The following is a 62,805-nucleotide window of genomic DNA, read 5'->3' on the forward strand; positions in this document are numbered from 1 at the left end:
TGGTAACAGGTCAATGCATAGTGTTTCATGTTTACAGAGGATTACAACTACATAAAACATCAGTTATGTGACACAATTCAGTGAAATCTACATAAATTCCATGGAAATCGGATGAATCTACTAAATCCATTAACTTTGCAATGGACACAATTCATATTTCAGTAAATTAACTTGCTTTTGAACTCACAAAATTTTGTCATCCTTGGACAGAGGGTTTGCTTACATCCTGTGCACAACCATAAAACCTCCTTCTGGTGAGGGTGCCTTCGAAAGCTACAATTTTCTTAGCATTTCTCTTGTGGTTGCACTCCAAATCCACATTGCCTTTAAAGTCGGAGTCTTGAATGGTAAGAGGCGCCTGGATTGAGCTCAAATCGGTTAGAGCTGCTCAATTAGACACAATTTTGGTTCAAATCGACTTACAAATCCAGTAAATCCCCAATTCACAAGCAATCATAAGTATTTGTAACCCTAACCCTAACCTAGGAGACAAAGAAGAGAGGAGCTTATGTGAGAGTCGAACGCTGCCAGGGATCCATTGCTGCTCTCATCGTCGTTCCAAGAGACCATTGCGTCCGACAGCTGGGCGGTGATGAGGTCGAGAGATTTTGACGGCAAGCAGTAGAGCAGCGGGAGGGAGTAGCAGAGAAGCACAACGCGAGGGAGCGAGGAGAGGAGCGGGAATGACTGTGGAACGATGAATGGGTTGAACCTAGGCTCCGACCAAGCGTGCCGTCAGCTTTGCCGCCATGTGGACGCTTAGCCACGTAAAAAGAACAACTCAATTTTTCCGTTAGTTTCTTTTGTGCCACTATCAACGATAGTGTTCCATGCATTTTGCCATGATTTGAATTGTGGTGGTCTTTTGCGAGTTGTGACAGGAATGTGGTGGTTTTTATCCATTTCACTCGCAAAATACTGCAGTTGCACGACGCAACATTTAGGATATTATAATGAGTCAAATCATATTAATCATATATTCTAACGTGTAGTGATTAACCAGGACTACCGGCTTACTTTTGTCCTTGTACAGTGCTGTGCGAGCAGCACACCAAAATTGGGTTAAGAGCTTTAGTATATAGTCTTATTGTAATACATTTTGTGAACACGATGTCTGGCTAATTGAAAGCTGTTTACTATTGTCCTTGAACGGTGCTGTTAACATCAAACTAAATGCTCAGCATAATGATCAGTAGGTTTGTGTAAGCAAACTGTGGTCGAACCTCGCGAGTTGTGGTTAACAATCACCTTGTACCGTACCGGCCCTAGACAAACCAAGCCGCGGTGCAAGATCGGGAGCGCAGGCTGCTTGGCGAGTGAAGGTATGCGTGTGTAGTACGTGCACACAGGATATGATTGTGTATGCTCGAAGAAAAAAAGATACGCGTGTGTAGTACGTGCACAAGACGAGTGGAGGAGCGTGGTCGTTTCGTTTGTTCTGTCAAACACGGCAGCAGCAAAGTACAAAAGAGGCGGCAGCGTCAGCCCCTGCGTGGGGGCGAGGCAAGCGCGCACCACCACTCGCCACGGATCAAGACCAGACGCCGGCCGGCCAAGCTTGCTCGGATATAAGCTAGCTAGATTCCGTGAGATATGCGGGGCGCGGCCGGACTGCCGCTGCCGCTGCTGGCAGTGGTGGTGGTGGTGGCGCTTCTGCATGCGGCACGCGGGGCTGGAGCGGCGGTCGGCGGAGGATGCGATCGGAGATGCGGGGGCATGGAGCTGCCGTACCCGTTCGGCTTCTCCAGCGGCTGCACGATACGGCTCGGATGCGACGCCGGCGTCAACGGCGTCGGCGCCGCGTGGCTCGGGCGCGCGTTCGAGCTGGGACTGCTCGTGCGCAACGTCACGAAGCGCTCGATCATCGTCGACCTGCAACCCGACTGCTCCCGCCGTTTCAATACGTCCGTCGCGGCGCTCTTCTCGGACAGCTACGCTCCCTCCTCCGGGAACAGCCTCATCGTTAGCTCGTGCGACGACCGTGCCAATATCAACAACTGCAGCATCACCCCTGTCAGCTTCATGAACAGAACCTCGTCTCACTGCAGCGCCAACGAATCCATCAGATGCATCCAGCCCCCCTTGCGTTCTAACATTACAAGCGGCTACCATTTTCTGAATAGAAGCGAGCTGCTCCGCTCGGACTGCACCGGGCTGGTGTCGTCGATAAGCTACAGCGATGCAATGGGGCCAGCAATGCTGCTGGGCGTGCTGGAGCTCGATTGGTGGGTGCCGGGGCGGTGCCGCTGCTCACCCGGAGCAAATTGCACCCAGTTCACCGCGCCGACCACGGGTCAGGAGGCGTTCCGGTGCGAATGCCAGGATGGGCTCGAGGGCGACGGCTTCATCTACGGCACGGGTTGCCGGTTGACAGGCACAGCGTCCAGCCGCCAACAACGAGTGCCGTTCGGGGTCTTCACCGCGGTTACCGCCATCGCCGTGGTGCTACTTGTTCTCAGCATATCGGCTTGCCTCATCTTCCGCCGCGGCCCAAGGCGAAATACCATGACGAAAACCAAACAACCGCTGAAAGCGGTGGCTGCACTCTTCCGCGGCGAACTCGTGGACGACGAGCTCGACCAAGGAGCTGCCGGACCCCGGCGATTTTCATACGACGACCTCGCTGCTGCAACTGGTAACTTCTCCCGTTCTCCGACGACAGGGCGCTCGGAAGGGGATGCTTTGGGTCAGTTTACCAAGGGTTCCTGAGCGACATGAACCGCGAAGTGGCCATCAAGAGGGTGTCCGAGACCTCTCGACAAGGATGGAAGGAGTTCGTCTCTGAGGTGAGCATCATTAGCCGGCTGAGGCACCGGAACGCGCTCGTCAGCTCCTTGCCCGTCAGCGAGCAGATGTGGGCTGGGGAGTGCCCGTCGACGAACGCGTTCTTCTTGCTAAGCCGACCTCGACGGTTGCCGCTCCACGTTCCCCGCGGCGGCCACGGACGCTGCCGGAGCTGAAAGCGACGGCCGCGAACAACAGCAACTGTATGCGCACGTGGCAATCCAGAACGCCCATCAGCCCATGGGGACGCGACGATCGTAGTCACATGTGTTTTGCACCATCTCCGGCCGCGATCCACCGTGATGACGCACCGGACGCACTCGCACCGCCACAGCAGCCGTTGCCCCATGTGTGCCACGCGCCGATGCGGTTCCCCATCCTTGTGTCCGCCAACACGCACGACCTCACGCTGCACGTACTCCTCCACGCCAAGCACGTTACGTCGGCGAGGTGCTGGTCCCCATGCAGGACCTCTTCGGCGTCGCCTGCGCGCGAGCACCAGCACCGGTCGGAAAGCGCGGGGGTGCTTCACATCTCCTACAGCCTCACCGACGACGCGCCGTTGACGGTGATGGACCACACGCGGTACACGCAGCAGCAGAGCGCAGTGGCTCCGTATGGGTACGGCGCACCGTCCGCGACGCCGGCGAGGCACGACGACAGTGGCGGCGGAGGGATGGGGCTCATGGGCGCGGCAGTCGGCGGGATGATGCTGGGCATCGGCGAGGGCGTCGGAGATATGCATAATCGCCGACTCAGAGATGGGCATGGACGGCTGCTGGCCTGCTGCTAATCCGCATGCATGCATACGCGGCTCGATCGCATGGAAAATGTATGTTGATTTTTTTTCTCCGGAGTGTTTATAAGAATTTAAGGAATGAGATGATCGAAACCTTTGCGCAGCCTGCCGGTCGATCGATTTCATGGTGTCGTTCTAGGGTTTCTCTTCCCTATAACAGCAGGGTGAATTGCATGCAATATATCAAACAAATTTACACACGTGAGCATTTTAATTAGTAGCATGCAGTATAATTTATATTATTGAGAAATTAGTAGCTTGTATTTTTTTAAGAGATGCATTACCATTTGCCAACAAATAAAGTATTAGTTTATTTTGTATTATTGAGGACTAAGCTTTTGTCTTATATAAAATTTTGGTCACATAATGCATCAGGGGTGAGAACGTCTTTTCCTGTCCCCATCTAACACCATTAGTGCTCAAAATGACCTAGAGTGTCACATAAGGCAAGAAAATTTCACGAAGTGTCAAATAGGGAAGAAAAATTTACCAGGGCCAAATAAGGAACCGCATTTTCAAGTAGTGTCAAATAAGAAATTCTCTCTAAATTAACTCGAGAAAAACTAATATACCTTGTACTTCGGAATAGAGAGAGTAGTATTTAGAAGAGTTTTTTCACTAACAAGTCTGTAGATGTTAGTTCCATAAAACTGAGGTTCCTCTGTCAATATTTTCTGCACTTTACTGTAATACTTTTGACAATTGTAGGTACTCCCTCCATTCCATAATGTAGTGCTTCCTCTATCCACGTGTTTCAACTTTGACCGTAAATTTAACTACCAAGACCAATTGTGGCGGGAGCAAAAATTATATCAGTGAATTCGTATTTGAAAGAAGTTTTCAATTATATAAACTTTTCTCCCACCGCAGTTGGTCTCGTTGGTTAAATTTATGGTCAAAGTTGGACCTCGGAAAGCGCGGGCGCACTATATTTTAGAATGGAGGGAGTACAAGATAGTGCTCGGAGTAGGTTCTGCACTTCTGTACTTGCATCAAGACACGGAGCAGAGAGTAGTGCACAGGGACATCAAGCCAAGCAACATCATGCTAGACGCTTGCTTCACCGCCAAGTTCGGCGACTTCGGGCTCGCAAGGCTCATCAACGACGGCCGGAGATCGCACACGACCGGCATAGCCGGCACCATGGGGTGCATGGATCCGGAGTGCGTGCTAGCTGGCAGGGCGAGCGTCGAGTCAGACATGTACAACTTTGGGGTGGTCCTCCTCGAGGTGGCCTGTGGACAACGACCGGCTTTGGTCAGGACGACGGCGACGTCATCCACCTAGTGCAGTGGGTGTGGGACTTGTATGGCAGAGGAAAGGCCCTCTCAGCCGCCGATGCACGACTCAAGGAGGACACTAGTAGAAAAAGGGCCATTTGTCTTGGTTCATAAGGTCCATCTGTCCCGGTTACGAAACCGGGACTAAAGGGTCGTTACTAATGCCCTTGGCCTTTAGTCCCGGTTCTTATACGAACCAGGACAGATGGGCCTCCATGTGGCCGCTGTGGCGAGCCCAGGCAGGAGGGCATTTAGTCCCGGTTGGTGGCATCCACGTGTCAGCTGTTCAGGGGCTAGGATTTTTGTTTTTTTCTGAAAGGGGGGGGGGTGGATTTGGGGTTTTTGTATGGTTAATTAAGGTGTTTCATATATTGTGTTAGGTAGCTAATTAATTAATAAAGAGAAGTGTCCTCTCTTATCTCCATGCTTGGTCGACGCTACGTACTATACGTATAGAGAGGCCCTCGACACGCTAGCTAGTAGGAGTTCATTCCACATCTCCCACGTCTAATTTGAAGAAGGGGGTTAATACATATATATGAATGAAACTCAACAGAAATGATGCTGTAATAAAATGAAATTGTGAATATTATTGCTTACGCACATCAAATTGTCTTTTAGAGTAGCCCCGATTATCTTTACAAGTCGCGTTGTAGATGAACTCGCACACGTAGTATCCACAGAAATCATTCCCTTGTTCCTGCCACAAACACTTTACGAGAAATAGAGGTTAATCAAACTGATAATGAAGCATTATAAATGGCATTGATGAAAGTAGCTAGAATCAACGGGATCGAGATGCGCGGAACTAGCTAGCTAGTACTACTTACTTTCGGGTATGTCCATCGCAGCTCCCCCGACAGTCCCGGAGATTGTGCGGTGAATACTTTCCAAACCCTGCGAGACAAAAAAAACAATTACTTGATATTAGGAAATGAACAAAAAGTTGCCAATATGGTGCGATAATGATTGATTGAACTTACTTCTCGAGCATTTTAGTCATCTCCGCATAGGTCTCGGGAGATTTTCGTCTCGAGTCTAAGACGGTTACTAGTCCCTGCTCAAGCTTAATCTCCATGAGAATATAGTGGAAGTTGCGCATGCATGCATAACTCATCAATTACGTTACTATAACCTCGCTCGAGTAATAAGGGAAACCGAATATGCACAAGACAGTAACACTCACTCGAAGTTGTAAGGAAAGAGTATTTTATCTTTGTTTTGATTTACTATCAATGATTTGAGCAAGTTGGCCTCAACATCATCGGCGTTCTTTTCAACCTCAAATTTATCTATGAGATTTGTGTTAATGAACCCAATATCATACATTTCTGCTTTTCTGCACTCGACAATCTTCAATCTGCATAATATAGTGAGGATAATCATATATACATGCAATGAAAGAGCTGAGTTATATATAGAGACTTAATGACAGAAGTAGTACTTACAAACAGTAGCAAGTGACCGTTAATTTATCGAGGGCCTTTTGATTGAACCACTGGAAGAACTCCTCAAATGGAAGAGTCAACAAATCAATTCCAACGAGGTCGTGCTCCTCTTTAACTCTCAGATACAAAGTATTCGCCCCCCCAGACTCTTTGCAGGTTTCCATGTACCAATCATGGAATCTTCGCATCATCGTTATTAGAGATTTTTCATCTTTGACAAGAGGCTTCCCGTAATGGTATTGGTGTTCTTCCACCTCCAAGAAATCATAATGTACATCGTCGGGCAGGTAATCTTCAAGATTGCTATAACCGGGCACCATCCCCGGATCATTAGCGACGATATCGCTAGACACCTTGAGCGGGGGGCACGATTGGTCCGCTTGTTCGCCGAGCTGGGCAATTTTTTTCCCAACTCGTCGTTCTGCTAACCTTCGATCACTGATAGTATTTCCCGACCGCTCCGCTTCGATATATACCTTTGCAGTAATGCGCTCATAGTTGGTTTTTGGCGGAGACTTCGGTGGTTTCCTCAGGGCATCAAGTGTGCGCTTTGCTTTCACCCGGTCTACCTTCTCCTCCAGAGGTGGATGTCTCTTTGCTTTCACCCCTTCAAATAAGTCATTCACTTATTTTTCCACGATCTTCGCGTTTTCTTCCACGGTCCTCTCATATGGTAACTTCTCTAGAGGCTTGAGAGGTGGACCGAATCTGTATTGCCTGCCTCTGGCTGTACTGCTAGACGTCGGAGCAGACGGAGCGGCTGCGGTTGTCCTCTTTCGTGCTTGCTTACGAGGCGGAGGAGAAGGACTACGACGCGCCAGAGCAGCCGGGGCGGCGGCGGGTCTCTTCCGCCCTTGCTGGCGAGGCGGAGAAGGAGGAGGCGGGTGGCTGCTCGGGCGCGCCGGCGCAGGCGGAGAAGAAGGCGGAGTGCCGCCACGCGCCGGAGAAGGAGGCTGGTGGCTGCTCGGGCGCAGGCGGAGAAGGAGGCGGAGTGCCGCCACACGCAGGAGAAGGAGGCTGAGTGCCCTGATCACTCGCCGGAGGAGGAGGCGGTGGAGGAGGCGGAGTGCCCTGACTCGCTGGAGGAGGAGGAGGAGGAGGAGGAGGCGGAGGCGTCTAGTTTGGAAGGTTGATGAGCTCATTCCGCCATAGGCATGGAGTCTTCAGACAAGAACCCAGCCGAGTCTCCCCGTCACCCGTAGGGTGGTCAAGCTGGAGGTCCTCAAATCCTTCCGTGATTTCATCGACCATCACCCTAGCATATCCTTCTGGAATCGGCCGGCAGTGAAAAGTTGTGCCAGGTTCAGGAGGTGCAATAGAGCCAACGTCCCTTGCTGCGCCTTTTTGATATACTCCTAAAGCTTCACGATGGGTGTGTTCAGCTGCTCGTTGGTCCAAACGCACTTCCCTGTTACAGGGTCCAATTTTCCCCCAACCCCGAAGAACCAAGTCCTGCAACGGTCTGGCCAGCGTCGCGTCTCTGGTTCGATCCCTTTAGCAATGAGGTGATTCTCAGCCTTGTCCCACAACGGCCCGGCTTTCAGGTAGCCACCTGACCGCGTGCGATGGTGATGCTTCTTCTTTGCAGCATTTTTCTTGTTTGTCGCTGATATCTTCGCTGCTCTCTTAGATTTCTTTTTGGTGACAAATGTGGGCCACTGATCTTTGATCTTCTCAAATCGGCCGATGAATTTTGGAGTCTTGTCTTGGTCGACAAACGATGATTTCAGCTCATTCTTCCACCTCCTGAATAGCTCAGCCATCTTCTTAAGAGCATAAGCCTTGATCATTGGCTTTTTAACTGGATTCTCCGGATCCTCCTCTGGCGGGAAGGTGAAATTTTCCTGCAGCGCGGTCCAAAGATCAGCTTTCTTCCTATCGCTGACATAAGACACCTGAGAGTCTTTGTCCTTAGGCTTCAACCATTGCTCGATGCTGATCGGGATCATGTCCCTAACTAGAACCCCGCACTGAGCATTAAATTTTTGCTTGGTCCGGAGGGGTTCAATCGGTTGGCCAACACGATCAATTTCGACGATCGTGTACCTTTCATCCGTGCGCAACTTTCTCTTCGGGCCTCGTCTCGTTACCGAAGTGTTGCTCGATCCGGAGGGCTAGAAAAGAAGAAAAAGAAGAGAGTTAATATGTGTACATACCAAAAACAATTAAAGCATCAATTAGCTATAGTCAACACATGCTTAATTAATAAATATATATATATATACCTGGCCGGACTCCGTTTGGTTACCGGAGCCGTCATCACGGTGTCCTTCCCCCTCCATTCGGTCATCGGAGCCGTCATCACGGTGTCCTTCCCCCTCCATTCGGTCACTGGAGCCGTCATCACGATGTCCTTCCTCCTCCATTGTTTGACCATCGTCATAGCCTGCTTCTTCATCATGTCTTTCCAGACCATCGGTGCATGTGACGTTGAGAAACGACAAGACGGTATTGGGGATCGTAGCAGAAATTTAAAATTTTTTACGCATCACCAAGATCAATCTATGGAGTAATCTAGCAACGAGGGAAGGAGAGTGCATCTACATACCCTTGTAGATCGCTAAGCGGAAGCGTTCAAGTGAACGGGGTTGATGGAGTCGTACTCGTCGTGATCCAAATCACCGATGATCCTAGCGCCGAACGGACGGCACCTCTGCGTTCAACACACATATGGAACGGAGACGTCTCCCACGCCTTGATCCAGCAAGGAGGAAGGAGAGGTTGAGGAAGAGAGTCCACCAGCAGCACGACGGTGTGGTGGTGATGGAGTGGCAGTTCTCCGGCAGGGCTTCACCAAGCTCACGCGGAGGAGGAGAGGTATTGGAGGGGAGGGGCTGCGCCAGGTTCAAGGGTGTGGCCGCCCTCCCACCCCTCCACTATTTATAGGTGGGGAGAGAGGGGGCTGGCCCCCCTAGATCCCATCTAGGGTTGGGGGCGGCGGCCAAGGGGGGGAGGAGTGCCTCCCAAGTCAAGTGGAGGCCCTCCCCCTTAGGGTTTCCCCTCTCCCATGCGCATGGGCCTTGGGGGGGGGCTGGTGCTGTGACACCCCAAAATTTTGACCTTGTTTTACTAATTAAAATTTTGCCAAGGAATTTAAAAAAAATTATTTTCTGGTTTTTCCTTTGATTTCAGAGCCATTCTTTCCTTTGTTATCATGGAGTTTTTACCCCAAGTGAAATCTTTCCAGTTATATTGTTGGACTTGTCTTTCCCCTCAAGAAGAACATTTCTATTAAAAGTGGATTTAATTGCATAATTATTTCTTTTTGAGTTTTATTCCTTAAAGTGAGTTTTCTTTGGTTTTAGGGCCCCATTTGCACTGCAACCCTTTTATAAATTCATCTAAAATTCCAACCAAAATTTGGAGGTGTCATGTGATGTTTCTAAATCACTTTTATGCAAAAATACATTTCATTCATTAAATATATTGAGCTCTACCCCAATTTTTCAAATCTGGTCCAGTGGGCAATTTTGCACTGCAACACATTTAAATATTTCTTTCTATCCTCCACCAAAATTTTGGGATGTTCATAGGAGTATATTATTCAAATTTATGCAAAAACCCATTAATGTTCCTTGAAAAATTTGGGTGAATCAACCTCTTTTTCATTCTGGTCCAGCTTGGTGATTTGTACTGCATCCCTATTAAATTTTGCTCTAGTGGCCATGAGCTTTCTCCTGCTTGTAGTACACCATACCAAACCCTTAAGTCCAGGAGAGTGGACCCATTGGAAGATTTTTGGCTCCTGAAACAATGCCTTTTTCCTTCTGCCCGGAACTGAAGTTTGGCAAAACTTACACTAACAAGTTTGAGCTTTTGGCAAACTAACCTCACCACTCTCTTATTCATCCAAAGAGACTCTGATCTGGAGATTTGGGCCACCCAAGAATTGCCTAGGTGCCATAGGCATTCTGTCAAACACCTGGTGTGCATGTCCAGTTTTGGCATGATTTTTGTTTTGCACTGTGATCTTGCCCCTCTGTACATACTGGCATGTCTGCTAATCTCCTAAGGGACACTAGCCTAGACCTGCTAACCCCCAGCTTCACCCTTGCCGCCTAGCATGCTCTGGCATTTCGCCGAATGCTTGGCGTGCACGCTCTGGGCGCGCCCAGAGCGCGCGTTTTGCACGTGCGTGCACCGAGCCGCCGCGTCCCGCTGCCGATGCCCCGCGCTCGCTCTGGCCCTTCCCCTCTCCCAGTCGACGCCCCGACCCCTCCCCTCGCCGCAGAGCCGCCCCTAGAGCTCCACAGCGCCGCCGTCAGGTCGGCAGCGGCGGCTAGCGGGCGGCCACAGTGCGCCCTGCCATGGACGCCGCCGCCCAAGCCACCCCCGCATGCCAGCTGCCCTCTAGAGCAGCCCGAGCTCATCCACAAGCTTGTCCGAAAGAGCTCGTCGCCGCCACGTCCCCCTGCTGCAACAGAATGACGGTCGCCGGCGTTCTTATCCACGCCATCGTCGGAACTGACCCCGACCGCCTATTTAAGGAGCCCCGAGCCTCTTCGAAACCTCAGGCGACCTCAAGCCACCCCACCTAGCACCCCCGTCTTCTTCCCCATCTCCGGCCAGTACAGCCGCCGCCGCCCTCTGGCCCATTCAGTAGCAACCCGAGCCCCTCCCATCCAACCAGTGCCACCATGCGATTCCCCTCGACCGTGCGGAGATGCCCAACCTCTCAAACGCAACCCAGAGCCACCGTAGCCCAAACCCCCATTGCTCCCGAAGCTTCCTCCGCCGCGGAGCTCGTCGCCGGCGATTCCCTCCACCCCCGCCGACCCAACGACCACCGGGAGGACCGCCCCGGTCTTCCGGATCCATCCCAACCCTCTGGAGCCCGCGGGGAGCCGCCGTTCGCCGGCGTTGATCGCCGGAGCCCTCACCTCTGTTCGGCCAGAGGAGGACAAAGGCGGGGCGACCGGTCAAACCTGACCAGTGGGCCCCCTGGACCCACTGTCAGCGACCCCGATCGAGTCCATGATGGCGTAAGTGGAAGCGCAAACCCCGAGTACGTCTCCTCTGCTTCGAAGACGTATTCTGCCGGAAACGTTTTCCCTTTTTCTGTTTTATTTTAAAAAACAGAATTGACTGAAACTTTGACTGGCTATAACTTTTTAAATATAAGTCCAAATGAATTGATTCTTTTTCCTACCTCTCTCAAATTTCACCTAGTTTATTTTAAGATTTATTTCAAAAATAATTAGGACAACTTTTTGTACTGTTTTTAAAGTATGTGTTATTTGCCTATTTTCGAAATAGGATTTTGGAGAGAGAGAAGAGAGCTTTCAAAAAAATATTGGAGTGCACCTCACCTCTCCACACCTTGAAGGCAAGCATTCTGAACCCTAGCATAATGTTTTGTGGGTTGTTCGATATGGTTATAACACCACCTCGACATGAAGCGTTGGTTATTTTTATATGGCGATATGATCATACACCTTGAGTGCATAAATGAAAATTCTTGCTGTTGGAAATGGGCATACTTGTGATAGCAATCACCCTCATATGCCTCTCATGCCTACCGGGAAGGACCCGGGAAAGTATCTGTCTTGTGTAGACACGAGCTTGTCCCTCGTCGAGACGGTTATGACCGGTAGGGCAGGGGGAGGTATGATAAGTGGTGGTTGTGTCTGATGGCTGTGAAATATAATTCTTGAGCTAACCATGCAGGAAATACTTAAGCCTCCCGAGTCGGCCGTAGATCGAGTCTTGTTCCAGTAACCCCCATACTTGTTTCGTGCTGCCACTTGCCCCTGCCGTAGGTAGGGTACAGTTCAGTAAGTTGTCAACCCCTGTCCTAGCACACACCGTACAGAGAGGCCATGGTGGAAGATACCGGTTGTAGCTGGTAGGCATGCCACCTGGTCCGGGGCATGGGTGTTTCCGGTTGGGACCGAGAGGGGAGGCCACCCCTTAGAGCGCGCGATAAAAATTTGATCCCATGCTACGCGAGGTTGTAGCCTCCCCACTTAGAGTTTTGCTTAACAGGTGTCTGGGTGATTCCAGACACGTGTAAGGTTAAGCTGGTGTGTGCAAGTCAGGCGTGTTTTCGACTAAAAGACTATAGACGGAATTAGTTCCGATGGACTAAAGGAATCCGTTGCTAGTGGGTAAAGAGTACACCCTCTGCAGAGATATTATACCTATTCGAATAGCCGTGTCCATGGTTAAGGACTACATTCTGGGATGGGTCAAGTGTCGGTCTTAGTGTCGGTCTTCGGAGGAAAAACTATTAAACCAGAATATTGATCCTGACTTGTGATGTGTGATGATTATGATTATTATTATTATGGACTAACCATTTATGTTATTTGAATTATTGAGTATCCCTGGGACGGTTCTACCTCTTGGATATTCACCATGATTATTTTTATACATAAGCCCTTTATGTGGTGTCGCTCAGACGCCCGACTGTGGCATGTTTTGTTATTTCATTTACTTATAAGCCCTTTATGTGGTGTCGCACAGATGCCCGACTGTGGCATGCTTGTTATTTTATTTACTTATAAGCCTTTTATGCGGTGTTGCACAGACGCCCGACTGTGGCATGCTTGATATTTTATCTACTTATAAGCCCTTTATGTGGTGTCGCTTAGACGCTCGACTGAGGCATACTTTATATTGTTATCCTTTCGAGGCGTCGCTTCAGACACCCGATCGGTGCATTCTATTTCTACTCGCTGATTGCATATTCATATATGACATGATTAACCTGCTTGCATGCATCATGAGCTTCATTTATGACTGACGAAGTAATCATGGAATATTTCAAAGCATGATTATCAGTGGCTATATTATACCTGTGTTCTTAATGTTTGCGAGTACATTCAAAGTACTCACTGGCTTGTCCCTGGCTATTGTCTTGGCCAGATTTCTTGCGTGGAAAGGAACGTTGCAATGACAGCCCCGGAACCTACGCATTGGAGATAGCAGCCTCGCGAAGATAGGAGTTATCCTGGTCAGCTATTCCTGTGGAAAATGGAGTCCCATAGACGCTGACGATCCACAAACCGCTTCCGCCATCAACCACTAGAAACCAATTGTTGTACCCATAGGCCAGAATGGTCTTGTACTACATATTTTGTAGTTTGCTTGGAGTTTCTGTAACAAGTTGGTGTCTCATCAGCTAACAGTAATCCTGGGGCTGGTGAGCACAAGGGCCGTTTTTGGGAAATTAATATCCCGAAAAACCGGTCCTGACAAACTTGGTATCAGAGCCAGGCTGACCATTGGCTAATCCTATCTTAGCCAGATCGAAAAACCTAGGTAAACCAAGCCACCAGACCTTAACCAAACCCCGACCAAGCTTCTCGTGTAAGATAGCCTCACAGTGACCCGACACCTTTTGGCAGTCGGTGCCCAACCTATCAGCCTAACCTGTCAGTCACACACCAGTGACCGGCCCCTGAATAGTCTTTTTCGCAAGCGTGCGAAGGAAGACTCCGTCCCCTTTTTCTATAAAAGGGCACGCTAACCTCAACCCAGCACAACACAGCCTCTAACCCCAAACCAAGCTAAAATGCCAGGACCCATTGTTCACAATGAGACCACAGCCACCAACCTTGGAGGTTTCGTGACCGTGCTAGCAAACCTCACCCGCCGTGCCTTCGCGTTAGAAGAGCCCCCAGAATATGTTGTGTACCAAGGGTCCATGAGCGGTGAGAGCCGTCAATTTTGGGCCACTGTGCACGTCTATGGTAGGGGACTATCACCAGAACGCCCCTACAGGTTCACCGGAAGGACAACTTCCTTTGAGCCACAAGCCATCCAACTAGCTGCTCGAGAAGCTATAGTTCAACTCCGGCACTTGTCGCCCAAAGTTAACTGTCGCTCCTTCTACTACTACCCCAGCCGTGACGGGTATGGTAGACCACCCCAAGTTGCCAACGGAGACCACGAGACGGATCCTGCATTGTTGCATCTGGTGCGCTATGTAAGTGCACTAGAGGGGCTGTTCGATCAAATCACCCTGGATCTGATCGCAGCTCGTGGAGAACTGATCCACCGAGCCCCAGCAAGAAGAGAAGATGAGCCCGACACCGACAACCCAGTCGTGCTGTTCGGACAACCGATCGAGACCCTGAGGTCAGCCCCAGCCATCAACCAAGGTGCCTTGATGACCCCAGAAGTGCTTCGGCGCCTTTTGGGAACCCACTCCAACGGGATTGTGGCCAACAATCCCCGTGATGGTCACCATCGCTACCCCGACCCTGCAGTTCCTCAACCCCCTCCGGCCAATCCTGACGGTGAGGCCAATGGAGAAGCCTCGACATCCGCAAGGCACGCCCGCTTAGATATAAACAAGGTGGACTAAGCCACTCAAGTAGTACCCAGTCTCGGCTTGTCCACACCCAGTAATTATGTGACCTCGTATTACCACAACGTTGCATGCCTGTGCGCCCCTATTTTTAAAGTAGCTGTGCATAAGTGTGTTGATGTACGGTTGCATTTTTAATTCCGGGCGTAGCAACCAAAACCAACCCTGACGGCACCCACAGTAACACGTCACTTTTGTGAGATGTGTGTATCTGTGGCTTTGACCCCGACCCCCATGAGAGTAGAACCAGCAAACTAGTTGCCCTTCACCACGGTAAATAACCCAGCCCAGTTGCTTTATAAAAGGGACACCTTGTGACCTTGCCGAGTACCCCTCATCTTGTGCGCAACCCTCACAACCATTTCTTGCCATGCCGAGCCCTAGCATTTATCTGAGAACCCCGGATGCAACCCCGGGTAGTTTTGTTAGAATATTGTGGGACTTTACCTGCAGTACCATGGGTTCTACCCAGCCACCCCAGTACGAGCTGCTCAAATCGAGGATCACCTCGTCCGCCTCGAAATATTGGGCAGTAGTGCACATCCCTCCCGTAAACTCAAATCAGGACCCAACGGAAGTCTCCTTCCTAGGGAAATCTATGCCGACTCCGCAGATGGCCATAGAAGCGGCTGCACACGAAGCGATTCTTCGCCTTCGATTCGCGGTACCCTATGCCAGCGAACGAGGGTATTATTACTTTCCGAGCCGCGCAGCACCCGGGGAAGTGACATCTTTTCCTGTGGACGAACTGAGAGAGACCCAGTACTGGCCAACCTTGTCCAGTATGTCATCGCTCAAGAGCGTTTGACCCAGCGAGTAATGGGTTATCTCCAGAGCCTCGCTGATTTAAATCCTCAGATCGCCATCGGCAGACCACTGAGGCCCGACCAGGAGAGACGCGTTCATCGACTGATCAATCCGCTTCCCCCGATAGAAGAAGAGTGCGCCCCAGTACCAGAGACGTTTTCTCGGGACCCCGTCCAGTTGCCGTTTTCATTCTAGACGTCACCGCTATGTTCTTTTATTCGCGCATTTAGCTAAGTGTTGTAACTCATGCGTGTTATTCTAAATCTTGTGCGATGAGATAGATTTTTGGTTTCAATTGTAATGAGTAATTTTGCTGTTGTAAATCTTGATTAACAAAATTTTCCTCTCGCGAAAAATCCTGGAGTGAGATTTCTTTTCCCTGAGTTGCTACAGCATATATCTCCTCACGACATGGATATTTTATTCACGCAGCACCACGCCAGCAGACTCACAACCGCAACCACTCGAACACATACACTACTTGCAACACCACGTAACCGTGTTGCATCTGGCTAATCATCTCCCTAACGCACCACAGTCTCTGAAAGAGAGATTAGTGGATAATCATCCGGATGCGAGTTACCTCCCGCACACCAACAACAATTAGCACCCGAGACCACACCTACTCCTCGTGATCACCGCCACCGCGGAGAGCCAACACTCGAGTGGCAGCATCACGACGATCATCGAGGATCATCGCACACAGGAGCACGGAGAGCCCCAGCAATGCCGCCAGCCCTCCGCACATCAGGATCACGTACCAATCCGGCATCGCCTCCACCATTAAAACCTCGTCTCTAGCTTCTGTAAACGGAAATGGAGGAGGAAGAAGGAGAAGGAGAAGCGAGGCCAGATGTGAGGAAGAAGAGAGAAGCACCTCAGCCGTTTTATAGCTCGAACTCGGTGTACGGTGGGCGAAGTCCACCAGCGCCGCTCGTCACCCGATCGCCGGTGTTCGGAGGCGAATCCGCGAGCAGTGCTGACAGCACGCTGGCCCGCGAGGTGAGTGCACGCTGCACCGGCAGCTAGCACGCCGCGCACTACCGCAGGTACGGCCTAGATGCCCTACGCGCTAGAAGTCGCCGGTGGAGAAAGCATGAGAAAGCGCGCGGGAGAGAGGAAGAAGAGAGAGCCAGAGGAAGAAGAAGAGGCTGACAGTGGCCCCGGGTCCACCTGTCAGCCGAAGAGAGCACTGTGCTCTTGGGTACGACCAGCGTATTTTAAATCTAGAATTTATTCTAAATTTACTATATCCAACGTAGAAATCTCTCGTTTTCCCCCTAACCGTAGATTTTTCCACGCAGCGCCAGTGTTCCACACTGTGGTTTTACACCACTTATTGCCCTCTCACTATAGCCACATTTTATTGCTTATATTTTCTTAAAGCAGCTTTTAGCAAATCTCGAGGACGAGATTTTTCTTAAGGGGGGTAGTGTTGTGACACCCCAAAATTTTGACCTTGTTTTACTAATTAAAATTTTGCCAGGGAATTTAAAAAAATTTATTTTCTGGTTTTTCCTTTGATTTCAGAGCCATTCTTTCCTTTATTATCATGGAGTTTTTACCCCAAGTGAAATCTTTCCCGTTATATTGTTGGACTTGTCTTTCCCCTCAAGAAGAACATTTCTATTAAAAGTGGATTTAATTGCATAATTATTTCTTTCTGAGTTTATTCCTTAAAGTGAGTTTTCTTTGGTTTTAGGGCCCCATTTGCACTGCAACCCTTTTATAAATTCATCTAAAATTCCAACCAAAATTTGGAGGTGTCATGTAATGTTTTTAAATCACTTTTATGCAAAAATATATTTCATTCATTAAATATTTTGAGCTCTACCCCAATTTTTCAAATCTGGTCCAGTGGGCAATTTTGCACTGCAACCCATTTAAATATTTCTTTCTATCCTCGACCAAAATTTTGGGATGTTCATAGGAGTATATTATTCAACTTTATGCAAAAAGCCATTAATGTTCCTTGAAAAATTTGAGTGAATCAACCTCTTTTTCATTCTGGTCCAGCTTGGTGATTTGTACTGCATCCCTATTAAATTTTGCTCTAGTGGCTATGAGCTTTCTCCTGCTTGTAGTACACCATACCAAACCCTTAAGTCCAGGAGAGTGGACCCATTGGAAGATTTTTGGCTCCTGAAACAATGCCTTTTTCCTTCTGCCCGGAACTGAAGTTTGGCAAAACTTACACTAACAAGTTTGAGCTTTTGGCAAACTAACCTCACCACTCTCTTATTCATCCAAAGAGACTCTGATCTGGAGATTTGGGCCACCCCAAGAATTTCCTAGGTGCCATAGGCATTCTGTCAAACACCTGGTGTGCATGTCCAGTTTTGGCATGATTTTTGTTTTGCACTGTGATCTTGCCCCTCTGTACATACTGGCATGTCCGCTAATCTCCTAAGGGACACTAGCCTAGACCTGCTAACCCCCAGCTTCACCCTCGCCGCCTAGCATGCTCTGGCATTTCGCCGAACGCTTGGCGTGCACGCTCTGGGGGCGCCCAGAGCACGCGTTTTGCATGTGCGTGCACCGAGCCGCCGCGTCCCGCTGCCGATGCCCCGCGCTCGCTCTGGCCCTTCCCCTCTCCCAGTCGACGCCCTGACCCCTCCCCTCGCCGCAGAGCCGCCCCTGGAGCTCCATAGCGCCGCCGTCAGGTCGGCAGCGGCCGCTAGCGGGCGGCCACAGTGCGCCCTGCCATGGACGGCGCCGCCCAAGCCACCCTCGCATGCCAGCTGCCCTCTAGAGCAGCCCGAGCTCATCCACAAGTTTGTCCGCAAGCGCTCGTCGCCGCCACGTCCCCCTGCTGCAACAGAATGACGGTCGCCGGCGTTCTTATCCACGGCCATCATCGGAACTGACCCCGACCGCCTATTTAAGGAGCCCCGAGCCTCTTCGAAACCTCAGGCGACCTCAAGCCACCCACCTAGCACCCCCGTAGCAGTCAATCGACCAGGGAAGGTCTTCTTCCCCATCTCCGGCCAGTACAGCCGCCGCCGCCCTCTGGCCCATTCAGTAGCAACCCGAGCCCCTCCCATCCAACCAGTGCCACCATGCGATTCCCCTCGACCGTGCGGAGGTGCCCAACCTCTCAAACGCAACCCAGAGCCACCGTAGTCCAAACCCCCATTGCTCCCGAAGCTTCCTCAGCCGCGGAGCTCGTCGCCGGCGATTCCCTCCACCCCCGCCGACCCAACGACCACCGGAAGGACCGCCCCGGTCTTCCGGATCCATCCCAACCCTCTGGAGCCCGCGGGGAGCCGCCGTTCGCCGGCGTTGATCGCCGGAGCCCTCACCTCTGTTCGGCCAGAGAAGGACGAAGGCGGGGCGACCGGTCAAACCTGACCAGTGGGCCCCCTGGACCCACTGTCAGCGACCCCAATTGAGTCCACGCTGGCATAAGTGGAAGCGCAAACCCCGAGTACGTCTCCTCTGCTTCGAAGACGTATTCTGCCCGAAACGTTTTCCCTTTTTCTGTTTTATTTAAGAAAAACAGAATTGATTGAAACTTTGACTGGCTATAACTTTTTAAATATAAGTCCAAATGAATTGATTCTTTTTCCCACCTCTCTCAAATTTCACCTAGTTTATTTTAAGATTTATTTAAAAAATAATTAGGACAACTTTTTGTACTGTTTTTAAAGTATGTGTTATTTGCCTATTTTCGAAATAGGATTTTGGAGAGAGAGAAGAGAGCTTTCAAAAAAATATTGGAGTGCACCTCACCTCTCCACACCTTGAAGGCAAGCATTCTGAACCCTGGCATAATGTTTTGTGGGTTGTTCTATACGGTTATAACACCACCTCGACATGAAGCGTTGGTTATTTTTATATGGCGATATGATCATACACCTTGAGTGCATAAATGAAAATTCTTGCTGTTGGAAATGGGCATACTTGTGATAGCAATGACCCTCATATGCCTCTCATGCCTACCGGAAGGACCCGGGAAAGTCTCTGTCTTGTGTAGACACGAGCTTGTCCCTCGTCGAGACGGTTATGACCGGTAGGGCAGGGGGAGGTATGATAAGTGGTGGTTGTGTCTGATGGCTGTGAAATATAATTCTTGAGCTAACCATGCAGGAAATACTTAAGCCTCCTGAGTCGGCCGTAGATCGAGTCTTGTTCCAGTAACCCTCATACTTGTTTCGTGCTGCCACTTGCCCCTGCCGTAGGTAGGGTATGGTTCAGTAAGTTGTCAACCCCTGTCCTAGCACACACCGTACAGAGAGGCCATGGTGGAAGATACCGGTTGTAGCTGGTAGGCATGCCACCTGGTCCGGGGCATGGGTGTTTCCGGTTGGGACCGAGAGGGGAGGCCACCCCTTAGAGCGCACGATAAAAATTTGATCCCATGCTACGCGAGGTTGTAGCCTCCCCACTTAGAGTTTTGCTTAACAGGTGTCTGGGTGATTCCAGACACGTGTAAGGTTAAACTGTTGTGTGCAAGTCTGGCGTGTTTTCGACTAAAAGACTGTAGACGGAATTAGTTCCGATGGACTAAAGGAATCCGTTGCTAGTGGGTAAAGAGTACACCCTCTGCAGAGATATTATACCTATTCGAATAGCCGTGTCCATGGTTAAGGACTACAGTCTGGGATGGGTCAAGTGTCGGTCTTAGTGTCGGTCTTCGGAGGAAAAACTATTAAACCAGAATATTGATCCTGACTTGTGATGTGTGATGATTATGATTATTATTATTATGGACTAACCATTTATGTTATTTGAATTATTGAGTATCCCTGGGACGGTTCTACCTCCTGGATATTCACGATGATTATTTTTATACATAAGCCCTTTATGTGGTGTCGCTCAGACGCCCAACTGTGGCATGTTTTGTTATTTCATTTACTTATAAGCCCTTTATGTGGTGTCGCACAGATGCCCGACTGTGGCATGCTTGTTATTTTATTTACTTATAAGCCTTTTATGCGGTGTTGCACAGACGCCCGACTATGGCATGCTTGATATTTTATCTACTTATAAGCCCTTTATGTGGTGTCTCTTAGACGCCCGACTGAGGCATACTTTATATTGTTATCCTTTCGAGGCGTTGCTTCAGACACCCGATCGGTGCATTCTATTTCTACTCGCTGATTGCATATTCATATATGACATGATTAACCTGCTTGCATGCATCATGAGCTTCATTTATGACTGACGAAGTAATCATGGAATATTTCAAAGCATGATTATCAGTGGCTATATTATACCTGTGTTCTTAATGTTTGCGAGTACATTCAAAGTACTCACTGGCTTGTCCCTGGCTATTGTCTTGGCCAGATTTCTTGCGTGGAATGGAACGTTGCGATGACAGCCCGGAACCTACGCATTGGAGATAGCAACCTCGCGAATATAGGAGTTATCCTGGTCAGCTGTTCCTGTGGAAAATGGAGTCCCATAGACGCTGATGATCCACAAACCGCTTCCGCCATCAACCACTAGAAACCAATTGTTGTACCCATAGGCCAGAATGGTCTTGTACTACATATTTTGTAGTTTGCTTGGAGTTTCTGTAACAAGTTGGTGTCTCATCAGCTAACAGTAATCCTGGGGCTGGTGAGCACAAGGGCCGTTTTTGGGAAATTAATATCCCGAAAAACCGGTCCTGACAGGTGCCCTTGGCTCATTAAGGTTAGGGCGCCCCCTTACAGCCCATGCTGCTGTAGTGGACGTGGTGGAACATTTTCTGGACCTCCGGACCCCTCCGGAATCCTCCGGAACCTTCCGGAAGCTTCCCGGTACAATACCGGAAAAAACCGAACTTTTCCCGGAACCCGAACAACAACTTTCCATATATAAATCTTTACCTCTGGACCATTCTGGAACTCCTCGTGACGTCCGGGATCTCATCCGGGACTCCGAACAACATTCGGTAATCACATACAAGTCTTCCTAATAACCCTAGCGTCATCGAACCTTAAGTGTGTAGACCCTACGGGTTCGGGAACCATGCAGACATGACCGAGACAACTCTCCGGCCAATAACCAACAGCGGGATCTGGATACCCATGTTGGCTCCCACATGTTCCATGATGATCTCATCGGATGAACCACGATGTCGAGGATTCAATCAATCCCATATTCAATTCCCTTTGTCCAGCGGTATTGTACTTGCCCGAGATTCGATCGTCGGTATCCCGATACCTTGTTCAATCTCGTTACCGGCAAGTCTCTTTACTCGTTCCGTAACACATCATCCCGTGATCAACTCCTTGGTCACATTGTGCACATTATGATGATGTCCTACCGAGTGGGCCCAGAGATACCTCTCCGTTACACGGAGTGACAAATCCCAGTCTCGATTCGTGCCAACCCAACAGACACTTTCGGAGATACCTGTAGTGAACCTTTATAGCCACCCAGTTACGTTGTGACGTTTGGCACACCCAAAGCACTCCTACGGTATCCGGGAGTTGCACAATCTCATGGTCTAGGAAATGATACTTGACATTAGAAAAGCTTTAGCATATGAACTACACAATCTTTGTGCTAGGCTTAGGATTGGGTATTGTCCATCACTTCATTCTCCTAATGATGTGATCCCGTTATCAATGACATCTAATGTCCATGGTCAGGAAACCGTAACCATCTATTGATCAACGAGCTAGTCAACTAGAGGCTTACTAGGGACATGGTGTTGTCTATGTATCCACACATGTATCTGAGTTTCCTATCAATACAATTCTAGCATGGATAATAAACGATTATCATGAACAAGGAAATATAATAATAATAACTAATTTATTATTGCCTCTAGGGCATATTTCCAACAGGGCATCACTTCCCTGTGCGATTATCTCCCCCAACACCGCTTCTGTTGCTTCGTCTCGGGGGTGCGGATCCATAGTTTCTGCAAATATTTACAACATGGCAATTATTATTCAAATATGATAGATGGATATATTAGTGGCAAACATAGAACTAGCTAGCTAAGCACAATAAGGAATCATATTAGTGGCCTGGCCTCGACGCTTCTTTAGGGTTTGGGGTGGCCTCGACAACGCTTCAAGGGTTTGGGGTGGCCTCAACAACGCTTCAAGGGTTCGGGGTGGCCTCGACGACAACACTCTTTTAACTTGGTAAATTTGGGTGGCCTCAAGAGAGTTTGTCGATTGGGTAGGGGCGCGGCGGGAGGGGGTAGGAGACCGACATTGTTTTTTTCTAGGGTTTGGGTGTCCTCGAGAGTTTTGGTCGAGCGAGAGGGCCGGGGGGTGCTCCCGTGGTATAAGTTATCACGGTCGAGAGGGGGTATATATATCGACCGCCCCTCATGTTGAAGTTATCTGGGAGGGAGTTATATATATCGACAACGACGACATACATACATGGGAAAATAATGTTATCGGGGAGGGGGTATATCGACAACGACATACCCGATAAAAAAAATAAGAAGACGAAGAAGAAATAAAAAGAGGATAAAAAGAAAGGAATAGAGGAGAAGATAGAAGAAAAAAAGAAGAAGAAAAAAGAGGAGAAGAAGAAAGGAATAGAGGAGAAGAAGAAAAAATAGAATTTCTATTTTTTCTTCTTCTCCTCTATTCCTTTCTTCTTCTCCTCTTCTTTTTCTTCTTTTTTCCTCTTCTTATTTATTTCTCCTCTTCTTCCTCTCCTCTTCTTCTCCTTTCTTCCTCTTCTTATTTTCGTTTTTCCTCTCCTTCTTTTTCTTCTTCTTCCTTTCCTAGCTAGATATATAAAACTTTTCTTCCTTTCCTTATTTTACGTTTTCCTCTACACTAACATAAAATGCACTAACCTTCTTTTTCCACTCCTTTTTTTCTTCTAAATATGAACACATACATAAATTGACAAAAAATATGCACACAAACATATACATAAATTTTCCTATACATACACAATTGTTTTACAAATATGCACATATACATAAATTGACAAAAAAATACATTTATGAAAAAAATGCTATGAACATGTACACACATATATACACATACACACACATATACAAAAAAATACATTTATGAAAAAAATGCTATGAAATAAAAATGCAGGGCAGGGACGGTGGCACGGCAGGGCAGGGGCGGCGCGCGGTGGCAGCGAAGGGCACGGGCGGCGCGCGGCGGCCGTGCAGGGCACGGGCGGCGCACGGCGGAAGCGAAGGGCAGGGGTGGCAGTGCGGTGGCAGCGCGCGGCAGCGACGACGGTCAGTATAGGGGGGAGGAGCAGGGGAACGGGGCGGCGCTCGCAGCGAGGTGGCGTCGGCGACGAGGAAGGCTTGGGGACGGCGGACGACGAAGGCGCGCTCGGGGGCGAGGGCAGGGGCGCTCGGGCTCGGGGACGACGTCGGCGACGGCGACGGAGACGGCGACGACGAGGCACGGGCGATGGCGCGGTCGGGGGCGACAGCAGGGGCGGCGGATGGCGTCGGGGCAGCTTGGCGGTGGCGATGAGCTCGGCGTTGTCAGGAGGCAATTGGCGATGAAACTGCCAAATTTTCTAAGTGTGGGCTTATATAGTAGGACCTTTGGTCCCAGTTGGTGGCATCAACCGGGACGAATACCCCCCTTTGGTCCCGGTTCGTGCCACCAACCGGGACCAAAGGTCTCTTTTCAGCAGCCCAAAGGGCGGGAAGCGGTGGCCTTTGGTCCCGGTTGGTGGCACCAACCGGGACTAAAGGGGGGGCATTGGTTTCGGTTGGTGCCACGAACTGGAACCAATGCACCCCTTTAGTCCCGGTTGGTGCCACCAACTGGGACCAAAGGCCTTGCACAGTGGGGTGGTAGTGGGAGTTTAGTCCCACCTCGCTAGTCGAGAGGGGCGCGAGTGGTTTATAAGCCCCACTGCCGCACTCCTCTCGAGCTCCTCTCCATTGCAGGCTTACGGGCCTAATTGTGACTGCTATGCCTGATGGGCCTACTGGGCCTTCTGTGGGCCTGAATCCTGGCCCATGGATGGGTTTCTAGTCGTATTCAGGCCGTGGTGGCCTAGTAGGTGGCAAAAAAAATTCCCGATTTTTTGTTTTCTTTTTTGCTTTATTTTTTTGTTTTGTTTCTACTTACAACAAAATACTTATTTATTTTATTTTGTTTTGTTTCTAATTACTTATTTATTTTATTTTATGATAATTCTTTTTGCTATTAAAGTTTCTAACAAAAAATTTTCTTTATGAACTTTTTGCTTTTAATGATTTTGAACAGAAAATACTTTGATAATTTTAGTTGCATCAATTTTATATAATTTTAGTTTCATAAATTTTAGAGGTTGCTTATAATGTTTTGAACAGAAAATACTTTCATAATTTTAGTTTCATAAATTTTATTTATGTTATTAAATTTTATTTTATTTTGTTTCTACTTATATATTTTTATTAAAGTTTATATTATTTTGTTTCAAATTACTTATTTATTTTATTTTATGATAATTCTTTTTGCTGAAAGACCCTGAAATTCGTAGTATCATCATAATTTTATTTTATGATAATACTTTGATATTTTTCATGCATTTACTGATTTTTTTGAGCTGAATGACCCTGAAATTGAAAAGCACTACAAATGAACTCTGAAAAAGTTGAAAGTTGGCAGGGCATCATCATTTCACCCACATAGCATGTGTAGGAAAGTAGAGAAGGTTACGTCAAAAACTAGATGCACTTTGTGTACAAAACAGACAATCTCTTTCGAAGTATTAGGATTTCATACGGAAACTCGTCTGTTAAGAAGGGATTCCATTTTTTGAACTTATTTCAACTCCAGACTTTTTGTGTGTTCAAAATGCACCATTCAAAGCCACATCATCAATTTTCAACCCTTTCTGACTTCATTTGTTATTTTTCATGCATTTACTAATTTTTTGAGCTATAATACCATGAAATTCAAAAGCATTCCAAATGAACTCTGAAAATGTTGAAAGTTGGCATGGTATCATCATTTCACCCACATAGCATGTGCATAAAAGTTGAGAGGGTTATGGCAAAAACTAGATGCACTTCGTGTACAAAACAGACAATCTCTTTCGAAGTATCAGGGTTTCATACGAAAACTCGTCTGTTACAAAGGAATTTCATTTTTTTGAACTTATTTCAACTCCAGACTTTTTGTGTGTTCAAAATGCACCATTCAAAGCCACATCATCAATTTTCAACCCTTTCTGACTTCATTTGTTATTTTTCATGCCTTTACTGATTTTTTTGAGCTATAAGACCCTGAAATTCAAAAGCATTCCAAATGAACTCTGAAAATGTTGAAAGTTGGCATGGTATCATCATTTCACCCACATAGCATGTGCATAAAAGTTGAGAGGGTTACGGCAAAAACTAGATGCACTTCATGTACAAAACAGACAATCTCTTTCAAAGTACAAGGGTTTCATACGAAAACTCGTATGTTACAAAGGGATTTCATTTTTTTGAACTTATTTGAACTCCATACTTTTTCTGTGTTAAAAATGCACCATTCAAAGCCACATCATCAATTTTCAACCCTTTCTGACTTCATTTGTTATTTTTCATGCATTTATTGATTTTTTAGCTGAATGACCCTGAAATTAAAAAGCACTACAAATGAACTCTAAAAAGGTTGAAAGTTGGCATGGTATCATCATTTTACCCACATAGCATGTACTAAAAAGTTGAGAGGGTTATGACAAAAACTGGATGCACTTCTGATAACCCACAAGTATATAGGGGATCGCAACAGTTTTCGATAAGTAAGAGTGTCGAACCCAACGAGGAGATAAAGGTAGAACAAATATTACCTCAAGTTCTATCGACCACCGATACAACTCTACGCACGCTTGACGTTCTCTTTACCTAGAACAAGTATGAAACTAGAAGTACTTTGTAGGTGTTGTTGGATAGGTTTGCAGATAATAAAGAGTACGTAAATAAAAGGTAGGAGCTGTTTAGATAAAGAAACAATAAAGTAAATATAGCGAGTGTGGAAAAGTGGTGGTAGGAGTTGCGAAATTGCCCCCAAGCAATTGACTACTTTACTAGACCGATAGCAAGTATTATGTGGGAGAGGCCACTGCTAGCATGTCATCGCTGACTTGAAATTCTATGCACTTATGATTGGAACTATTAGCAAGCATCCGCAACTACTAATGTTCATTAAGGTAAAACCCAACCATAGCATTAAGATATATTGGTCCCCCTTCAATCCCGTATGCATCAATTTCTATGCTAGGTTGAAACTTCTGTCGCTCTTGCCCTCCAATACGTAGTACTATCAACATACAACTAACCCTAGGGTGTGATCCACGCGCGCAATCATATGATGGGCACCAAAGGACAGCAACATAACCACAAGAAAATTAAATCAATCATAGCAATTCATCAACCACCGATAGGACAACGAAAATCTACTCAGACATCATAGGATGGCAACACATCATTGGATAATAATATGAAGCATAAAGCACCATGTTCAAGTAGAGGGTACAGTGGGTTGCGGGAGAGTGGACCGCTGGAGATAGAGGGGGGAAGGTGATGGAGATGTTGGTGAAGATGGAGGAGGTGTCGGTGTAGATCACGGTGATGATGATGGCCCCCGGTGGCACTCCGGTGCCACCGGAAGCTAGGGGGGAGAGGGCCCTTCGTCTTCTTCTTCCTTGACCTCCTCCCTAGATGGGAGAAGGGTTTCCCCTCTGGTCCTTGGCCTCCATGGCATGGGAGGGGCGAGAGCCCCTCCGAGATTGGATCTGTCTCTCTGTCTCTCTCTGTTTATGTGTTTTCTGATTCTTCCCTTTCACCGTTTCTTATATTCCCAGAGATCCGTAACTCCGATTGGGCTGAACTTTTAACACGATCTCTATCCGGATATTAGCTTTATTGCGGTGAAAGAAGGGCATCAACCGACTTATGGGTGGCCCACGAGGGTCAGGGACGCACCCAGGGGGCAGGCGCGCCCCCCTGCCTCGTGGCCACCTCGGGCACCGTCTCGCGTGGATTTTTCTTCCCAAAAAATCTCCATCAGTTTTTATCCCGTTTGGACTCCGTTTGATATGGATATTCTGCGAAACAAAAAACATGCAACAAACAGGAACTGACACTGGGCACTGGATCAATATGTTAGTCCAAAAATAGTATAAAAATTTGCCAAAAGTATATGAAAGTTGTAGAATATTGGCATGGAACAATCTAAAATTGTAGATACGACAGAGACGTATCAGCATCCCCAAGGTTAATTCCTGCTCGTCCTTGAGTAGGTAAATGATAAAAAATATAATTTTTGATGTGGAATGCTACCTAGCATTATCTTGATCATGTAATCTAATCATGGCATGAATATTAAGATACGAGTGATTCAAAGCAATAGTCTATCATTTGACAAAAAAAAATAATACTTCAAGCCTACTAATAAAGCAATCATGTCTTTTCAAAATAACATGGCCAAAGAAAGTTATCCCTACAAAATCACATAGTCTGGCTATGCTCCATCTTCACCACACAAAATATTCACATCATGCACAACCCCGATGACAAGCCAAGCAATTGTTTCATACTTTTGACGTTCTCAAACCTTTTCAACTTTCACACAATACATGAGCGTGAGCCATGGACATAGCACTATAGGTGGAATAGAATGGTGGTTGTGGAGAAGACAAAAAAGAGAAGATAGTCTCACATCAACTAGGCGTATCAACGGGCTATGGAGGTGCCCATCAATAGATATCAATGTGAGTGAGTAGGGATTGCCATGCAACGGATGCACTAGAGCTATAAGTATATGAAAGCTCAAATTGAAACTAAGTGGGTGTGCATCCAACTTGCTTGCTCATGAAGACCTAGGGCATTTGAGGAATCCCATCGTTGGAATATACAAGCCAAGTTTTATAATGAAAAATTCCCACTAGTATATGAAAGTGATAACTCATGAGACTCTCTATATGAAGAACATGGTGCTACTTTGAAGCACAAGTGTGGAAAAAGGACAGTAGCACTGCCCCTTCTCTCTTTTTCTCTCATTTTTGTTTTATTTTTTTATTTTTTTATTTTCTCATTTTTTTATTTTTTTGGTGGGCTTCTTTGGCCTCTTTTTTTATTTGGACTTCTTTGGCCTCTTTTATTGTTTTGTAAAGTCCGGAGTCTTATCCCGACTTATGGGGGAACCATAGTCTCCATCATCCTTTTCTCACTTGGGCAATGCTCTAATAATGATGATCATCACACTTTTATTTACTTACAACTCAATGTCTAGACCAAAGTATGACTCTATATGGATGCCTCCGGCGGTGTACCGGGATGTGCAATGATCTAGCGTAGCAAAGATATCAAAGAACGGACAAGCCATAAAAATATCATGCTAGCTATCTTACGATCATGCAAAGCAATATGACAATGAATGCTCAAGTCATGTATATGATGATGATGGAAGTTGCATGGCAATATATCTCGGAATGGCTATGGAAATTCCATTATAGGTAGGTATGGTGGCTGTTTTGAGGAAGGTATATGGTGGGTTTAAGGTACCGGCGAAAGTTGCGCGATACTAGAGAGTCTAGCAATGGTGGAAGGGTGAGAGTGCGTATAATCCATGGACTCAACATTAGTCATAAAGAACTCACATACTTATTGCAAAAATCTATTAGTCATCAAAACAAAGTACTACGCGCATGCTCCTAGGGGGATAGATTGGTAGGAAAATACCATCGCTCGTCCCCGACCGCAACTCATAAGGAAGACAATCAATAAATAAATCATGCTCCGACTTCGTTACATAACGGTTCACCATACGTGCATGCTACGGGAATCACAAACCTCAACACAAGTATTTCTAAAATCCACAACTACCCACTAGCATGACTCTAATATCACCATCTTTATACTGCAAAACTATTGCAAGGAATCAAACATATCATATTCAGTGATCTACAAGTCTTATGTAGGATTTTATGACTAACCATGTGAATGACCAGTTCCTGCCATCTCTCTAAATAGATATAAGTGAAGCAAGAGAGTTTAGTTCTTTCTACAAAAGATATGCCCACACTCTAATAAATATAAGTGAAGCAAAAGAGCATTCTACAAATAGCGGTTTCCTATGTAAAGAGAAACAGGCAATCAAACTTCAAATGATATAAGCGAAGCACATGAAGCATTCTATAAAGTCATACTCAAAAGATATAAGTGAAGTGCAATGAGAATTCTATAAATCAACCAAGGGCTATCTCATACCAGCATGGTGCATAAAAGAAAGATGAAAACTAAATGCAAAAGACGCTCCAAGATTGCACATATCGCATGAACGAAATGAATCCGAAAACATATCGATATTTGTTGAAGAAAGAGGGGATGCCTTCTAGGGCATCCCCAAGCTTAGACGCTTGAGTATCCTTGAATATTTACTTGGGGTGCCTCGGGTATCCCCAAGCTTGAGATCTTGCCTCTCTTCCTTCTTCTCACATCGAGACCTTCTCGATCATCAGACACTTCATCCACACAAAACTTCAACAGAAAACTCGGTAAGGTCTGTTAGTATAATAAAGAAAATCACTACTCTAAGTGCTGTTGCAAACTAATTCATATTTTGTTTTTGCATTGTGTCTACTGTAATATAACTTTTTCATGGCTTAATCCACTGATATGAATCGATAGTTTCATCAAAACAAGCAAACTATGCATCAAAAATAGAATCTATCTACAACAGAACAGTCTGTAATAATCTGAACATTCACCATACTTATGATACTTGAAAAATTCTACCAAAATTAGGAAAAATAAACAATTTGTATAGAAAGACGGTGCAAAAAGAATCAGAACCATTTGAAGTTCCAGCAAAAGAATGTAAAATCGCGCACTACAGCCAAAGTTTCTGTCCTGCACCGTACAAACCATCAAGCAAATGTAAACATCCTAAAGGCAAACCTTGGCACATTATTTCTATAATACAATGGAATTGTACAAGGGGATAATTATTTTTATTGAAAAGTTTCTGTAATCAAGATTCACAAAGTTTCCATGAGCATGAAAAAAGTTCAAGGCTAGCTCCCACTTCAACAATGCTTGTCTTTCTCACTTTCGCTTTCCTTTTTGAAAAAGTTTTGGATTCCCCTCTTTATTTTTGTTGTTTTTAAACTATATAAAAGCACTCAATAGAAATAAATGACTCTCTAAAACTTCCAGGTTGTCTCCCTGGCAGCGCTCTCTTTAAAGCCATTAAGCTAGGCATATAGTGCTCAAGTAATGGATCCACCCGGATCCCAAGGTATATCAAAGTCAATTTTAATTAACAATGATTTGTAATTTAGTGGTGAGCACAAGGTAACATATATCATGTAATGACGAAGTCTAACTCTCTTCCTATGCATCGGCATGTCATAAAAGAACAATTCATGCACACAAAGTAAAGGCCAATGCATAGTATAAACAGTTTCTTGCAATTTTATCATATTGGAAACATAGAGAGGTGGAGATATAGTTCCTCTCTCATAATAATTGCAAGTAGGAGCAGCAAGCACATGCATATTATATTCATCAAAATCATCATGTGCAACGATAAAAGGCAACCCATCAATATATTCCATAATAAGAGCAAACTTCTCCGATATAGTGTAGTTTGGAGAATTCAAAAAGATAATAGAATTATCATGTGTGGGTGCAATAGCAACAATTTCATGTTTAACATAAGGAACTATAGCAAGTTCATCTCCATAAGCATAATTCATATTGGCATCTTGGCCACAAGCATAGCAAGCATCATCAAAAAGGGATATTTCAAAAGAATCAACGGGATCATAACAATCATCCTCCAGTAACACGAAGGGAAATTAAACAATGTATGAGTTGAAGAGTTACTCTCATTAGAAGGTGGGCACGGGTATCTAATCCGCTCTTCCTCCTTTTGTTTTTCGCTCTCCTCCTCATCTTTTTCATCCAATGAGCTCACAGTTTCATCAATTTCTTTTTCCATAGACTCCTGTAAAATATTAGTCTCTTCTTGGACAGCGGAGACTTTCTCAATAAGTGCATTAATATAGGAATTATATTCATAATTATCATAGCAATATTTTAAGATAGCTAAATTTTTAGGCCTATAAACATCATTATCATAAGCTTCATGCTTTTCAAACAAAGATTCAATTTCATAAGCACCCTTAAAAGCAACAAATTATTCTATTTGTGTGACGCCCGGATAATTAGGCTACAGTAATCCCACGTTAACGATACCACGTCACTCCGATTACTGTTGATAATCTCACGTTAGTTCAAAATCATTTCAAATTCAATTTAAAAATCAGGCAAACAACAAAAGTTTTCAAAAATTAAAACTATAATGTTCAGAGTGAGCCAAATAATACATAAGTAATTATGGCATTGGAACTACACTTTTATAAAATGTTCAAATACTCTAAGACGATTTAAACAGTAGCAAAAACAATTATTTAAATGCTTCTAAAATGATAAACTATTACAAACTAATATATTTAGTTGCCAAGTTAATTGTGGCAGTGGTATAATTCCTATTACCAATTTAGGGATCATTTTGTACTTTACAAAACTAAAATACAATGAGGAACGAATTAAAACAGAAAAGGATAATAAATAAAAGAAAAGAAAATACAAAACAGAAAACAAAACTAACAAAAAAAAAGAGGAGAAGCAGACCCCCCCCACTGGGCCGGCCGGCCCAGCTATTAGCCAGGCCAGGCCCAACCGGCCGCCCCCTCACCCCCCTGGCCTATAGGCCACAGCCCCACACCCCAGAAACCCTAACCCCCCCACTCCTCTCTCCCCCTCCCCACGACCCCACGTCCCTCTTCCCTTCCCCGATCCAGATCGGGATCGGGGGAACGAACCTCCCGCCCGACGCCGCCACCCGTCGCCTCCACCTCGCCCTCGTCCGCCGCCACGCCGCCCCACGCCGCCTGGACCGCGCCTCCGCCTCGACCTCCCCATCGCCGGACCCCCCCTCGCCGGCCTGCATCCTCCTCGCCGGAGCCCGTCCCCGGTGCCACCCCGACGCCCCACCTCGCCGCGCGCTGGACTGCCTCGCCCCTCCTTCTTCCTCGCACGTCGCCCGGACCGCCGACGCTGCCCGGTGCCGCCCCCGCCTTGACCCCGTCACCGCTAGCTCGCCTCCGTCGACGATCTGCCTCGCCGGACTTCCTCCCCAACGTCGCCGTCGTCCCCGACCTCCGTCAAGCGCATTGCCCCGACCCCTGCTTCGCACGGTGAGGCCACGGCCTACCTCTCCTCCTCCCCGCGTCACACGCGCCCGCTCGCATCGCCCCTGGCATTGCCTCACCGACGCCACCGCCCCCTGTTCCTCTACTGACCCTGGCCGCCACGGCCACGGCCGTCTCCGGCGCCCGGCGCCCGCGCCGCGCCGGCGCCGGCGCCGCGCCGGCGCCCAGCCATGCCCACGCGGTTCCCGCCCGGGTTGGGCGCTCGTGAACCCCCCTGCGCCCGTTACCACTAGCGTCACCGCCCGCTAAGACCCCCCTTATGACAATGACAGATGGGGCCCCAGCCCCAGAACGTTTTAATAAAAAAAACACAAAAAAAATAAAATATATAATTAATTAATTAATTAATAATTAAAATAGTTAATGAATTAATTAAGTTAAGTAATCATGTTTAATTAAACTAATTAAGTAGATAGTTTAGTTAAACCCTAATTAGACTAATCAGTCAATGACGAATGGGACCCACACGTCAGTTGACCAGTCAACGCCTCTGTTGACTACTGACGTCATGCTGACGTCATGCTGACGTCAGCATGCACTGTTCCGGATAATGTTGAATTTAAATAATTAAATAAATCCTAAAAATGATTTAAATCTTTTAAAATTAATATAAGATAAACCGTAGCTCGGATGGAAAAACTTTGTACATGAAAGTTGCTCAGAACGACGAGACGAATTTGAATACGCAGCCCGTTTATCCGCCACGCATCCCTAGCATAGCGAACACGCAACTTTCCCCCTCTGTTTCATCTGTCCGAAAACGCGAAACACCGGGGATACTTTCCTGGATGTTTCCCCCCTTCACCGGTATCACCTCATACCGCGATAGGGCACCCCTAGCACCGCTACTTGTCATGTCATGCATCGCTATGCATCTGTTTTCTTAAATATTTATTGTTTCTCCCCCCTCTTCTCTCGCTAGACACCGAGACCGACGCCCCTGCTACCCAGTACGACTACAGAGTTGACGATCCCTCTCTCTTGCCAGAGCAACCAGGCAAGCCCCCCTTTGATCACCAGATATCGCCTACTCTTCTCTATACTGCTTGCATTAGAGTAGCGTAGCATGTTACTGCTTCCCGTTAATCCTATACTGATGCATAGCCTGTCCTTGCTACTACTGTTGTTACCTTTACCTGCAATCCTAATGCTTAGTATAGGATGCTAGTTTATCATCAGTGGCCCTACATCCTTGTCCGTCTGCCATGCTATACTATTGGGCCGTGATCACTCGGGAGTTGATCACGGGTATATACTATATACTTTATACATGATACATGTGGTGACTAAAGACGGGTCGGCTCGAGGAGCACCCGCGAGTGGATCTTTGAGGCGGAGCGACAGGGCAGGTTCCGACCACCTAGGAGAGAGGTGGGCCTGGCCTTGGTCGGCGTTCGCGGATACTTAACACGCTTAACGAGATCTGGGTATTTGATCTGAGTCTGGCCATTTGGTCTATACGCACTAACCATCTACGCGGGAGTAGTTATGGGTATCCCGGCATCGTGGTATCAGCCGAAGCCTTCGTGATGTCAGCGACTGAGTGGCGCCCGCCGGATTGGACTGGAAGGCCACTAGGCTAGGTCTGCTTTCGGCCGCGTACGCAACGTGCAGGTGTGCTAAGGGCGATGGGCCCAGACCCCTGTGCGCATAGGTTTAGACCGGCGTGCTGACCTCTCTGTTGTGCCTAGGTGGGGCTGCGACGTGTTGATCTTCCGAGGCCGGGCATGACCCCGAAAAGTGTGTCCGGCCAAATGGGATCGAGCGTGTTGGGGTATGTGGTGCACCCCTGCAGGGAAGTTTATCTATTCGAATAGCCGTGATCTTCGATAACAGGACGATTTGGAGTTGTACCTTGACCTTATGACAACTAGAACCGGATACTTAATAAAACACACCCTTCCAAGTGCCAGATACAACCGGTGGTCGCTCTCTCACAGGGCGACGAGGGGAGGATCATCGGTTAGGATTATGCTATGCGATGCTACTTGGAGGACTTCAGTCTACTCTCTTCTACATGTTGCAAGGCGGAGGCTGCCAGAAGCGTAGTCTTCGAAAGGATTAGTTATCCCCCTCTTATTCCGGCATTCTGCAGTTCAGTCCACATATGATACCCTTACTCCATTTGACACCCATGCATATGTAGTGTAGCTCCTTGATTGCGAGTACTTTGGATGAGTACTCACGGTTGCTTTCTCCCTCCTTTCCCCCTTTCCTTCTTCCTGGTTGTCGCAACCAGATGTTGGAGCCCAGGATCCAGACGCCACCGTCGACGACGACTCCTACTACACCGGAGGTGCCTACTACTACGTGATGCCCGCTGACGACGACCAGGAGTAGTTAGGAGGATCCCAGGCAGGAGGCCTGCGCCTCTTTCGATCTGTATCCCAGTTTGTGCTAGCCTTCTTAAGGCAAACTTGTTTAACTTATGTCTGTACTCAGATATTGTTGCTTCCGCTGACTCGTCTATGATCGAGCTCTTGTATTCGAGCCTTCGAGGCCCCTGGCTTGTAATATGATGCTTGTATGACGTATTTTATTTGTAGAGTTGTGTTGTGATATCTTCCCGTGAGTCCCTGATCTTGATCGTACACGTTTGCGTGTATGATTAGTGTATGATTAAATCGGGGGCATCACAATTTGTTCCACATCATAGTAATCATATATACCATTAGCATAAGAAGCTAATGTTTCATTATCATTAAATTCACATGAAAAGGGAAGGTGTGGAGCCTTCACCTTAGAGCAACAAGTATAATCATATCTCAAGCATAGTTGCCTAGCATACCAATTTAATATATGAATTTGATCCCATAATAGTTTCCCTTTTTGTGTCAAGCGGTAATCCCTAAAGTATTCACGTTGATCCAACGTTACTCCCATTACATAATTGAATGGGGTTTTCTCAGAATTATTAAAGTAGTACATAATATTCTTCACATTACCAGCATCGAGGGTTTTGGGAGGTTCCCCATCTCCATGAGTAGCAAGTACACCTAATTTTTTTTGGTATTTCATGTTCCATATCCATAACTAAAGATAGAGAACAACTAAGAACAACAAATAAAAATTACTTAGTGATAAAGCAAACAAGCACACACGAGAATATTCACCCCACGCTATTGCTCCCTGGCAACGGCGCCACAAAAAGGTCTTGATAACCCACAAGTATAGGGGATCGCAACAGTTTTCGATAAGTAAGAGTGTCGAACCCAACGAGGAGCTAAAGGTAGAACAAATATTACCTCAAGTTCTATCGACCACCGATACAACTCTACGCACGCTTGACGTTCGCTTTACCTAGAACAAGTATGAAACTAGAAGTACTTTGTAGGTGTTGTTGGATAGGTTTGCAGATAATAAAGAGTACGTAAATAAAAGGTAGGGGCTGTTTATATAAAGAAACAATAAAGTAAATATAGCGAGTGTGGAAAAGTGGTGGTAGGAGTTGCGAAATTGCCCCTAAGCAATTGACTACTTTACTAGACCGATAGCAAGTATTATGTGGGAGAGGCCACTGCTAGCATGTCATCCCTGACTTGGAATTCTATGCACTTATGATTGGAACTATTAGCAAGCATCCGCAACTACTAATGTTCATTAAGGTAAAACCCAACCATAGCATTAAGATATATTGGTCCCCCTTCAATCCCGTATGCATCAATTTCTATGCTAGGTTGAAACTTCTGTCACTCTTGCCCTTCAATACGTAGTCCTATCAACATACAACTAACCCTAGGGTGTGATCCACGCGCGCAATCATATGATGGGCACCAAAGAACAGCAACATAACCACAAGCAAATTAAATCAATCAGAGCAATTCATCAACCACCTATAGGACAGCGAAAATCTACTTAGACATCATAGGATGGCAACACATCATTGGATAATAATATGAAGCATAAAGCACCATGTTCAAGTAGAGGGTACAGCGGGTTGCGGGAGAGTGGACCGCTCTAGATAGAGGGGGGAAGGTGATGGAGATGTTGGTGAAGATGGAGGAGGTGTCGGTGTAGATCGCGGTGATGATGATGGCCCCCGGTGGCACTCCGGTGCCACGGAAGCGAGGGGGAGAGAGGGCCCTTCGTCTTCTTCTTCCTTGACCTCCTCCCTAGATGGGAGAAGGGTTTCCCCTCTGGTCCTTGGCCTCCATGGCATGGGAGGGGCGAGAGCCCCTCCGAGATTGGATCTGTCTCTCTGCCTCTCTCTGTTTATGTGTTCTCTGATTCTTCCCTTTCACCGTTTCTTATATTCCCGGAAATCCGTAACTCCGATTGGGCTGAAATTTTAACACGATCTCTATCCGGATATTAGCTTTCTTGCAGCGAAAGAAGGGCATCAACCTCCTTACGGGTGGCCCGCGAGGGTCAGGGGCGCGCCCCCTGCCTCGTGGCCACCTCAGGCACCGTCTCGCGTGGATTATTCTTCCCAAAAATCATATATATTCCAAAAGAAATCTCCGTTAGTTTTTATCCCGTTTGGACTCTGTTTGATATGGATAGTCTGCGAAACAAAAAACATGCAACAAACAGGAACTGGCACTGGGCACTGGATCAATATGTTAGTCCCAAAAATAGTATAAAAAGTTGCCAAAAGTATATAAAAGTTGTAGTATATTGGCATGGAACAATCAAAAATTATAGATACGATGGAGACGTATCAACTTCGTGTACAAAATGGACAATCTCTTTCGAAGTATCAGGGTTTCGGACGAAAACTCATCTGTTACAAAGGGATTTCATTTATTTGAACTTATTTCAACTCTAGACTTTTTGTGTGTTCAAAATGCACCATTCAAAGCCATATCATCAATTTTCAACCCTTTCTGACTTCATTTGTTATTTTTCATGCATTTACTGATTTTTTTGAGCTATAAGACCCTGAAATTCAAAAGCATTCCAAATGAACTCTGAAGATGTTGAAAGTTGGCATGGTATCATCATTTCATCCACATAGCATGTGCATAAAAATTGAGAGAGTTACAACAAAAACTAGATGCACTTCGTGTACAAAACAAACAATCTCTTTTGAAGTATAAGGGTTTCATACGGAAACTCGTCTGTTACAAAGGGATTTCATTTTTTTGAACTTATTTGAACTCCATACTTTTTATGTGTTCAAAATGCATCATTCAAAGCCACATCATCAATTTTCAACCCTTTCTGACTTCATTTGTTATTTTTCATGCATTTACTGATTTTTTTGAGCTGAATGACCCTGAAATTGAAAAGCACTGCAAATGAACTCTAAAAAGGTTGAAAGTTGTCATGGTATCATCATTTCACCCACATATCATGTACTAAAAATTTGAGAGGGTTACGACAAAAACTGGATGCACTTCGTGTACAAAATGGACAATCTGTTTCGAAGTATCAGAGTTTCGGACGAAAACTCATTTGTTACAAAGGCATTTCATTTATTTGAACTTATTTCAAATCCATACTTTTTGTGTGTTCAAAATGCACCATTCAAAGCCACATGGATAGATAAGTGACCAAAGTAATAGAAGTTCATCATCACATTATGTGTGTCGAAAACCATTACAGATTCACATGGATAGATAAGTGACCAAATTAATAGAACTTCATCATCACATTAAAAACAAAGTAGATACATAGTTCTCATTAAACAACATATAGCTCTCCAAGGCATCTAGTTAAACCATACATTGAAACTATGTGAAACCTTTCAATGCAACAATAAATGTGATCATAATCACAACCAAGGTAAAAATTGATCCAACGGCATAATGATACCAAGCCTCGGTATGAATGGCATATTTTCTAATCTTTCTCATCTTCAACCGCATTGCATCCATCTTGATCTTGTGATCATCGACGACATTCGCAACATGCAACTCCAATATCATCTTCTCCTCCTCAATTTTTTTATTATTTTTTCCTTCAAGTAATTGTTTTCTTCTTCAACTAAATTTAACCTCTCAACAATAGGGTCGATTGGAATTTCCGGTTCAACTACCTCCTACATAAGTAAAATCTATGTCAACTTGATGCGCATAATTGTCATAAACAATAAATGAACCAAATAGTTATAAAAGATAATATATACCACATCCTAATCATAGCCAGGACGAGGGCCGACGGGGGCGGATACCAAAACCATCGCACTATATAAGCACAAGCAATAATAAAAGTAAGAAAATTAGACAAGTATCTATCTAAAGTAAGAATTTTTTTCTTTCATAAGAAGATAAGAGGCTCACCACAGTGGTGCAGGCGACGAGATCGGCGCGGGCGATCGACGGCTGTGAAGACGGGGACGGGACGTGACAGACGCTAAATCTAGACAAATCTCGAGGAAAATGGAGTTTGGAGGTCGAGCTTCGAGAGGAGAAAGCTTAACTAGCATGGCTTGGGCATTTCATCGAACACCTCGTGTGCATAGGAGGTGAGCTAGAGCACCCAAATGCCCTCTCCTCGCCGGCCAGAAAAAATAGAGCACTGTGGAGTTCTCTACTGCAGCGACGGGATATATATAGGCAACTCATTTGTCCCAGTTCATGACTGGAACTAGGACTAAAGCCCGGCCTTCTGTCCCGGTTCGAGCCAAGAACCGGGACCAATGTTTGTGGGCCAGGAGCGAGGCCCATTGGTTCCGGTTCGTGCCTGAAACCGGGACAAATGGGTCCATACGAATCGGGACCAATGCCCACAAGGCCCCGGCCGCCCCCCTGGGCTCACGAACCGGGACGAATGCATTCATTGGTCCCGGTTCATGAAAGAACCGGGACTAATGGGCTGGTCAGACCTGAACAAAATCCTCCTTTTTCTACTAGTGGGAGTTCGATGGCGTGAAGATGAAGCGTGTGATGGTTATGGAGTTGTGGTGCGCGCACCCTGACCGTGGCATGCGGCTGTCCATCAGACAAGCCGTGAACGTGCTGCGGTTTGAAGCGTCGTTGCCCTCCCTCCCGGTGAGGATGCCGGTGGTGACCTATGGGCCGCCGACTATTCCTTTAAGCTCTGGAACGTTGGTCCCGAGCAGCGTCAGTGGCCGATGATGTGTCACGACACAACACCTGGATTTACCTCCTTTTCTTGCCGCTTGAAATGCAAATCGAATTTTGATCTCCGCTCGATCTAGAGCTGGCTCGCTACTGTCCAGGCAAGACGCGCGCGTACACACAGTATGCTGCCTTCATTGGTTCTTCGAGTAAATAGTATTTTTTTAGAGGGGGTAAATAGTACTCTCTTCGTCCCAAAGTAAGTATCTAAATTTTACGGAAACACTAACGTCCACACGTATCGGCGTTTGCATCTCGCTCATATGCGTGGATTCATATCCGTTTGTGGTTGCACGAATCTTGGCATGTTTGTGATGCCACGTAGGACTGGGCTGGTGTGTGGCATTCATTCGGTCGCCCACACATCCGTTTTCACAACATGGAGGGACCGGTGTGTGGGCATTTAGCAGTTCGCCCACATGTCAGTTTTCACTCACACACAGGGGCTGGTGTGTGCGCATTTATCAGTTTGCCCACACATCCATCTTCTCTCCCACACCCAAAGCTGTCAGTTGCCATGTGTTTTGCAGGGTATATAGCAACTGCCCTAGTGTGCTTATAAGTAGATGCCAACTCTCTCTTTTACCCGAACATGACAGTTGCCATGTGTTTTGCAGGGTACATAGCAACTGCCCTAGTGTGCTTGTAAGCAGATGACAACTCTCTCTTTATCCGAACATGTTAAATTGCCATGTCTCTTTGTAGCGCTACACGTCAACTGCCTAGTATTAGTAGGTGGCAACCCCTAATGTTTTCAAATCATGGCAACTGTAGTAAACCAGACTATACATGGCAACTGCCTAGTGTTAGTAGGTGGCAATCCCTAAAGTTTTTCAAATCATGGCAACTATAATAAACCAGACCATACATGGCAACAACGGCAGTTGTTCAAAAATGGCATCTGGCATTTGACCTGAGATGGCAACTGCAGTTGAGCAACCATGACAACTGTAGTTGTCCGACATGGCAACTGTAGTTTAGCGACATGACAACTGTAGTTAAACAAACATGGAAGAGGGTCCAGACCATGTCAACTGTGGGGCACGTGGTGACTATCACACGGGGCGTGCGGGACCATGAGATAGAAGGCCTGACGCACGAGCGTGTGGGCGTTATCTATTTTGCCCACACGTAGGCGTGTGAGAAGGACCGGGAGAGAAAAAAACGCGTGGGCATTACTTGTTTTGCCCACAGACGTGTGGGTTGATCTTCTTAGACACCACACAAAATGTGTGGGCAGATCTCTTAACACCCACACGGCGTCCTAATTTTAATATGTTTTTATATATTAAATAATACTGCAAGTTTAAAACATTTATTTTGAGACGGCCATCCGTGAGTGTGTCGAGGTTTCCATGGATTGATCAGAAAGCGCATGTTGCCTTGTGCGGTCATCCGCGAGTGCTGAGTTTGTCCACCGTTCGCAATCAATTTTATATGAGCAACCACAAGAAAAACTATACCTTTCCATCAGTTTTAAGCTTTCAGACTTTGTGTAAGCTTGGGTTATGGCTGTGAGCAATGAAATGAGTGTCATAGGTGTTAGACGATGTAAATGTGTACGTGGTGGTTATGTATAAACCACGTACACGTATAGCTGTGTTGGGTGTGCTGTACTCTAGGTGGTTTAGGTTAGTTGGGATTGATCCCTATCTTGTATAGATCTTAGCTTGAGGATCAATCCACCAACAACCTAAGCTACCGCCCCTTGTACCTACATTCTATAAATAACGCACAACGCGTCCCTGCGAAAGCATACGCTTCAACCACTTTTACATGGTATTCAGAGCCTAACCTCTAGCACATCCCAAAACCCTAGCCATGGCCTCAAGCTCCACCGCCGCCGCCACTGCACCAGCCCTCATCCCCATCGCCGATCGCCTCCATCGCTCAAACTTCCTGGTGTGGCGTGCTCAGGCGATTGCTGCCATCCACGGTGCTCACCTCATCGCCTACATCAACTCCGACAGAGAAGAGCCGGCGCCAAGCTCATGGACAAGGAGGGCAAGCCAACAGATGTGCCCAATCCGGCGTATGAGATCGCCAGGGCGAAGGATTCCCAGGTTCTGAGTCTGTTCAATTCAGTCTCATCTCCTGTGATGATCTAGATCGCCTACTGCACCACGGCCTCGGCAGCATGGACTGCCATCACGGAGATGTTCATCTCCCAAACTCAGGCGCATGTGGTGAACACAAGGATCGCCCTGTCAAACACCAAGAAGGGCACCTCGACTATCGCCGAGTACATCGGCCGCATGAAGGCGCTCGGAGATGAGCTAGCTTCTGTTGGGAAGCCCCTCACCGACGATGACATGGTGTCATACATCCTCGCCGGCCTCGACTTCGATTACATGGGCTTCGTCTCCTCCCTGTGCGCCAGGGCCGAGCCAATCAAGGTGAACGAGCTCTACTCCCTCCTCGTCGGCTTCGAGAACAGGCTCGCCATGTTCGACGGCGGGCACCAATCCTCTCACTCCTCTGCCAACGCCGTCTCCCGTGGCGGCGGTCGTGGTGGACGAGGGGGTGGACGTGGCGGCGGCCGCAGAGGTGGAGGCGGCGACCGTGGGCAAGGCTGTGGAGGTCGCGGCCAAGGAGGAGGCCGCAACAATCTCCCTGAAGTTTTCTGTCAGATCTGCTCCAAGCCCAATCACGTCGCTATGGAGTGCTACCGCCGCTTCGACATCGCGTTCACCAAGGAGAAGAGCGCAACGGCTGTCAACACCAACACCAGCTCCTACGGGGTCGACACCAACTGGTACATCGACACAGGGGCTACAGATCACATCACCAGTGAGCTTGACAAGCTCACCATGAGGGAGAAGTACTCCGGCCAAGATCAAGTGAACATGCCCAACGGCGCAGGTATGAAAATTAGCCATGTTGCTCAAGCCTACATTCATACCCCCACTCGCAATCTTCATCTTAAAGACATATTGCATGTTCCTAAAGTAACCAAGAACTTGATCTCTGCTCATCGTTTATCACATGACAATCATGCCTTTCTTGAAACTCATCCACACTATTTCTTTGTCAAGGACAAGGCAACGAAGAAAACCCTCCTCCAAGGCAGATGTAGGGGTGGCCTCTATCCCCTCTCATCTGCACCTTTGAGCTCGGGCAGGCAGGCGTTTGGTGCCACCAAGGTCTCTCCATCGAGGTGGCACAGCCGATTAGGTCACCCTTCGTCGACAATCGTTTAGCATGTTCTTAGGAAGAATAAAATTTCCTTTTCAAATAGTGAGTTGAATAAAGAGAGTATATGTGATGCTTACCAAAAAGGCAAAAGTCACCAACTCCCCTATCCGAATTCCATTAGTATTTCCAATGCTCCTTTAGAGCTAGTTTTTTCTGATGTATGGGGGCCTGCCCGAGATTCTATTAATAGAAAGAATTATTATGTGAGTTTCATCGACGATTTCAGCAAGTTCACTTGGATTTACATTCTTAAACATGAGTCTGAAGTGTTCAAAATATTTCATGAATTCCAAGCCCTTGTTGAACGACGCTTTAATCCTAAAATCATCACCATGCAAACAGATTGGGGTGGTGAGTACGAGCGTTTAAACTCCTTCTTTCGGCAAATTGGCATCACCCATCACGTCTCTTGCCCCCACGCACACCAGCAAAATGGGTCGGCCGAAAGGAAACATCGGCATCTTGTGGAAGTTGGACTTTCACTATTAGCACATGCCTCCATGCCATTAAAATTTTGGGATGAGGCCATTATAGCTGCCACATACCTTATCAATAGAACTCCCATTAAGGTGATAAATCTTGAAACACCTCTCGAACGATTGTTCCAAGAAAAACCAAACTATCATGCTCTCTGCACCTTTGGGTGCGCTTGTTGGCCTAATCTCCGCCCATTCAACTCTAAGAAGCTTGAATTCCTCTCCAAACGTTGTGTTTTTCTTGGTTATAGCAATCTCCATAAAGGGTTCAAGTGCTTGGATGTAGCCGCCGGACGGGTTTACATATCTCGTGACGTCGTGTTTGACGAAACCGTGTTTCCTTTTGCTTCACTAAACCCCAATGCCGGTGCTCTCCTTAGGTCAGAAGTTCGTCTTCTCCCTGAAAACTCTGTCACCAATGAGCCTCTTGATCATGGGGATGAAATTAGTGCTAATCCATCGGTTAATTTTCATGCAAATCCTGCCATAAATTTTGGAGGAAATCCTGTTGTGCATCATGATTTTATGCAGCAGCCTGATGCGGAACACGAGGAGGATCCAAGTGCTGGCAGTGACAGGTCTGCAGGCGGCGATCCCGAGCAAAATCTCTCGACCGCCGCGCCTACAGGTGGGGACAGCACCTCTTCCACTCGCGACAGCGACCCGCTCACGCGCGCCTGCGACATGTCCACGCCCTTGTCTCCGCCCGCTGACGCTGACTGCGGGCCCTCTGGAAGCAGCCCCACAGCACACTCTGGATCAGGCGGGTCCAGGGGCGATACGGCTGCCCCTCCAAGTCGCCAGGTGGCGGCTTCTACACCGCGCATCGACGCGGGGGAACGGCGGCCCCTCGACAACATCTCTGGGTCCGCCGCCTCTGCCGCTGATTCGGTCGGGATCCGCCTCGGATCAGGCGCGCCTGGCGCGTCTGCCGCTGATCCTGTCGAGATCCGCCTCGGATCGGGCGCGCCTGGCTCTTCTGTGACAGATCCGGTGGGATTTTCTGTGCCAGCTGCGGGATCTACTGCGCCAACGGCTGCTGCACCCGAACAAACTCGACGTACACGATCTCAGCACGGTATTGCAAAACCCAAAGTGTGTACAGATGGTACGGTCAGGTATGGTAAAACTAAGTTTGCTGGTCTTGCTACCACAGAAGAACCAAATAGTCTACATGAAGCCTTTGCAAGTTAAAAATGGAAAAAATGCAATGGATGAGGAATATGGTGCATTAATCAAAAACAAAACTTGGCACTTAGTTCCTCCGGCCAAGGGCAGAAACATTATTGATTGCAAATGGGTTTATAGAGTTAAAAGAAAAGCTACAGGAGAAATAGATAGATACAAAGCCAGGCTAGTTGCAAAAGGCTTTAAACAAAGATATGGCATTTACTACGAGGACACCTTTAGTCCAGTTGTTAAAGCTGCTACTGTCAGACTTGTTCTATCTATTGTAGTATCAAAAGGTTGGAGTCTTCGTCAATTGGATGTGCAGAATGCGTTCCTTCATGGCGTTCTAGAGGAAGAAGTGTATATGAGACAACTGTGATGGCCTGGCTTATTAGGAATGATAGACTACTCATATCAATAAGGAATTCCTTCTTTTCCGGTAGCCCATTCGGACAGAACTCCAAAGTTAAGCGTGTTCAGCTTGGAGTAGTGTCAGGATGGGTGACCGACCGGGAAGTTGCTCCCGGGTGCGCATAAGTGAGGACAAAGTGCGCAGAAAAGACTAGTATTGATCTGTGGGGACAGTCTAGATCCCACCAGGAGTAACGAACACCGGCGGGTGTGTCCGGGGCGTTACAAGTTGGTATCAGAGCCGACCCTCGCGGTTACACGGATGGTTGCGGACAGGTGCGTGGTCATGTTGTTCATGACGTTTGTTACCCGTCGTGGCACCCGGCATGGCACATGTACCAGACTGGAAGCACAGACGTTTGTGCCAAGAGGGAACGTTCCTGTGGCCCGACGAGGACGTCGGTTCCTCTGAGTGGGGGTGTATGTGATGGCCTGGCTTATTAGGAATGATAGACTACTCATATCAATAAGGAATTCCTTCTTTTCCGGTAGCCCATTCGGACAGAACTCCAAAGTTAAGCGTGTTCAGCTTGGAGTAGTGTCAGGATGGGTGACCGACCGGGAAGTTGCTCCCGGGTGCGCATGAGTGAGGACAAAGTGCGCAGAAAAGACTAGTATTGATCTGTGAGGACAGTCTAGATCCCACCAGGAGTAACGACCACCGGCAGGTGTGTCCGAGGCGTTACAACAACCTCCTGGGTATGAGGTGAAAAATGAGCAACACTATGTTTGTAAGCTTGATAAGTCCTTGTATGGGTTGAAGCAAGCACCTAGAGCATGGTATTCTAGGTTAAGTGAAAAACTTCAAAGGCTTGGCTTCAGACCATCAAAGGCTGACACTTCATTATTCTTTTATCACAAAGGCAAGATCACCATCTTTATGCTTGTGTATGTCGATGACATTATTGTGGCTAGCTCTTCACAGGAGAGAACTACAACATTGTTGGAAGATCTCAGAAGGGATTTTGCCTTAAAGGATCTCGGTGATTTGCATTACTTCTTGGGCATAGAGGTGAAGAAAGTCAAGGATGGTATACTTCTAACTCAAGAAAAATATGTATCAAATGTATTAAAATGTGCTGGTATGATGAATTGCAAAGTGTCAAATATGCCTCTGTCCACATCTGAAAAGCTCTCTAAGGAAAACGGTGAAATCTTGGGAGCTCATGATTCTACAAATTATAGAAGTGTGGTAGGTGCATTGCAGTACTTGACTTTAACAAGGCCTGATATATCCTTCTCTGTCAATAAAGTATGTCAATTCTTGCACTCTCCTACACTTGAACATTGGACTGCAGTAAAAAGAATTCTCAGATATCTCAGAGGAACCATGAGCACTGGACTAAAATTTTCCAAGTCAAGTTCTACATAGGTAAGTGCCTTTTCAGATGCAGATTGGGCAGGATGTCCAGATGACAGAAGGTCCACATGTGGCTTTGCTGTTTTCTTTGGACCTAACTTGATATCTTGGAGTGCACGCAAACAAGCAATAGTATCAAGGTCCAGTACTGAAGCGGAATACAAAGCTTTAGCAAATGCCACAGCTGAAATTATATGGGTTCAAACTCTGCAAAAAGAATTAGGTGTGACACATTCACCAGCTGCATGTCTTTGGTGTGATAATATTGGTGCCACTTACCTTTCAGCAAACCCACTATTTCATGCAAGGACAAAACATATCGAAGTTGACTATCACTTCGTGAGAGAAAGAGTAGCCAAGAAGCTGTTGGACGTTCGTTTCATTCCCACCAATGATCAAGTTGCAGATGGCTTTACCAAAGCCTTGTCATGGCGTAAACTGGAAGATTTCAAGAGCAATCTCAACTTGGTAAGTTATGATTGAGGGGGAGTGTTAGATGATGTAAATGTGTACATGGTGGTTATGTATAAACCACGTACACGTATAGCTGTGTTGCGTGTGCTGTACTCTAGGTGGTTTAGGTTAGTTGGGATTGATCCCTATCTTGTATAGATCTTAGCTTGAGGATCAGTCCACCAACAACCTAAGCTACCGCCCCTTGTACCTACATTCTATAAATAATGCGCAACGCGTCCCTGCGAAAGCATACGCTTCAACCACTTTTACAATAGGCAGAGGCAGTGGTGTAAGCATTTGAGGTTTGTAAGCGTCCATCGGATGGAATCAACATTTTCCGAGAGGTGCACTCGATCAATCTCGATCCATAGTTTGACAAAGGCATCCAGTTGATCCTCAGTGTTTATCCTGGGTAGACCACGCATCCAGCGAGAGTCAGTTAGTCCTTAGTCCAGCTTGAAAAGAATTGGCATAGTGTCCTTGAGTGCTCCATGGCCAAGCCAATTATGCATCCAGAAGTGAGTCAACTTTCCATCACCCAGTGTGACTGTGGTGCAGGCGGCAAAAAGGCTCTTGTCAGTGGCATCACAAGGAGGAAGGGATCCAGACCAAGGTCTAGGATTGTTGTCCCAGGCATACCATAGCCATCTGAGCCGAAGGGCACGACTGAAGAACGTGAGGTTCTTGACTCCCAAGTCACCACATTGCTTTGGTGAGCAAACTTTGTTCTAGTTAACGAGGCATTTCGTTCATCCCCGTTGAATATTTCGTTCAAACGGAATTTGATTGGCCTCCGACTTGTGTCATGGCATAATCTTTTATCCCAACTGGATTTGATTAACCTGACGCAAGGCCGGGATATGTTTCGCTAGAACCTTACTACATCAGGGTCTTTCACTGTGGACTCTATGTATCATACGCTCACACGTTCTGAGGTATCAGTGAGTAATAATAAGAAAAGTTGAAAGTCCAAGATTCCACTAGAGGTGAAAAATTTCATGTGATCTTCGTATGGGAGTTGTGTTAACCAAAGACAATCTCGCACGGCGCAACTGGCAAGGGAGTAAGAAGTGTTGTTTTTGTACTCATGACGAGACAATCAAACACCTCCTTTTCCAATGCAAGTTTGCACGTTCTACGTAGTCAGTCATTTAAATAGCATCAAATTTGTATCCGCCCACAAGTGCTGTCAATATTTTTGGTCATTGGTTGGATGGTATTTCAAATAGGTTCAAAACGCTAATAAGGGTGGAAGCGTATGCCTTAATTTGGTCGCTTTGGCTATGTAGAAATGATTTGGTTTTTAATGAAAAAAACGCTTCTTCTCTACAGGTTATTTTCCGGTGTACGCAATTGCTACGTACGTGGTCTATGTTACAATGACCGGAGGACCAACCACTGTTCAAGGCGGTGTGTATGCGATTGGATCAGGTGGCTACGGTGGATTTTTCCCAACATGGGTGGCAACATAACCTTTCGATCGATCCACCACCTTCATCGACATAGGCATAGTGTCGGTCTATAGGGCTCTACTGTTGCCGATTTGTCGGTTGTTTTTCATCATTTTTTGTCAGACTTTCATATTGGTCCGTGTGCATCCTAATTATGCAGAGGTTGGGTGTTACACATAATGATTTATATCCGCTTGATGCTACATTTTGAGATAATAAAATCGCCCTTTATCGAAAAAAGTTAACGAGGCATCTCCCCCATGGGCATCTTCATCGCCATTCCAGATAAAACTACACAACTTTGTTTTTTGGGAAAAAATTTAAAGTCAAAATATGATTTTACCAATTAAATTCCTACGAGGCTTGATTTGGAAATGGATTAAAAAAATTACTTAAATACTTCAAAAATATTTATTTCGTGGTGCATTTTGTCTTCATGGTTACCGAAAAAGGCTTTCGCCCCGCTTTATATATAAAGCATGATCCTCACATCCCAGTACAACGCACACCACCACAACACACGCACACACCCAAGGCATGATACATAGGCGCTGAGCGCAGCAACACCACCCCTAGCACTACCATCGCGAAAAGATGAAGCCGCATACGACGAACCATGGGCTCCAACGGGGCGCCTTCAAGAAGGATACGACACCGGAGCACTGCCACCGCCCAATCCGAGGATTAGAGTTTCCCCCGGAGCCGCACGACGAGCAATGAGAGCCGCGACGACGCCTTCAAGAAGGGAACGAGCTTCGCCGCCGCCGGTACATCCGAAGATAGAACAGGTTTTCACCCCGGCCAAAACTCACCGCCACCGAACGCCACACCCCAGCGACCATGCCGCCCACACGGCCATGGCCACCGGGAAGCACCAAGCCACGGTCTCTGCCCGAGAGCACCGCGCAACCACCACCAGGGCCGCCGCCACGGCATCCAAGACCTAGACACCACCTCACCCGAGACTTGCCGCTATCCCAACCAAAGAGATGAGCAGAAAGGTCCCACCTTTCGCACCCCTGGGCGACCCCCAGCGCCAAGACCCAGTAGGTCGGCCACCTGGCCTCCATCGACCCATCCTGTAGCACCGGGCGCGAGACGAGGTCAGTCCTGCAGCATCATGCACGAGACGACCTTAGTCCTGCGGCACTATGCACGAGATGAGCTCGGACCTACGCACCGGGCACGAGACGAGCTCGGACCCACGCATCGGGCGCGAGACGAGCGATGGACCGCAGCTGGGAGAAGGCCAGCCCTTCGCCGAACGTAGCGACCGGGCGACGAGGAGGAGGGGCCAAAGGCCGATACAAGCCGCCAACGGATGAACCGACGCCAGGACGTGCCAGCCGTCGCCGAAGCCGACTTGCCAAGCCACCATGGAGCCATCCACGGCTGGAGCAGTGACCACCCCGGCCACTGCCCAACCCGCGCCGCCCGGTGAGCTCCACGCGTCGGAGTCGCCGGCCACACTCCTCCCAGGGCACCACCACCACCACGCCACTGCCTCCCCGGAGATGGAGGAGGCAGCCGATCGCGGTCCAAGGCCAGCGCAGCCCGCGCCATCCAACAGGGAGCCCGAGATCCCCCGGCAGGACACGCATCCATCATCACGCGCTGCCAGCCGCTACAACCTCCCGCTGCCCCGCACGAGACACCGCCGACCGGCAGCACACGTGAGCTCAGGCAAGCACCCACCACCCCCTGCGTCGCCAGCCGGACCCCAGGCGCCAGATCCGGGTGGATCTGGCCAGGCGCCCACCAATGCGCCGCCACTCGAGCCAGACCACCCAACAGCCGCCGCACCACCACCGGGGCTTAGACCGCCGCCGCGCCGCCACCCGCGAGCTCCGCCCCGCGACGGACCCCGAAGGCAGAGGAGGAGGGAAAGGCCCCGCCGCCGCCGTGCCGACCAGGCTTTGCCCGTCAACGCCTGCCGGCGGCAGCGGGGAGGGAGGGGGAGGAGGGGGACGGGATGAGCAGTGGCTAGGGTCTCCCCCACGGCGCGCGCGGGCGCGTCGCGGGAGGGGAGGGGAGGTCTTGTCCACCAAAGTGCTAAAAGTGCAACTATCCCTAGCTCAAGGCCCGGCCCCACTAAAATCTACAAAGCTCAAGGATCAGTGCTAAAAGTGCAACTCATTGGAGCACTTTCAGCCAATAGATTTTAGCAACTTTCAGCCAACACATTGTAGGATCGAAAGTATGTCTAGAGGGGGGGTGATTAGACTACTTGACCAAATAAAAACTTATCCTTTTCCCAATTTTAGTTCTTAGCAGATTTTTGATGGGTAACGTAGTAATTTCAAAAAAATTCCTATGCACACGCAAGATCATGGTGATGCATAGCAACGAGAGGGGAGAGTGTTGTCTACGTACCCTCGTAGACCGGAAGCGGAAGCGTTAGCACAACGCGGTTGATGTAGTCGTACGTCTTCATGGCCCGACCGATCAAGCACCGAAACTACGGCACCTCAGAGTTCTAGCACACGTTCAGCTCGATGACGATCCCCGGACTCCGATCCAGCAAAGTGTCGGGGAAGAGTTCCGTCAGCACGACGGCGCGGTGAGAATCTTGATGTTCTACCGTCGCAGGGCTTCGCCTAAGCACCGCTACAATATTATCGAGGATTATGGTGGAGGGGGGCACCGCACACGGCTAAGAGAACGATCACGAAGATCAACTTGTGTGTCTAGAGGTGCCCCCCTGCCCCTGTATATAAAGGAGCAAGGGGGGAGGCCGGCCGGCCCTTGAGGCGCGCCAAGGAGGGGGAAGTCCTCCTCCTAGTAGGAGTAGGACTCCCCTTTCCTAGTCCAACTAGGAAGACGGAAGGGGGAAGGAAAGAGAGGGAGAGGGAGAGGGAAAGAGGGGCCGCGCCCGCCTCCCCTAGTCCAATTCGGACTCCCCATGGGAGGGGGCGCGCCACCTCCTGGGCTGCTGCCCTCTCTCTCCCCTCAGGCCCACTAAGGCCCAATACTTCCCCGGGGGGTTCCGGTAACACTTCCGGCACTCCGGTTTTCTCCGAAATCATCCGAAACACTTCCGGTGTCCGAATATAGCCGTCCAATATATCGATCTTTATGTCTCGACCATTTCGAGACTCCTCGTCATGTCCGTGATCATATCCGGGACCCCGAACAACCTTCGGTACATCAAAATATATAAACTCGTAATGAAACTGTCATCGTAACGTTAAGCGTGCGAACCCTATGGGTTTGAGAACAATGTAGACATGACCGAGACACGTCTCCAGTCAATAACCAATAGCGGAACCTGGATGCTCATATTGGCTCCCACATATTCTACGAAGATCTTTTATCGGTCAGACCGCATAACAACATACATTGTTCCCTTTGTCATCGGTATGTTACTTGCCCGAGATTTGATCGTCGATATCTCAATGCCTAGTTCAATCTCGTTACCGGCAAGTCTCTTTACTTGTTCCGTGATACATCATCCCGCAACTAACTTATTAGTTGCAATGCTTGCAAGGCTTATGTGATGTGCATTACCGAGAGGGCCCAGAGATACCTCTCCGACAATCGGAGTGACAAATCCTAATCTCGAAATACGCCAACCCAACAAGTAGCTTCGGAGACACCTGTACAGCACCTTTATAATCATCCAGTTACGTTGTGACATTTGGTAGCACACAAAGTGTTCCTCCGATAAACGGGAGTTGCATAATCTCATAGTCATAGGAACATGTATAAGTCATGAAGAAAGCAGTAGCAACAAACTAAACGATCAAGTGCTAAGCTAACGAAAAGGGTCAAGTCAATCACATCATTCTACTAATGATGTGATCCCGCTAATCAAATGACAACTCATGCCTATGGTTAGGAAACATAACCATCTTTGATCAACGAGCTAGTCAAGTAGAGGCATACTAGTGACATTCTGTTTGTCTATGTATTCACACATGTATTATGTTTCCGGTTAATACAATTCTAGCATGAATAATAAACATTTATCATGATATAAGGAAATAAATAATAACTTTATTATTGCCTCTAGGGCATATTTCCTTCAATTTTAGCAACTTTGGACAAGTCAAGCAATCTTAACACAATTCAAGCAAGCATGCAAAGAGTATATGAGCAGCGGAAAGTAAAGCATGCAACTTGCAAGAATGTAAAGGGAAGGGTTTGGAGGATTCAAACGCAATTGGAGACACATATGTTTTTGTCGTGGTTCCGATAGGTGGTGCTATCGTACATCCACGTTGATGGAGACTTCAACCCACGAAGGGTAACGGCTGCGCGAGTCCACAGAGGGCTCCACCCACGAAGGGTCCACGAAGAAGCAACCTAGTGTATCCCACCATGGTCGTCGCCCACGAAAGACTTGCCTCACTAGCGGTAGATCTTCACGAAGTAGGCGATCTCCTTGCCCTTACAAACTCCCAAGTGACACCTAGCCAATCTAGGAGACACCACTCTCCAAGAAGTAACAAATGGTGTGTTGATTATGAACTCCTTGCTCTTGTGCTTCAAATGATAGTCTCCCCAACACTCAACTCTCTCTCTCACAGGATATGGATTTGGTGGAAAGAGGATTTGAGTGGAAAGCAACTTGGGGAAGGCTAGAGATCAAGATTCATATGGTAAGAATGGAATATCTTGGCCTCAACACAAGTGTAGGTGGTTCTCTCTCAGAAAATGTAAGTTGGAAGTGTAGGTTTGTTCTGATGGCTCTCTCCATGAATGAAGAGGTGGTGGAGGGGTATATATAGCCTCCACACAAAATCTAACCGTTACACACAACTTGCCAATCTCGGTGGGACCAAATTGTTAAACTCGGTCGGACCGATTCAGCAAAGCTAGTGACCGTTAGGAGTTTCGGTGGGACCGACATGCAACTCGGTAGGACCGATATGGTTAGGGTTAGGGCATAACATAATCTCGGTGAGACCGATTACACAAACTCGGTGAGACCGATTTTGGTAATAAGCTAACTAGAGAGTTGGTCAGGTAAACTTGGTGGGACCGATTCGCTCATTTCGGTGAGACCGAAATGTTACAAAAGGGAAACAGAGAGTTTACATTGCAATCTCGGTGGGACCGACCGCTCATCTCGGTGGGACTAAAACGTTACGAAGGGAAACAGAGAGATTACAATCCCATCTCGGTGAGACCGAGATCCCTATCAGTGGGACCGATTTGCCTAGGGTTTGTGGCAATCGCTATGACATTTGAACTCGGTGGCGCCGGATAGAAAGAATCGATGGGGCCGAGTTTGACTTTGGGTTTAGGTCATATGTGAATGTGAGAAAGTAGTTGAGGGTTTTGGAGCATATCACTAAGCATTTTGAGCAAGAGCCTTGAGGGAGTCCTGGATTAGGGGGTCTCCGGATAGCCGGACTATATCCTTTGGCCGGACTGTTGGACAATGAAGATACAAGATTAAAGACTTCGTCTCGTGTCCGGATGGGACCCTACTTGGCGTGGAAGGCAAGCTAGGCAATACGGATATGTACATCTCCTCCTTTGTAACCGACCTTGTGTAACCCTAGCCCTCTCCGGTGTTTATATAAACCGGAGGGTTTTAGTCCGTAGGACAACATACAATCATACCATAGGCTAGCTTCTATGGTTTAGCCTCTTTGATCTCGTGGTAGATCAACTCTTTTAATACTCATATCATCAAGAACAATCAAGCGGGACATTGGGTATTACCTCCATCAAGAGGGCCCGAACCTGGGTAAACATCGTGTCCCCTGCCTCCTGTTACCATCCACCTTAGACGCACAGTTCGGGACCCCCTACCCGAGATCCGCCGGTTTTGACACCGACATTGGTGCTTTCATTGAGAGTTCCACTGTGTCATCACCATAAGGCTTGATGCTCCTTCGATCATCGCTTGCGATGCGGTCAAGGGTGAGGCTTTCCTCCCCGGACAGATCTTCGTATTCGGCGGCCTCGCACTGCGGGCCAATTCGCTCGGCCATTTGGAGAAGATCGAGAGCTACACCCCTGGCCATCAGGTCAGATTTGGAAACTTGAACTACACGACCGACATCCGCAGAGACTTGATCTTTGACGGATTCGAGCCCATGTCGGACGCGCCGCACAGTCGCGACGAGCATGACATAACTCTGCCGTCGGACAATGTTTGGGAGATCGCATCCGCAACTACTCTGGCCATCAATCCGGAGCAAGTCGCGCCATCTGAGAGCAGAGGGATGGACCCCGCCATGGAGGCCGCACTCTCAGTGGCGATAGAACCGGATACTGACTTCACCCCTTACAAGAGCCGTGTCGCTGACCCACTGGATTCATCTCTGGCCACGAACTCCAAGCCGCTCACATCCGTGCCCGTCGAGTCCGACTGGGCGCCGATCATGGATTTCACCTCCGCGGATATCTTTCAGCACTCACCTTTCGGAGATGTGCTAAACTCGTTAAGGTCTCTCTCCCTGTCGGGAGAACCTTGGCCGAACTATGTCCGGCTAGAATGGGATGCGGACGACGAAGATATTCGCTGCCCACCTACCACCCACTTAGTAGCCACTGTCGACGACTTGACCGACATGCTCGACTTTGGCTCCGAAGACTTCGACGGTATGGACGACGAAGCCGGAGACGAACAGGAACCACCGCCCTCAGGGCGCTGGACCGCCACCTCATCATATGATATATACATGGTGGACACCCCCAAGGAAGGCAATGGCGACGAGATAGCGGAGGATGACCCCTCCAAGAAGCAGCCCAAGCGCCGACGTCAGCGGCGCCGCTCTAAGTCCCGCCACAGCAAGAGTAGTGATATCGGCACAGGAGATAATAACACTCCGGATAGCACCGAAGACAACAACAATCCCCTCCAGCACGGCGTAGAGCTAGAGGACGAACAAGCTAGCCCTCCAGAGCAGGCAGCAGATGGAGAACCGGAGGAGGACAATTACATGCCTCTCTCCGAAGACGAGGCGAGCCTCGGTGACGACGAGTTTATTGTGCCTGAGGACCCCGTCGAGCAAGAGCGTTTCAAGCACCGGCTTATGGCCATGGCAAATAGCCTAAAGAAAAAACAGCAACAACTTCAAGCTGATCAAGACTTGCTAGCAGACAGGTGGACTGAAGTCCTTGCGGCCGAGGAGCATGACCTCGAGCGCCCGTCCAAGAGTTACCCAAAACGCAGGTTGCTACCTCACCTTGAGGAGGAAGCATTGAAACCTCATTCACCAGTGTACGATGCAGCTGACCGGCCACTACGCGGCCGAGTGAGAGAGGCGTTTCAGCCTACAGTTCAGACCGCACCCCGTCGCCACTCGGTCAAAAATACTAAGGCCCGGGGCAACACAAAGGACCTGCGAGACATCTTGGACAGTAAGGCAAAAATTGCAAGGTCAATATACGGGACACAGGCACGTGCGCCCACACGGGACGATGATCATTGCGTCGGATACACCAAGAGTAAATCCGGCCGGGCCGAATGCAGCAAACAAGACTCATACGAACTACGTCGGGATATAGCCCGGCACATAGGTGCCGCACACCCCCCTATGCTTCACTGATGAAGTTATGAATCATGAATTCCCGGAGGGTTTCAAACCCGTAAATATCGAATCATACGATGGCACAACAGATCCCGCTGTATGGATTGAGCATTTCCTCGTTCACATCCACATGGCTCGCAGTGATGATCTACATGCCATCAAGTACCTCCCACTAAAACTCAAAGGACCAGCTCGACATTGGCAGAATAGCTTGCCAGCAGATTCCATCGGCAGTTGGGAGGATCTAGAAGACGCATTTCTTGACAACTTCCAGGGCACTTATGTGCGGCCACCGGATGCTGATGACTTGAGCCACATAACCCAGCAGCCAGGGGAATCGGCCAGACAATTCTGGACACGGTTCCTGACTAAGAAAAATCAAATTGTAGACTGTCCGGATGCAGAGGCCCTAGCGGCATTTAAGCATAACATCCGCGACGAGTGGTTCGCCCGCCACCTCGGCCAGGAGAAGCCGAAATCTATGGCAGCCCACACGACACTCATGACCCGCTTTTGCGCGGGCGAGGACAGCTAGCTGGCTCGCAACAACAACACATCGAGGAATCCGGATACCTCGGATACCAAAGATGTTAACGGTAGGCAGCTTCGTAATAGACCAAAGCGCCGCAATAACGGCGATAACACCGAAGATACGGCAGTCAATGCCGTATTCAGAGGCTCTAGATCCGGTCAGCGGAAAAATCCATTTAAAAGAAATACTCCGGCTCCGTCCAGTTTGGATCGCATACTGGATCGCTCATGTCAAATCCACGGCACCCCCGACAAGCCAGCCAATCACACCAACAGAGAATGTTGGGTGTTCAAGAAGGCCGGCAAGTTAAATGTCGAGAACAAGGACAAGGGACCGCATAGCGATGACGAGGAGGAGCCCCGGCCACCGAACACAGGAGGACAGAAGGGGTTTCCCCCCACAAGTGAAGACGGTGAACATGATATACGCAACACACATTCCCAAGAGGGAGCGGAAGCGTGCACTAAGGGACGTCTATTCGATGGAGCCCGTCGCCCCAAAGTTCAACCCATGGTCTGCTTGTCCGAACACCTTCGATCGCAGGGACCACCCCACTAGCATCCGTCATGGCGGATCCGCCGCACTGGTCCTAGACCCCATCATTGATGGATTTCACCTCACTCGAGTCCTTATGGATGGCGGCAACAGCCTGAACCTACTTTATCAGGATACAGTGTGAAAAATGGGTATCGATCCCTCAAGGATCAAACCCAGCAAAACCACCTTTAAAGGCGTCATCCCAGGTGTAGAGGCCCATTGCATAGGCTCAATCACACTGGAAGTGGTCTTCGAATCACCGGATAACTTCCGAAGCGAAGAGTTAATCTTTGATATCGTCCCGTTTCACAGTGGCTATCATGCACTGCTCGGGCGGACAGCATTTGCAAAATTCAATGAAGTGCCGCATTACGCATACCTCAAGCTCAAGATGCCAGGACCTCGCGGGGTCATAACAGTAAATGGAAACACAGAATGCTCGCTCCGTATGGAAGATCACACTGCGGCCCTTGCAGCAGAAGCACAAAGCAGCCTGTTTAGGCAGACCACTCATTCGGCGTCACGGCCCCCGGACACCTTCAAGCGAGTCCGGAATAAGCTGCAACAGGATCGCCTGGCATGATCAGAGCTCGCCTAGCAATTCGGCCCTTGTCCCAGTCCCAGTGAAGCGACGAAATCCGTGCCGCGCGTACATAACTACGCATTGAAAATACCATGGACATAGGCAGGGGCATGATCAGGGCACGCCCCGCATTGTGGCTTAACCACACTAGGGGATGTATACCTTTGACATTCCTTTTCTCTTTCAGGGCTTAACTCTTTGGAAGCCCTTTCCGGCAGTACGATTGCCGGACACATTCCGGAAGCAACAACCAAGGCGGCAAGAAGCTAAGATGAGCACGGGAACCGCCAGGTGGTCTCTAGTAATAATCAATATACCCGCTTTTCACTATTTATGCATAGCTTGCCCTGGGATAGGACATTTCGAATTGTCCTACTTTATGCTTATTGCACTACTTGTACCAAGTACGCTTCGACGTATCATTTAAACAACAATGCTTATCATTAATATGTCATTGCATTATTTAAGTTTCTCTCTCTCTCTCTTATATGTCCATTTACGACAATCTGCACCCGCACATGCGGGTACAGTTAGTTCGCCAGGGGTCCTCGTTTACCCCATAATACGGTGCAAGAAGTCCGAACACTTTTGACAGTGCGGCACCCGAACTTATAGCATTATATGCATCAGCTCCGAATCATATCTTTGGTCAAATGTTGGGTCACCCGGCTCCCATGCTTTGGTACCTTATGTTCCGCTATATCGGCTAAGGTAGCGGTGGGAGAACTACTGCGATTGTGTCCCGATTCTTCCGGATGAGCACCTCAGTAGAGAAAGCCAAAAACTGAATGTCATGATATGGTGAGAGACTGGTCGCTGTTCGAGAGGTCTCAAGTCCTTAAAGACTTTTTCCGCTTCAGGCGAGGAGTCGGCCTTGTTCGGCTTAGGCGTGTATAGCGCCCCAAATTCGGCCCTCTGAATACCAGGGGCTTCGCCAAAAATTTAAAATCATAGACTTCTATGGCTACGTGAGAGTGATAAAGCATTATAGTCCGATTGCCTGGTTCATTGCGCTGAACACCTCCCTGGAAGGACCCAAAATTGGGGTAAAGAGTGTTCACGTTTATCCCGAACACCCCAGTACTAGTTACATGGGGATAGCAGTCGACGACTGGCCAACTCTCGGATTTTATAAACGGCCGCACAAAAGGTAATATTTTAAATTAAGAAAGCATCGCATGGTGCAAAAGAACTCGTTTCATATTACAGGATCACATGGGCATGTTCATTCAAAAATTACATCCTTGGCACACTCATCTGCCACTAAGAGGGAACCCTTCAGGACACTTTCATAGTAATTCTCGGGGCAGCGATGCTCCTTGCCCTCCAGCGGCCGCTCCCTCACCAGCTTCATGGCGTCCAGCTTTGCCCAGTGCACCTTCGCCCGGGCAAAATCCCTGCGTGCACCCTCGATGTAGACAGACCACTTGATGACTTCAAGCCGTGGGCAGGCTTCCACAAGCCGCCTCACCAGACCGAAGTAGCTGCCGGACAGGGGCTCGCCAGGCCACATCCGGACTATAAGGCCCATCATGGCCTGTTCGGCTGCCTTGTGAAGTTCGATCAACTGCTTCAGCTGGTCGCTCAAGGACACGGGGTGTTCGGTCCCAGTATACTGAGACCAGAACAACTTCTCCATTGAGCTCCCCTCCTCAACCCGGTAAAACTCCGCGGCATCCAGTACACTGCGGGGAAGATCTGCAAACGCTCCTGGAGAGCTCCGAACTCGGGTAAGAAAAAGGAAAGTCTCCTTCACATGCTTGCTTTGCATATTGAATGCCTTACCCGCTGCTATCTTCTTCACCGCGTCAATCTCCTGGAGGGCCTTGTGGGCTTCGGCCTTGGCGCTTTGGACGCTTTCAAGCGCCTGCGCGAGCTCGGACTCTCGCGTCTTGGAGTCAAGCTCCAAGGACTCGTGCTTTTTGGCGAGAACCTCGAGCTCTTGATGCACCTCGCCTACTCGGGCTTCTTGTTTCTCCCGTTCCATGCGTTCTTTGGCCGCTCTGTCTTCGGCCTCGGACAACGCCTTCCTCAGGGTCTCCACCTCGGTCGTGGCCCCTGACAAATTCATGATGATCCTATTGAAGGAAATATGCCCTAGAGGCAATAATAAAGTTATTATTTATTTCCTTATATCATGATAAATGTTTATTATTCATGCTAGAATTGTATTAACTGGAAACATAATACATGTGTGAATACATAGACAAAAAGAGTGTCACTAGTATGCCTCTACTTGACTAGCTCGTTAATCAAAGATGGTTATGTTTCCTAACCATGGACAAAGAGTTATCATTTGATTAACAGGATCACATCATTAGTTGAATGATCTGATTGACATGACCCATTCCATTAGCTTAGCACCCGATCGTTTAGTATGTTGCTATTGCTTTCTTCATGACTTATACATGTTCCTATGACTATGAGATTATGCAACTCCCGTTTGCCAGAGGAACACTTTGTGTGCTACCAAACATCACAACGTAACTGGGTGATTATAAAGAAGCTCTATAGGTGTCTCCAAAGGTACATGTTGGGTTGGCGTATTTCGAGATTAGGATTTGTCACTCCGATTGTTGGAGAGGTATCTCTGGGCCCTCTCGGTAATGCACATCACTGAAGCCTTGCAAGCATTGCAACTAATGAGTTAGTTGCGGGATGATGTATTACGGAACGAGTAAAGAGACTTGCCGGTAACGAGATTGAACTAGGTATGGGATACCGACGATCGAATCTCGGGCAAGTAACATACCGATGACAAAGGGAACAACGTATGTTGTTATGCGGTCTGACCGATAAAAGATCTTCGTAGAATATGTAGGAGCCAATATGAGCATCCAGGTTCCGCTATTGGTTATTGACCAGAGACGTGTCTCGGTCATGTCTACATTGTTCTTGAACCCGTAGGGTCCGCACGCTTAAGGTTACGATGATAGTTATATTATGAGTTTATGCATTTTTGATGTACCGAAGTTTGTTCGGAGTCCCGGATGTGATCACGGACATGACGAGGAGTCTCGAAATGGTCGAGACATAAAGATTGATATATTGGAAGCCTATGTTTGGATATCGGAAGTGTTCCGGGTGAAATCGGGATTTTACCGGAGTACCGGGAGGTTACCGGAACCCCCCGGGAGGTATATGGGCCTTAGTGGGCCTTAGTGGAAGAGAGAAGAGGTGGCCAGAGATGGGCCGCGCGCCCCTCCCCCCCTTGGTCCGAATAGGACAAGGAGAGGGGGTCGGCCCCCCTTCCTCCTCTCTCTCTCCTCTTTTCCCCCTCCGCGAATCATATTCCAACTAGGAAAGGGGGGGAGTCCTACTCCCAGAGGGAGTAGGACTCCTCCTGGCGTGCCTCCTGTTGGCCAGCCGCCCCCCCCTTTGAGCCTTTATATACGGAGGCAAGGGGCACCCCTAGAGACACAAGTTGATCCACGTGATCATATTCTTAGCCGTGTGCGGTGCCCCCTTCCACCATAGTCCTCGATAATATTGTAGCGGTGCTTAGGCGAAGCCCTGCGACAGTAGAACATCAAGATCATCACCACACCATCGTGCTGACGGAACTCTTCCCCGACACTTTGCTGGATCGGAGTCCGGGGATCGTCATCGAGCTGAACGTGTGCTAGAACTCGGAGGTGCCATAGTTTCGGTGCTTGATCGGTCGGGCCGTGAAGACGTACGACTACATCAACCAAGTTAATGCTTCCGTTGTCGATCTACAAGGGTACGTAGATCACACTCTCCCCCTCTCGTTGCTATGCATCACCATGATCTTGCGTGTGCCTAGGAATTTTTTTGAAATTACTACGAAACCCAACAGTGGCATCCGAGCCTAGGTTTTATGTGTTGATGTTATATGCACGAGTAGAACACAAGTGAGTTGTGGGCGATATAAGTCATACTGCTTACCAGCATGACATACTTTGGTTCGGCGGTATTGTTGGACGAAGCGGCCCGGACCGACATTACGCGTACGCTTACGCGAGACCGGTTCTCCCGACGTGCTTTGCACAGAGGTGGCTTGTGGGTGACAGTTTCTCCAACTTTAGTTGAACCGAGTGTGGCTATGCCCGGTCCTTGCGAAGGTTAAAACAGCGCCAACTTGACAAACTATCGTTGTGGTTTTGATGCGTAGGTAAGATTGGTTCTTGCTTAAGCCCGTAGCAGGCACGTAAAACTTGCAACAACAAAGTAGAGGACGTCTAACTTGTTTTTGCAGGGCATGTTGTGATGTGATATGGTCAAGACATGATGCTAAATTTTATTGTATGAGATGATCATGTTTTGTAACCGAGTTATCGGCAACTGGCAGGAGCCATATGGTTGTCGCTTTATTGTATGCAATGCAATCACGTTGTAATGCTTTACTTTATCACTAAGCGGTAGCGATAGTCGTGGAAGCATAAGATTGGCGAGACGACAATGATGCTGCGATGGAGATCAAGGTGTCGCGCCGGTGACGATGGTGATCACGATGGTGCTTCGGAGATGGAGATCACAAGCACAAGATGATGATGGCCATATCATATCACTTATATTGATTGCATGTGATGTTTATCTTTTATGCATCTTATCTTGCTTTGATTGACGGTAGCATTATAAGATGATCTCTCACTAATTATCAAGAAGTGTTCTCCCTGAGTATGCGCCGTTGCGAAAGTTCTTCGTGCTGAGACACCACGTGATGATCGGGTGTGATAGGCTCTACGTTCAAATACAATGGATGCAAAACAGTTGCACACGCGGAATACTCAGGTTATACTTGACGAGCCAAGCATATACAGATATGGCCTCGGAACACGGAGACCGAAAGGTCGAGCGTGAATCATATAGTAGATATGATCAACATAGTGATGTTCACCAACGAAACTACTCCATCTCACGTGATGATCGGACATGGTTTAGTTGACTTGGATCACGTAATCACTTAGAGGATTAGAGGGATGTCTATCTAAGTGGGAGTTCTTTAAGTAATATGATTAATTGAACCTAAATTTATCATGAACTTAGTACCTGATAGTATCTTGCTTATGTATGTTTGATTGTAGATAGATGGCCCATGCTGTTGTTCCGTTGAATTTTAATGCGTTCCTTGAGAAAGCAAAGTTGAAAGATGATGGTAGCAATTACACGGACTGGGTCCGTAACTTGAGGATTATCCTCATTGCTGCACAGAAGAATTACGTCCTGGAAACACCGCTGGGTGCCAGGCCTGCTGCTGGAGCAACACCAGATGTTATGAACGTCTGGCAGAGCAAAGCTGATGACTACTTGATAGTTCAATGTGCCATGCTTTACGGCTTAGAACCGGGACTTCAACGACGTTTTGAATGTCATGGGGCATATGAGATGTTCCAGGAGTTGAAGTTAATATTTCAAGCAAATGCCCGGATTGAGAGATATGAAGTCTCCAATAAGTTCTATAGCTGCAAGATGGAGGAGAACAGTTCTGTCAGTGAGCATATACTCAAGATGTCTGGGTATTGTAATCACTTGATTCAACTGGGAGTTAATCTTCCGGATGATAGCGTCATTGACA

At 47.8% G+C, this 62,805-nt stretch overlaps 1 protein-coding gene and 1 pseudogene across 1 annotated transcript; both read left to right on the forward strand.

Moving 5' to 3' along the window:
* Positions 1 to 1,502: 1,502 nt before the first annotated feature.
* LOC125507853 (wall-associated receptor kinase-like 14) lies at positions 1,503 to 3,906 on the forward strand. Its single transcript, XM_048672376.1, is given in 2 exon segments — positions 1,503 to 2,640; positions 2,643 to 3,906. Coding segments are annotated over 2 exon segments (1,365 nt in total). The 5' UTR covers positions 1,503 to 1,593; the 3' UTR covers positions 2,961 to 3,906.
* Positions 3,149 to 39,602, forward strand: LOC125506770 (annotated as a pseudogene).
* Positions 39,603 to 62,805: the final 23,203 nt, after the last annotated feature.

Source organism: Triticum urartu, chromosome 5 (assembly GCF_003073215.2).
Source record: "Triticum urartu cultivar G1812 chromosome 5, Tu2.1, whole genome shotgun sequence".
NCBI classification, from domain to species: Eukaryota; Viridiplantae; Streptophyta; class Magnoliopsida; order Poales; family Poaceae; genus Triticum; species Triticum urartu.